The sequence below is a fragment of the Micropterus salmoides genome, unplaced genomic scaffold (genome assembly GCF_014851395.1).
Source record: "Micropterus salmoides isolate LMB-PRFRI ecotype aquatic unplaced genomic scaffold, ASM1485139v1 Ms_hic_scaffold_10, whole genome shotgun sequence".
NCBI lineage: Eukaryota > Metazoa > Chordata > Actinopteri > Centrarchiformes > Centrarchidae > Micropterus > Micropterus salmoides.
In genome coordinates, this window is record NW_024040041.1 from 4,496,873 (window position 1) to 4,568,142 (window position 71,270).

Here is a 71,270-nt window from a genome sequence, read left to right on the forward strand (position 1 = left end):
AAATGACACTTTAGACACCTTTCATTTATTACATTAAGCCTTAATCACATTTCTGCATAGATAGTATCAGGGGTAAAGTTTTAGTAATTGTGCCCTTACATTAATAACTTGTATGCATATTTTAAGGTTTATATGCACAATAAGAAAACATGCAATGCATTTTAAATATAGAAGAAACAAATGTGCACTGTCCAAAAAAGTAACTCAAGCTAAAAAAAAAAACATACTGCTGATTACAGCATTATATTCTGTTATATTTTTATAGTTATGAATTATCACCTGCCAGCAGAATTTCAGTTTCCCTTTAAAAAGGAGGACCCTCAGACCCCCGCTTATATATTTCTGCATTTCCTGTTTCTTCAAAATAGAGTTAAAAATCTTCTCATCTCTTTCTCTTGCATTGTCACATCTCGTGACTCAATCACTCCCCTGATCTGAGCCCTCATGTTCCCACCGCGTTTCAACACAAACGCCCTTTTTATTACTTGTTTAAATGTGGTAAGAACGGTTCACTAGTGACTACCCTAATCATCACCACAGTTTAATGTGTACAGTTGTTTGCTCAATTATTTGTCAACATTTTTCAAAAAATGCATGAGAAACAGGGACCAAGAGATGAAGGAGGCCCTCAGAGACTGCTTGTTTCTCTGTTCCCCTCATTGTGTGCCAGTTCATCTTTGTCATTAGACCTTATTAGACCTGCTGTTAACATCTAGACATTCCATTGTATGAGTTACGTGTGTATTTTTTATGGAGACTCCTTAATTAAAAGGAAAACTGCGATTGTTCAGAATTTTTGTTAATTTCATAGCCATGATAACACTGCACACACAAAATAAGCATACTTAAAATTTATAATAATAATGTTCGTGGTGATTAAAACCTACTTTCACATGGTGGTTTAATGTAAAAACTTTAGTTTTTTTGCCAGGAGGGGGTTTACAGTCACAATGCCGGCTCAATGTTGTGATGTCAGATGGCATCCTCTATTGGCCCAACCCTAATATAAATAACTATATTGTTATCATTTTTAATATAGGCCTACATTTAATTATTTGTTGAATTATACGTGTGTGTAGCATGAATGTGACTTGTGTTGTATTATTAAGCAATAGCTCACGACAGGCCATGGTATACGCTTATTATCACTATATCACTATATCACTGCTATGAACCAATCAGATTGCTTGATTTGAGCTACCCGTTTTATAATGATAAATGAACAGTACAGTAGCCGACACTGGAACCTGAACTGCACTCTCCACAAGAACCATCCAACTGGACTTTGTGAGCATCGTCAGGTAGCGTAAACAGTAGAACATGTACCTCAGAAAGAAAGGACATGATGGAGGGAAGAAAATGATCAGGGCTAAAAGCAGGTTGAAGGGCATAGCATAACGTGTGGTGCAAGTGGACAGGGTAGGAAGGGAAAACCTGACAACCTGGACTCTGTAGGCATTAAATAACTCCAGAAGATCGCAATAAGGCAACAGGATACAAGCTGCCGTTAAACCCAAGAAATTGTCTTGATCTGTCTATATTGTTTTTGTTTTTGTTTATGGTGTGTAACCTAGGCTATATATGTGTTCATTAAACTGTAGTGTGTGTCAGATTCATCATCCTGAGCAATGTACGACCCAGAGTCAGATTCCTCATATGTGTCCACATATCTGGCAAATAAAGCTGATTCTGAAACAATAAATAGTTCCCACTCCAGTCCATTTGCTGGCGGTAATGCACCTCTGAGCTGGTTTGCCAACCGCCACTAAACAATACAGAAGAAGACGTTCCCACTCCAGATCAGTGGGTGGCGGTAATGCGCCGAAAGCTGTTTGGCAACCGACGATCAAACCAAAAGAAGAAAGAAGAAGCGTGAGTGAAAGGCGGAACAAGCGGCCCTACAGGGGGAACAAAGGACCATTGAGTGAGTGGGTTAACGTTGTTTTCTACTTATTTATTGGCTTTAAAAACAGTTTTTGAACCATTTTGTAAGGGCCATGTAAAAAAAACTTAAAATAATTTGTTTTATCATTGGCACACTTAGCTATATGAAGTGTAGCTTGTAACGCAGTGGTAGCGGGAGCTCGTATTGTCCGTTAGCCGGATGCTAGCTGCAAGGTTTATTCAAACATCCCGCAACGGTTGAACACTTCAGAAGTGTTTGACTGCGTGTTTTCTGTGTTTGCTGTTTTTTTAAGAGCTAATCTGCATCAGAATCCTTTGAATTAGATAGCAGCTTCGTCGTTATTATGGAGCAAATGGTGACTTTGTGTGTGCAGGTTTGGCTAGAAGGCCAGGCCGAGTAACGTTAAGCTAGTTTTTCAAGCCCCGTCAGCCATTGTCGTCTTTAATTGTTATCGGCCTTAGAAAGTCATCTGCCGGTGTCTTTTTGTTGTCCGCCAAACGACAAATTTTTTTAAAAAGTGGAGTGATTGTAGTTGGGTTAACTTGTGTAACTGATCTTGTTTGTTTTTCCGTTCCAGGTTAACTAGTATGGGAAAAGCCTGCTCTCCGTAGCCCAGTCTGCAGCCGCGATGTCAAGTAAGTAAACAAGTTCACTTCACTGGTGACTTAATGGTGATCATAGTATTAGAACAGGGAGAACTTGAGACCTATATATAATTTACAAACGTTACCAGAGAATAGTAAACACTTTCCCTTTGCTTTCTGTCACAGCCCGTGCCCTAGATGTGGGTGTGTGGTATAAACTCAACACTATAAAAATCAATTCAAGAAGAAAGCTGCAATCAGTGATATCATCAAAATGGCAATAACCCCCCGGTCCATAATTGTTTATATCATATAAACAATCACAGATGAAAATGTAGCTTGGAAGTTAGAAGCCCCTCATTCAGGATCCGGTCCAGTGTTCAAAGACTCACATCTGCCAGTTCACCAAAGCAGAGTGGTCCTAAAAAGAAGTAGGCAAAGTTACCTTCCGTTAGTGCTTGCTAAAAAATGGATGCATGTGATTTTTTTGTATGCATATTTAAAGACTAGTTTAAAAGTATTTTTCATTAAGGGAGATGGCTTAATTTCAGTCTAGTTTACTCTACCGTGCAGCCGTTTCACAGCAACATTTTTGTGAGCGGCAAGACGACTGATGCCGGGATGAACAACAAGATATTGACATTCTGGGGTGATCCGAGCCAGTCAGCAGTACTGGGCTTTGAGCTGATAAGATTAAGAAAAAATTATAAATGGGTTTGTATCAGTGTGAAGATGATTTGTTTTTATTTGGTTATGTGTCTATAGAATGATTTAAATGAATAAAAATCTCAACATTATTACTGATGTTTATCATCAATATGTATTAATGTAAAATTATGATAAATACTCATAATAATTACTCATCCCCAGTACAGTACTCCCCCTGAGCAGCTACTCCAGACTAAATTTTCTTAAAACAGCCTGAGTCTCGTTTTAGTGCTTAAAAAAAAAAAAAAATCAACTGTGATGTGAAGCCATCAGGTTTTTGTGGGTCTTGGTCATAGCGAGCTGCAGAGCCTCCCTGCTGCCTGGCCCCTCACAGCTCTGTCAGCTGAAGTGACGATCACACTGGATTGCAGTAAAGGAAGTGCACCAGCGTCCACGTGTAGCGTAGCTGACCCCAGGAGGGTTATTTCGTGAAGCTGCGCGCAGCAGAGGAGCACTCACAGTAGGTTGTTTTAATAGCTGACTGTTATGTTTTTCTTTCATGCACAGAACGACCATCCTACGCCCCTCCCCCTCCCCCCGCCCCGACAACAGTAAGTGTCCGCCACTCAGGGCCATGTTGGCTCTGTCCACTCTTTTCGGTTGCTTTTTATCTTTCTCTCTTGCTGTCCTACTCCCTCTTTCTCCACGTTCTGTTGCTTTGATTTTATTTCTCTCTCTGTCTGAACACATGGAAGTTGCCACAAATGTGTGCAGCTCTTGTTCCTGCTTTTTCCTGTCACGCCCCCACTTATTTAAAGTCTTGCACAGAAGGGGTTGATGTGCCCCGTGCTTTAACGACACGTTAATGCTATTGGGGAACAAGTTTCTTTGAAATCTGATCCTTTTTTTATGTTAAATTTCAAACTTACAGAATCAACATGCTTTTCCGGTGCTTTTCATTCATTAGCAGGGGCACGTCACTGTGTAAAGTAGAAATGCAATGGTTCGGTCCGGTGGCTAATCACATGCAACTTGTGCTTAATAGTGTGTGACCTGAGCTTGTTGGCAACGTTCACATGCTGTGTCCTGCTGGCCGATTGCCTTTATTTATTTTTTGCCTTGCATGATGACGTCACGAAAAACAAACAAGCAAAACTATACATATATTTTCATGTTTTCCCCCTTTTCACTTATTTATGTTTATCCCTCTTCCTCCTCTTGTTTGTGAGCCATTTCTCATTCGTGTTTTGTCTCATTTGTCTTCCATCAGCAAATGCCTTCCACCCCGGGGTTTGTGGGCTACAACCCTTACAGCCATCTGGCCTACAACAACCTCCGGCTGGGAGGGAGCTCCGGAGGCTCCAGCAGGGTAATGAATTAAAAAAAAATTAAAAGCGGAATAGGGGATGGGTGCAGGATAAGAGGGAGGGTAGTAACAAACAGTTTTGGGCTAAATATAGGGGTACACATATGGGGGAAAGTGGAAAGAAAGGAGCATAAAAAGACACACAGTCTGATTAAAGTCTTGGTCTTCTAGATAGTAGAATGACCACTTAATTAGGCTTTAATAATGTGGGAGTAACTAAAAAACAACAAAAAAAAGGAGTCGTTTCTTACAAACGCCTCATTTTTAGCTCCCACTGTTTCCTTTTGGGGCTCAGTGTGATGCAAACCGCTCTGATTGGCTAACAGGTTTTTACTCATTTAGAGTATTGGTTTATTTTGCTGCTTAAACCTCCCAAGTGAATGTGGTTTGTAGTAGCTAACAAAATATTATTAGGTTCCTGTGTATGGTATCACAATAATTGTGACTTTCAGAGTTTTTAATGACTGAACTACAGTACTTTTAAGTCGATTACATCAAACTCACCTACTGCCAGTCATTAAGGAAACATTTAAAGACAAATGTATATGTTTGGTTTTATATGCTTTTTAGGGTGTTTTATTAGTTTGTATTTTTACTGGCCAGTCAGAGCTGTCTTAGCACTGTGCGCGGCCTTTAAAAGCACAGCGCTCTGCCATTTGTGGATGAGAAGACAGACAAGTGTCATCAGTTTTTCCCTTCCCCTCTTTAAATGCAAAAGTAGTGAAATTGCTCCTTTTTTCTGGCAAGTAGACGTGTGTGACCTTTTGAGATTTGTGCACAGCTGTCCCATCTTAGGAGATGTGAATAAAGTTTGAGGTTTTTATGGAAAAAGTGAATGAGTTCTGGGTATTACAGGCCAGAACTTATAATATTTTCACTTGTTTGTGAATTCTTTGTGAAGGTTGCATTTAAAGACAGAGATTTTCATCTTCGCCCAGCCCTCACGGTTCTTCAGATGTAGAGGAAACACAAACAGGAATGCACAGATGGAATTATGCCTGATTTTAGTTCCTGGTGTTTCACCCACAAAACTCATAACCCCCACCCCCCCACCCCCATTTATATGCCAACTGTTTTCCCCTTTTGTAATTTTAACTCCTGTTTGGACAGCATCTGAAATACTTGAAGCCATTAGATGCTGAAACTTCACTGACATCCATACATGCATGTAAATGAATTGCCGTGCATCAGAAATGCATTTATCCAGCTGTTAGAAAGCATTCAGGACCACTTAAGAGTTTGTATTGTCATGTTTACATGTACACTTCTTATTTTGCCTTTACACGGGCCTCACCATGCTCAGACCATAATCAGCTGATGTTTTTTCACCGTGTTTTTCTCTCTAAACTTCTGTCCCCTTTATGTTTTGTTCCCCCTCTGTCTACATCTCCTTATTCACACCTTTCTCCCCCTCTTTGTCCCCCTTCTCTCCCTCTCTGCCTTCCTTCCACAGAACTCCTCAGGCATCACCGTGCCAAAGCCTCCCAAGCCTCCAGACAAGCCACTGATGCCTTACATGCGGTACAGCCGGAAGGTAAGCAGGAAGGTAAGACACCCATCCACGGTGTCTGCTTTTACTGCTTGTCCTCCCATCCCCTGAAAAGTTGCAGGGGTTTTAGGGTGGGAAACAGCTGAGCCATGACGCCTTCACCACCACCTCAGCCACCTAGTGGAGAGTCTGTCCTCCCACTGGTTTACAGTAGCCTCTTGTGTAGAGAAATGACATCTCCCTGCGTTTCCTTTTGCAAGCATGATCTGCTCCTGCCTTCATTTCCCCCTCCTTTCGTGCTTGTCGGTTTGCCTCTTCTCTAGGTGTAGAGCATTTAAACATTGACATAAAGACAAAATCTACTCTAAAATTTCATGTTGACAAAACTGGTGATTCTGTCTTTTGGACATTTCATTCCATCCATCCAGCATTTTTGCAACACTTAATGCGCTTTACCGTCATGGTAATTATTGGAGCTAATGTTCTGTTTCCTTATCACTTTTCTTGCTTTATTTCCTTTACTGTCCATTAGTAACTTACCATTCACTGCAGTATCCCTGTAATGACCATATGTTTTTTGTGTGTGCGTGTGTGGGGCATTGCTCCTGTTTGTACATGTGTGTTTGCGTCCTGCGTTTGTGCGCACCTGCAAGGTATGGGACCAAGTGAAGGCATCCAACCCGGACCTGAAGCTGTGGGAGATTGGAAAGATTATCGGAGGGATGTGGAGGGACCTGACTGACGAGGAGAAACAGGACTACCTGAACGAGTACGAAGCTGAGAAGGTGAGCCGGCCGAAGTGTCCTAAATACTGCTGAGGTTCCGATTTGCACAGTGCTGTCTGTAGTTTGTAGTACCCCTCAGTGTTGCTGGTCGTCATAGCAACGCCACACACAACTTCCGCGACGTAATGTTCAATGCGACACACACACCAGCGATCCACACAGCTTTCTCTTTAAGTTAAAACGTTTCAGCCTTCCTCAGAATGTAAAGACAGATAAGCGGTATGAAAACCTTCCAGCTGTGTTTTCCTCTGCTGTTGTTGCTGCAGCGGTCTGTGTGACAGCGGGAGCAGAAGGCTCTGTGAGCGGGCGGCTGGCCGGCCTCACACGCTCCTCCCGCGGGTCGGCGCAGGCTTCCCCTCGCAACCACTTGCAGAGCTCCTCAAGTGGATTTAGTTATGAAATTCTATAGGAAAACTGTAAAATATAAAACTTTCTGTTGGGCGGCTGTGGCTCAGGAGGTAGAGCGGGTTGGCCGTTAATCGGAAGGTCGGCGGTTCAATCCCTGGCTCCCCCTGGTTGCGTGTCGAAGTGTCCTTGGAACCCCGATTTGCCCCTGGCGGCTATTCCGCCAGTGTATGAATGAGTGTGAATGTTAGTTTCCGTTTGAGCACTTAGGCTCAGTGTATGAATGTGTGTGACTGGTGAATGCAGATGTAGTGTAAAAGCGCTTTGAGTGGTCGAAAAGACTAGAAAGGCGCTATACAAGTACGGAGCATTTACATTTACAGCATTTACATACATTTTAGCACTCAGGTCTACTCTGATCCATTTAACTGTCAAAAGCCAGCACTTCTGCACTCTCCTCCCCTATTTTAAATTTTTTTTACTATGGCTTGGGGATCAAGAACTGGTTCCAAGTTTGTACAGTTACCACATTTCCAAGAACTTATCTGTCAGAACCTGCTACACCGACGAAACATCACTTCATAACGCAGTACATCAACAAAGCATGAAGAGGATAGAACTTCTGTTTACATTCCTGGACCATGACAAATGTTTTTGTTTTTTTTTTTTTCTTCATTAACAAATCTGCAAACTTAAGAACATATGAGGGATAACAATGGTTGTATTATTTGCGTGCTCTCTCCCCGTCTCAGATTGAGTATAACGACTCTTTGAAGGCGTACCACAACTCGCCAGCCTACCTGGCTTACGTCAACGCCAAGAACCGGGCCGAGGCTGCTATGGAGGAGGAGAGCAGACAGAGGCAGAGTCGTATGGACAAAGGAGAGCCGTACATGAGCATTCAGCCCGCTGAAGACCCTGATGGTAGGTTTGAGATCGTGACTGTTTAAATTCATGTAAGTGTTTAATGATGGCTCAACATGAATAGAAGCCCGTGCTTTTATAATGAGAAAGCACTGAAAGTTTTTAGTTTTTTGCCCTTCAAAGCATATAAAATGGTTTGAAGGTAATTTTAGGATGTCTTCACAACATGTAAATGGAAGCAGTGCTTCCCTCCTCCTCACGGTGGTCAGTTAATTGTCCTCGTTCTGCACTATCCAGACTACGACGATGGTTTTTCAGTGAAGCACACAGCAGCCGCTCGCTTCCAGAGGAACCACCGGCTCATCAGTGACATCCTCAGTGAGATTGTGGTGCCTGATGTCCGCTCGGTGGTCACTACAGCCCGCATGCAGGTCCTTAAGAGGCAGGTCCAGTCCCTTATGGTGCACCAGGTAAGCTGAACGGACTTTCTCTGGCATCAGGGCCCAGAGAGTGTGTGAGCTGAGAGGAGCTCAGTAGCTTTTCTTTCCTCCTTCTGTAAAAGCTTTGTTATTGGAGAATGTTGTCCTGTGCACGGTGAACAGATGTCAGCTACTAATGTACACTCAGTGTGTCTCACCTGTGTCTCATGTGTGTGTGTTTCAGAGGAAGCTGGAGGCAGAGCTTCTGCAGATAGAGGATCGCCACCAAGACAAGAAAAGACGCTTCCTGGAGACCACCGACTCATTCAACACTGAACTCAAGCGGGTACAGCAGCACTTACCTAGATATCCAGAATTTGGAATAACTACAGATCTGTGTTATTCAATTACCTCAGAACTAAATATGTACCTGAAAACAAGAGGATTATTACTAATGCGTTGAATTCTCAAATGCTCTTCACCTCACTTTATTTCATGTGTGCGTCTGTTCCTGCTACTTTGCCTTCACTTTCATGCCTGTTTAAGGCTCATTTGTAAATGGATAGTTGATTTTTTTTTTTTGCTTCCCTTGTCTCCAGCTGTGCAGTCAGAAGGTTGAGGTGGACATGGAGAAGCTAGCAGCAGAGATGGCTGCTGCTGAAGAGGCGGCCAGGCGGCGGGCGGAGGAAAGAGAGCGCGAGGTGGCCGAGCAGGCAGAGAAAGCTGCTCAGCAGCAGCAGCAGCAGCAGCAGCAGGAGGCTGCTGGAAACAAAGCTGCTGAGCAGAGCAGTGCTAATGCTAGCAACACAGCTGACCCCAGCTCAGGGACCAAGGAGGAGGACAAGCCCACACCAATGGAGACAGGTACCTACATGGTTTAACAGATGGTTTTTGTTTATAAATCTAAGATTTGTGTTGCTCTTTAATTACAAGCAAATTAAACATTCACACAGAATCTGAAGTGAACTCAAGTTAAGCTTTTTGTTACATTACCATGAAAATGGCTCTATAAAAGTGTCATTAATTATTTGCTCTCCTATGAAGTCAGAAATCCACTTTGTAGTTTTAATATAATGAAGAATGAATTCCTGGGGTGAACACTTATAAGTCGCTTTCATCATGAAAGAGCTTCTTATCTGGTTTAGATTTAAGTTGTAAGGGTTAAACTTTTTAATTTGCTTTACTGTGTAGCGGTTCCACTGTTGCACCAGTCGTTTGTGTTTCAAAAGCTATTATGGTGCTTTCAGACCAGAAGTGAGCGTTTGGGGCGGTGAGTTTACATTACATTTATTCATTTAGCTGACACTTTTATCCAAAGTGACTTACAATTGCTATACATGTCAGAGGTCGCACGCCTCTGGAGCAACTAGGGGTTAAGTGTCTTGCTCAGGGACACAATGGTGGATGGGTCACAGTGGGGGACTGAACCCGGGTCTCTCACCCCAAAGGCATAGTCTTATCCATTGCGCCATCGCCACCCCAAATACAAAGTCGATGCAAAGACGCGTAGAGCCACGATTTCCTGTCGGGCGGCGCAAAGGCAGTTGAATATTTTCAACTCAAGCGAAGAAGTGTCATGACGCTGAGTCGCGATAGCCTATCAGTGTTGAGATTGTCCGTACGTTACCGAGGCTTCCGAGCGTTGTGTGGAGAGGGCCGGGCAGAGCGGGGGATTGAAAATCTGCAGGCCGGCTGAGAGCTGCTAAACGTGGGGGAGAGGAGCAGGGAGCGGCGCTGCAACTATTGGACAAATAAACCCCTGTAGTCGGTCGGATTCTGCTCTGACAGCTACGCCGTTTACTCGCGGGAGGAGCTCTGCTTTTATTAAATTAGCTTTTTACATTAGTTTTTGGGATTTCAACGTTGATTTATCTTCACTGGAGCTTCTCAGCAGCTAGCTTCCGTTCATATCCGGTTCCACTGTTGTTAGCGCCGTTAGCTCTGTCGGACTATGACTTCATATTTATATAAAAACTGGACATTACTTCGAGAAAAGAGAGGAGGTTGAACTACCTGGTGAGTTCAGAAAACATGTCTGTAACTGTATTCCAGCTATCGTTGTACTTTACTGTGACCAAGTTAGCATAGCGTAGCCCTGATCGATCCAAACTCCATTCAGAAAACAAACATTTTAGAAGTTGTTGTCTTGCTGACAGACCTGACAAAGCACGAATTCATATGTTTAACAAATCTGCATCATGTTGTAGTTATCTCGGCATCAGTTTAATCAGTTAATTGATATTTAATCACAGCAAAATGTTTACTTCGCGTTCATACAGTTGTAGTAAAGGCGAGTTGTGTTTATACACGTTATCGCGTTGAAATCGCCTTGTCGCGTTGTGTGTGTCAACACTTGCAGCGAATGCACTCACGCGAGGAAAGTGTCCCGAGGCGAAAATTCGCGGTTGGTATGAATGCGGCAATACTAGTGATGACAGAGGAGCTTTTCATGTCGCAAACCTGGCAACAAAAAATGAATAATTATCTGTATCGAAAGAAAGGAATATTTTTATCCTGATAACATTTTTTGCCACATCACCAGCCTTATTTGTAACAGTATTCATAGTAGCTCTTGGTTTATCAATATGTGACTGCACTGCAGATTGACATCGATATATATAACATTTAGTTCGTCTTAGTTTAAACACCTAACATTACCCACAATGCAACACAGCCACAAACTGGGTGTATTATGCTAGTAGCAGCTAATGTAACATCAAACACACGTAAGGAGCGAGCTACAGACGTCTAAGCTGCCTATATTTTTCTCAACGCGAAAGGTCCTGATTTTTTTCACTTACAGACTTGTAGTTTCCAGACCCAGCTGAAATCACGAGACCATTTATCAGACTTCACACAGCGCCCCCTGGAGCCACGAGAGGCTTCATACTACTTGTGTCAGGCGAGCAGTCTACTCCCCAACACCTGTAAACAAACTGACGGTGTGTAAAATTGGTGGAGTTCCCCCTAAAGCATCTCTGTCTGTGTCCTTCATCCCCTCCCCAGATGAGGCGCCGCATGCAGAGCCCTCCGCAGACCCCCAGCCTGCTCCACCTCCTCCATCTGACCCCTCCTCTTCTGCCTCTGATAAAGCGACCCCTCCCCCTGAGCCCCCCAGGGAGAGCAGCACTCCTATCAGCAGCGCCCCCAGTGAAGACAGCAGCAGCAGCAGCAACAACAGCATGCCCCCTCCTTCCTCAGAAAGCACCCCCGGAGCGGCAGCCCCAGCAGCCTCCGAACCCCCAGCAGCGCAGGAAGCCAATCCCAGCGCCGCTAACCCTAATGCATCCGCAGCACCTCCACCGCCTCCTGCCTCAGAAGAAGGAGCCCCTCCACCACCACCTCTGCTACCCCCCAGCCAGAGCAACCAACAGTATGAAATGTAATAGTCTGTTAGATACAGCGGTAGCTATAGACGTCCTCCCCGTGCTGCCGCTCTCCTGCCTTCCTCCTCTGGATGGCGTAGCCGCGCTGTAGTTGTGCAGCAGTTGTGGAAGAAGTGGGACTCGTACGGTGGATCTAAAAACAGATCTTGTGAATGAGAAGTGCTGAATGGGTGAGGGTCTGATGGTATGCTCAATAAATAATTAACATGTATTTCACACGAGTGATGTAAGGGGTTCATCATCCAGCCTCATATAGCTGGACCAAACAAGGCCCTGTAGGTGAAAGTAGGATTTCCCCTTAAATCTGCATAAGTTTCCTTTTAAATTTACCCAGCATGCCTGGTTTGATGTGAGTGAATGAATTGAAACGTCACCAAAGAGTACAACATTTGATCTGACTGTTTGTGCTCCAGGTACAGTACCAGCCATTCCTCTTTTCTCATCATGTCACTAGTTTTTTTTTTTTTTTTTTAGGAGACAAGTGGTCTGTGTTAACCTCACTGGCTGCTCAGACGTCATGTACAGGTGTCTTAACTCAACACCTAACCTCACTGTTACCTCTGTCTGCTTCTGTTTATTTACCAAAATCTATCAGTTAATCCTCAGATACGTTTCCAGTTGGCGGGGTCCATTCACAACATTAGCATCTAAACTGACCTTTGACCCCGACTATCTCTGCGTCAAAACAGATTCTCCATGGCACTGCAACAAACGATCATTTTCATTAACAATTAGTCAATAAAATGTAAATGTCTTGATTTGTTTGACCAACAGAGATTCAGTTTAAGTTGACATTTAACAGAGAAAAGCAACAAAGTCTCACATTTGAGACGGCTGAGTTGCAGAAGATTTGGAATTTCACAACTTTTGCTTGAAAAAATGATTGAAACCACCAATCAGCTGTCAAAACAGTTGGTGATTCACTTCCGAGCTGTAATTCTACACCACCGCTGCCTCGCTCCCACTGTTTCAAGCTGCGACGATGTGTTATTCCAAATGACGGGTCTTTGACAGGAGGTGCTTGTAGGGAGAAGCCGTGCTGATGGCTCTTTCATCCACATGGTTCAAATGCAAACCTCTAACAACCCACTGCGTAGACTCTGGATTGTTGGATGTGGCGGAAATGTTTGAATTCCATACCTGTGTAGTGCTCAGCGTGGATGTATAAACCTTTAAAATCAGCCCTTCTATATATTTTTTTTTTAAATGAGACCACAGCTGCAAACTCAAGGGGTTTTAGTACGTCACATAACTTAATGTTCAGACTGAATTGTCTGAAAGCTCAGTGTATGTTCTAGTGATAAAGGGCGACCTCGCATGAAATAATAATAATCAAAACCATGAAAGCCCCTTCCCCCCATTTAAAACCTCAGATTTTTGTAGTTCATAAGTTTGTGTGATTTGCAAAAACTACTACTGTTACTACTACTTTGTTTTTAGAGTGGAACCTTTTTAGATGAATACAGTTGAATTCAGCCTTCGTATTGACCCTGAACTTCTGACTTACATGCCGTTTCTAACATGTTTCAGTTTGACTGGGGGGGGGACTCATCTTGTGGCAGTGCAGATGATTGTTTCCAGGTGTGACGTGAGCATGGATGAAGGCACATTTTAATTATTTGCGCACCCACATTCTGCATGCTAAATACTAACCATAAACCTGCAAGCATTTGAACACTTACTGAAGTCTTGTTCAAAGAGTTGAGGCTGAGGTAAACTGTTTGAAATGTAAAAAGTGCGGGGCAAAACACACAAGGTGTGCAAGGAGGGGGGGAAAAAATGAAATGATGGGCATGTCTCCAAGGTGCTTTTTAAAATCTGTGGATGATAAACTTGACGTGCTGTACTTGAGTGTTTCTTCCCTTGGATTCGTCACGTTTATGAAAAAATAACAGACATACTCAATTAGCAGTTATTCTGTAAGAGCTTCTCTACAAGTTGAGGTTACTTTTTTAAAGACTTTCCTCCTTTAGACTGCATATTCCTGTTGACGCCACGAGCATAAAGTTCAGCAGAGACATGCACACGCTACCCTCATCCAAATGTAACCTCAGTTACTTGTGCATTTAAAGGACTGTTTTTTTTACTTGAATTGGACTGTTTGTAGTAATATGCCTCTGTTTTTTTGCATCTTTCTTTTGTACTGTCTGAACTTCTCTATCCAAATAAAGATGATTTCTCAGTCTTTCAACCTCTTTGTGTGTTACCGGTTTTCTTCAAAAATCTGATTTTATTTCTTTTTAGATGGGTATTATTTTATCATGGTTGTCCACTGTAGGTCTACATCATAAATTTTCAAAGTAAGTGATTGTACAACTACACCCGAAATCATAATTTGGACATTTTCACTTATGGGTGTACTTTTGTTGCCAGCTGTTCAGACATTAATGGCTATGTGAGGTGTTATTTTGAGGGGACAGCAAATTTACACATATATATATATACACACAAGCTGTGCACTCACTACTTCACACTGTAGCAAAGGGTAATTTCTTCAGTTTTGTCATGTGAGAAGTAAGACCGTAAAAGTAAGCAGCAGTAAATGACCTCTACTTGAATCGACCCACAAAAAGAAAAACATGCAACAACTCTATCAGCTGTCTCATTTTCAGTTGCTACCTTGGTATGCTAATTTTCAAACTGAACCTTATACCTGCTTTACCTACACATCATTGAACTACATTGTAATTATTAAATATCATAAGCCATATAAATATGTTTAGTTATTACTTATAATAATTAACGCTGATAATAGTAATGGAGGTGGGGAGCCTTCCCCTGAGAAATTTGGGCTTTAAACACTTCATTTCCTGCATTCTGCACCAATTTATTGAGAAAATGTCTTTATTTATATAAAAAAGGAAACAAAATTCAGGTGACAGTTTAAACAAAAATATAGTAGAATACACTGCTCAAATAAATAAAGGGAACACTAAAATAACACATCCTAGATCTGAATAAATGAAATAATTCATTAAATATTCCTTTCTTTACATAGTTGAATGTGCTGACAACAAAATCACACAAAAATTATCAATGGAAATCAAATGTATCAACCCATGGAGGTCTGGATTTGGAGTCACACTCAAAGTCAAAGTGGAAAACCACACTACAGGCCGATCCAACTTTGATGTAATGTCCTTAAAACAAGTCAAAATGAGGCTCAGTAGTGTGTGTGGCCTCCACGTGCCTGTATGACCTCCCTACAACGCCTGGGCATGCTCCTGATGAGGTGGCGGATGAACTCCTGATGAACTCCTCCCAGACCTGGACTAAAGCATCCGCCAACTCCTGGACAGTCTGTGGTGCAACGTGGCGTTGGTGGATGGAGCGAGACATGATGTCCCAGATGTGCTCAATTGGATTCAGGTCTGGGGAACGGGCGGGCCGGTCCATAGCATCAATGCCTTCCTCTTGCAGGAACTGCTGACACACTCCAGCCACATGAGGTCTAGCATTGTCTTGCATTAGGAGGAACCCAGGGCCAACCGCACCAGCATATGGTCTCACAAGGGGTCTGAGGATCTCATCTCGGTACCTAATGGCAGTCAGGCTACCTCTGGCGAGCACATGGAGGGCTGTGCGGCCCCCCAAAGAAATGCCACCCCACACCATTACTGACCCACCGCCAAACCGGTCATGCTGGAGGATGTTGCAGGCAGCAGAACGTTCTCCACGGCGTCTCCAGACTCTGTCACGTCTGTCACATGTGCTCAGTGTGAACCTGCTTTCATCTGTGAAGAGCACAGGGCGCCAGTGGCGAATTTGCCAATCTTGGTGTTCTCTGGCAAATGCCAAACGCCCTGCACGGTGTTGGGCTGTAAGCACAACCCCCATCTGTGGACGTCGGGCCCTCATACCACCCTCATGGAGTCTGTTTCTGACGGTTTGAGCAGACACATGCACATTTGTGGGCTGCTGGAGGTTATTTTGCAGGGCTCTGGCAGTGCTCCTCCTGCTCCTCCTTGCACAAAGGTGGAGGTAGCGGTCCTGCTGCTGGGTTGTTGCCCTCCTACGGCCTCCTCCACGTCTCCTGATGTACTGGCCTGTCTCCTGGTAGCGCCTCCATGCTCTGGACACTACGCTGACAGACACAGCAAACCTGTCATCCTGGATGAGCTGCACTACCTGAGCCACATGTGTGGGTTGTAGACTCCGTCTCATGCTACCACTAGAGTGAAAGCACCACCAGCATTCAAAAGTGACCAAAACATCAGCCAGGAAGCATAGGAGCTGAGAAGTGGTCTGTGGTCACCACCTGCAGAACCACTCCTTTATTGGGGGTGTCTTGCTAATTGCCTATAATTTCCACCTGTTGTCTATTCCATTTGCACACCAGCATGTGAAATTGATTGTCAATCAGTGTTACTTCCTAAGTGGACAGTTTGATTTCACAGGAGTGTGATTGACTTGGAGTTACATTGTGTTGTTTAAGTGTTCCCTTTATTTTTTTGAGCAGCGTATAATGCAGTAAGGCTCTCAGGCATTCTGTGTTGCTGTCAGATATGTTTCTCCTGTATATCAACTGTTTTCATTTAATTTCATCCCTGCTGAGTCAGCAGTGTGGCACCTTTTCTTCTCAATTATAAAGTAATTAAATAAACTCATGGCTCCTGTGTTTCAGCAGGCTTTTTGCTCCTGTTTAAAACTTTCTGCACATTCAGAATCTCTCCCACATATGTGTTCTCTGACATTTGCAGAACAATATTTAGAGACAAAAGTCGTAATATTACGAGAATAAAATCACAATCTGATGGGAAAGAAGTCATAACATTTTAACAAAACCTACCTGCCCCTCCGCTGTGCATTACCCTGCGTTATTGCTCTGCTGATATAGGCTATCGAGGAGCCTTGATCCTCACCTGACAATGCCTTTGTAAACTTCATGTATGATGTGGTTTATAATGGACTGTGGTGCAGAAACAGTGAGGCTTATTTTTTCCTGTTACCTGTCAGTGGTCATACTTGCACTAGATGAAATAGATTTTGAGATGTTGGTGTGGTATGTTAGTCCAGATGAGCCAAGATGTAACAGAATGCATGATGACAGCAGAGTAAAATAATGCAGTACAGGAGTATGCCACATCATGTAGCACTTCATTTATTGATGTTACTGTTGTTTGATGAACAATAAACAATAATATTCACAAAATCATATGGTTTTACCGAATAATGATGTAAAATATAATTTCTTAATATATCTATCTAAAAAAAATTTCTTGTCTGACAACTTTTTTAGTCCTTTGTCGGCCACTGTAGCTATCTTACAGTTATCTTGGGTAAGGGAGGGGGGTCATTGAGTGAGGAGTTTTTTTGCAAAACCTTTGCCACTAGATGTCACTGAAATGTACACACTTAAGTCGTTTGTGTGGCAGCAATTTGGACACCTGGTGGAGACAATAAACGGCGACAGAGTGACAGAACAGACACAAACAATATGTAAGCAACATTTGAAAATGCACTTGAAAATAGTGTCCAAATATTGTCTCGTTCTCGTAAACTCAATATCGTGTATCGTATCGTCTCCTGAGCTAAGTGTATGGTCACACCCTTACCTGAAACCAACCACAACTCCAGTGCTGGCATAATCCTCTCTGGCCCCCCATGGTTTTCTGTGTGTTAAAATTAGATTGAGGTAATTTTTGGGCCCCTGGGTGTCTTGGACAGTCTATGTTCTTTGCCCATTTGGCTTTGATAGCAATACAATTGTGAGTGCTTGAGGGAGAAGCCTACACAAAACATAAAAAAGGAGTTAACATTTTAAAAAGGAATTTTGAAATATTAACCCTTTGTGTGTTTTACTGACACTAGTTTTACCTCCTTTTTTGTCTGGGGTTGCACAGACCACACCCATGTGTGTGTAAAAAGATAATAATTGCAAAATCTCACTTTATAATAAGAGCACACAACACACGTTTAAGTAAAGCTAATACATGACGGATGATGATTTAATGAATTAGTGCAGGATGTCTCCTGGTGCTCACCATTAATAAATAATCAAGCCACTATGAGTGATAGTTGATGGATCATCTATTAATGAATGTTTGACTCATTGTTAATTCATACGTTCATTTACAAACCACCCAAACACCTGGAATCCAGTTACATAAGAAAGGCCTTTCTGTTCTCACAGACACATGAAGCTGTTTTTATCATGGTAGTCAGAGCAAAGAACAGAAACAATCTGATCAGATATCAAGGAGACTCAGCTGTGGAATAAGGACCATTATAGTGCAGCAGTCTTCATAGTTAGGCTTAGAGCTTATTCCACTCTCTCCGTGTACAGTTTCTAATTTCTTTTGTATATTGTGCTACTTGTTTTATGTTGTTTTTTGTTTGCCTTCATTGATAAAAACTCTTCTTTTTTGTGATGTCTTCACGAGCCTCTTTTGGGGTTCTCAACATCAGAACCCGTTTTACAGCTTTACTGCGTTATAGTATTTCTGTCTTGTTATTTGTGCAAATAAATAAACTAAAGCTCTAATTGTTTTTTAGATAGATATCTTATTTTCTGTTCGGAAGGTTATTGAAGTCATACCGCTACCTACAGGCGTGCCTGTGGGTGACACCTGGCTGACGCTGTGCGGAGATGGAGAAACACTCTCGGGCTGACTGACGCGCATGTATCGGCGTCACCGGCGCCTCTGACGGTGGGAGGAGAAGCTCACCGGAGCGCAGCGGCGCAGACAGACGGATGGTTAGTGAGTGTCGGTCACCATGAGCCACCGGCACCGCGCGCTCAGCTGCCTCTCCGTCGCGCTCGTCCTGCTGCTGCCTCCGGGTCCGGGACGCGTCGCGGAGCCCGCGGTGGCGGCGGAGTACTCCTCCAAAAGCGACTTGGACTACGAGTTCGGGGACTACCGGGGGAAGTGGTGCATCGACGACCACGGTTTTGTTTACGGCATCGGAGAGGTTTATTACCCGAGCTCCACGGCGTGTCCTTGCACGTGCACCGTGGACGGTCCCGTGTGCGTCCGACCCAAGTGTCCCCGCATCCACCCCCGGTGCACGCGGATCAGATATAAGGCATGCTGTCCGGTGTGCGAGGCTATGGCCAGGGTCTGTGTCTACGGGGGAAAAGCGTACCGGCTCCTTGAGGAGTTTAGGGTGAGAACGATCCAAACTTCTACAACCCCCCCCCCCCCCCCCCCCCGTCCCATTCACAAGTTCACACAGCTCCAAAAGTATTTAATGAGGCAACTGCTGAGTGATCCTGCGTTATTTGACATTCATGCAAGGTACAAGGTAGATGCATTTATCATTTTACAACACAGGGTTGTATAACGAGATTAAGTTGGCGCTCCCTTTATGCCACTCACTAAAACAAACGTTATAATACAAAAATGATAGGCCTACAGCAGATGGCTGGATAAATAATAAGTCATAGAAATAAAATGATTTTACTTGATGGAGTGCTGAGGAATTGATACACATCATCTATAATGAAGAAGGCTGTCAGAGGATTAGTGCTTTTGGACTTTGCATGCTGTACAGGCGCTCTGCAGTGAGCTCATGTACTTGATGGTATTTCTTTTTTTTTTACTTCCTCTGTCTGCATGACATACTATTAGGCTATTGACATGTAAACTTAAAGGTAGTGACCACATTCTATTTGATATTAACATAAGACTGTCATATAGGCTATGGAAAACATGTGCGATTGCAGGATTAACCCAATGGCTTCCCCCTGTCCCACTTAAAGTTCATATCAGGTGCAGCTGCACACAGCTGACTACACATGCACGTCATTATTTTGCCTTTAAACCAACCATGCTGGAAAGTACCTATATGTTGTGAAATGATTTCACTTGTGATAATTTCACACATGCTTGTTGGGTGAGGGAGGGGTCTCAGGGTAGTTGTCCACTTAGTCTCCAGCCTTGATGTTGTATTGCTAAAAGCTACTACAGTTATTTCTCACCAGAGAGCTTGAAGCTGCACCGGTGAAAATGTTTAAATGAACAACAAATCAAGTTAGCTTACCATGCGTAATGTGAAACAGTGCATTTAAAGGACTATTTTCTTAGCAGCACAAAGACTAAGTTAGCAACTAGCTGGTGAACACAGGGGAGCATTTAGCAGCTAAAGAGCCAGATGGTTTTGTTCTCAGGTGTTGGTAGAGACCAAAAACAGAGCTAAAAGAGAATGAATACTGGACTTTTCATTTATCAGGTGACACAAACACAACTCCAAATGAATGATAATGCTGCTCCGTGTCTGCTCGATATGTACAGTAAATAGGCGACTGTTAATCCTAACAGCCTTTCAAGGTGATAATATGTGAGTCAGTGAAAAGTCAAATTGTGTGTTCCAGTTGTCAAGGTGTGAGCGATGTCGCTGCGAGGCCAACAGAGAGGTGTACTGCAGCATTTCAGACTGCCCCGCCCCTCACTGCGTCAACCCCACCTACGAACCCAACCACTGCTGCCCCATCTGTAAGACCGGTAAGACTGAGCACCCAAGAGCTTTCTCTTTGTCAGTTCAACACTTTGCTCCATGAGTTTCTCTAAAAGCTAATTTCAGCATGTCCAGCATGTCATGGTCCACAGAGGATAACTAATGTGTTTGGTCACCCTTTGATCTTTACTCTTGCAACACTCTCAGGCCAAGGTTTCCACCTGCACCTGTAAGAACATAAGTAGTACAAAGTGCTTCACAATAAAAGACAAAAAAAAGCAAATAAGAGACAGAGCACCAGAGATGAGATGCAGACATCAAGCTTAAACACAAGGCAAAACTAAACTACACAAAAACCAGCTTAACGATTGGGTCTTGCACTGCTTTTCAAAGCTATTCACGGATCTTAAAGAGGTCATATTATGCTTTTTGGCTTTTTCCCTCTCCTTTATTGAGTTATTTACCTTTTTTGTGCATTTAATAGGTTTGCAAAGTGAAAAAGCCCAAAGTCCACCCCAAAGGGAGTTCCTATCTCTCACAGAAAACTCTGCTCTGAACTGCCTGAAAACAGCTTGTTTGTAGTCCAGCCACTTCCCTTTCATCCCTGTGACATCACAGGGATGAAAGCGGCCAAGCGGCTAGTCCGACACGCCCTCAACAACACCGGTGGAAAAACAGTGAGCTGCAGCACACCTCTCCTCTCCCTTCCAAACACTAGCTACCCTCCAGGCAGTCAGTGGACATAAAGTTGTTACTGTGATGTAGAGACAGAGCTCAGTTAAAACTTTATGGATGAAAGATACTTTTGTTACAGATAAATAACTCACCACTCTGAAACTCTTGCTCCAGTCCATGTTGCCAAGCTGGTCGGCAACATGTACAGCTGAACCGAAGCCGTGTTTACCGGCTTCTCAGTGACCCGCCCTTCTCTGCTTCTGATTGGCTAGTAATCCTTAACTAGGATCTGTGCATGTGCAACTCCCAACAAAGATCATTTAGAGACAAGATGTATCACTCCATAGCTAAAACGAAGCCTTCAACACAGGGTGAAAAGAGGAGCTGCAGCAATGTGCAGTTTGAAAAAAAATTATGGTGTTTTTTTGAAAATGAAACCATGTAAAGCTGTTCTGGTACAACCCCTAAATAGGATTTTGAACCTGAAAATGAGCATAATACCACCTCTTTAAGTTCAGTAGGAGAGAGTTCCAAAGTTTAGGAGCTACAACCTCAAAAGCACAGTCTCCTATTGTCTTGAGCCTGGAGCATGGAACACTACCAAACCCTGATCAGAGGAGCTTAGACTCCTAGAGGGGATATGGGGCTGCACTGCAGTCGCTCTTCACTGTAGGCCGGTGCCTGGCCAAGGTTCTTAAACATGGTCACAAAAATCTTGTGCTGAATTCTGAATTTGATGGGAAGCCAGAGTAAAGAAATCATTATTGGTGGTACAAGAGACCTTTTGGAGAATGTGGAGGCAGTTATTCTGTTCTCTAGAGTAACAGCATATCTATAAAAAAGGGAGAATAGGACATCAGCAGCCTTATCTTTTTTTTGAGAATTTTGAGAGAAACCCTTGGCACGTAAGCAATTTTTCATGGTAAAAACCATTATATATAAAAATGCACAATTAAATTTGCAAACATGGCATTTTCTCACGGATTATCACAGGTATGATCAATGTAACAACAGCTAGCAATACAGTATATATAACTTAGCTAGCTAGCTACCTCTAAATATGGATCTGGATACCACCTGAGGCGTTAAACAGTGTGGTTACGTTTTTAAACCTTTTATTCTGTTGATGGGGTTTATTTGAACAAAATGACTTGCAAAGCATCTGTCACAGGACTACACTATGGCCCCAGCTGTCACCTGCCTCTGGAGTCACTCACTGAAGACACAAGTCGCGTGCCACAGAGACGGAATCTGGTAGTCCAATAGCAAGCAAAGGTTTTAGGATGAAGTAAACCACCACTTAGTTTAGTATGCAAAGGTTCAGGGGGGACAAACCTTCAGAAAGTATTGTTTAACAGAAGAGTTGGGTTCTATTAAATATATATTTCAATATCATAATTTATATAGAAATAATTTATTATGTTTTCTCATCCCCTTATCCCCCCCCCCTCAATCCAGGGTTTCACACTCTCACCTTCTTAACTGGCAACAGTTTAATCCATGTGGACAAGGCATCATCTGTGCTGCCACAGGAAGCTCGTGGCAGGAGCCTAACCACATGTCATATCCCATCTTATTGAGTGGGTGATAGACATCATTAGAAGGCTGTCACTGTAACATCATGTGTTCACCCTGCAGTTCTTAGAAGCAGCAACGGTTATGTCACCTCACCCTGCAGCTTAACAGAGCCATCTCTGTTATATCATACATGCTTTCACTGCCCCTGACATTAAAGTCCCTTTCTAACGTTGGAGGGATTTGTGTGTGTGTGTGTGTGTGTGTGTGTGTGTGTGTGTGAGTGTGTCACACACAAATAGCAGCAGGGATAATAATAATAACTCTTGTATTATGTGTTGCTTTTTTTGTAAAATAAAACAGAAAGCCAAAGCAGCTAAATAATGAAAAGCATTGTTTAATTGATTCATTATGACCACCTAAAAGAAAACCACATGAACAAACTCTCTGCTTCCCAGTTGCCTTGCTGCTTTATGGCAGTTGTAGTTTCTATTTTTACTGCTCCTCTGCTGGACAGACAGTGGGACAGATGGTTTGGTTTGTTGTGTCATGGTTTTGTTTTGTTTTTTCCCCAAATGCTGCCAAATTCCCTCACGTCAGCTGTGGGGGGGGGGGGGTTTATCGAACGCGGTTGGATCTGGCATCAGATGAAGTGTACTTCCTGTCCTGCTGACTGGCGTTGGTAATTGTTTTGCAGGTAGCTGCCAAATAAAGGAACCCCATCTGTGACCGAGGGATGCAAATGATATCAAAGGCAGGCTGTTTACATTTTTGCTTGCATGGCATTCAGTATGTCCAGCCCAGACAACATGTAAATGCTTCACTAAAAATATAAGATTATATATTGCAAGCACATGTTGGAGGAGAAAAAGAAATAGAATTTGCAGGATTTATTCAGGAAGGAGACAAGTTTAGATTAATCTTGTGACCCACCTCTGTTATTATCATACACACAACATGAGCCTTTTTCATAATGAACTTTAACCGCAGTTGAAGAAAGACTTGTGCTGCATCACGTCAGCAGTTGTTGAGGAAGGGGAGAGACTCTTTTTTTTTCTCCATAACTTGCTGCCTGGAGCTGTTTCTAAAGCTGAATTCCGTGATTTTTGTCCATTTGGGGGCAGCATAAACAAGCTCTAAACACAGCACTGACATATTGCCTAATATCTTAAAATGGCAAACTTCTTTGATGGCAAATGATGAGATCGGCGAGGCGGAACCAAATCATTAATGTCGCGGCTCGTCAAACTAAAACAATGAAAGACGCTAAAACCTTACATAAAATTTAGGGGGATTGCAGCTCCTCTGTGAGGCTGTACTGAGCTAAATGCTAACATTAGCATGCTAACATGCTCACAATGACAAATGTTAACATGATGATGATAGCAGGCTATTTTGTTTATAATATTCACCATCTTATTTTTGCAGTTCTTTCCTGGAGTTTTGGCTGGTTGCCTGGCAAGTTCTGATCCTGGTGAAGTCTGGCAAACAACCAAGACCATAATTTGTTATTTTTTACTGGTGCCGGGCAACGATTACAATTTTTAATCGCATTGTTATGCGCAAAATTGAATAATGAATTCTAAAGTAGTGTTTTGCGCACTTTTAATAAAATATACTGCTATATACACAAAAGTGCAATAACATGTGGTTTGCAAACACTTTAAACAAATAAGGTGCTTTTTACCAGCAGTATTCCCTTTACACAGTAGCAATAAAATGTTTGTCGTAAATCTCAACGTAAACATTAAATTAATCAAATCAAATATAAAACCAAAGCTATTTGCTTTGGGTGTTACCTTGTTAAAACGAGTTACCATCAGAGTCCAGAGCCATGATTATAACATCGTAACAGGCCCCTTCTGAGCAACAGGTAGCATACGCTGAACAAAATTATAAACGCAACACTTTTGTTTTTGCCCCATTCATCATGAGCTGAACTCAAAGACCTAAGACTTTCTGTATGTACACAAAAGGCCTATTTCTCTCAAATATTGTTCACAAATCTGTCAAAATCTGTGTTAGTGAGCACTTCTCCTTTGCCAAGATAATCCATCCACCTCACAGGTGTGGCATATCAACATGCTGATCAGACAGCATGGGGATTGCACAGGTGTGCCTTACGATGGCCACAATAAAATTAATATGTTTGCCCAACAAGACAAAACAAAAAACTGCTTTTACTCCTAAGGTTTAGATTTTCTGTGAGCAACTTGCCCCTGTACTGTCTGTCCTGTTGCTCTAGGTCCCAACTGCTTTGCTGGGAACAGGGTGATCCCGGCCGGGGAGCGTGTGAACACTGATGAGCAGACAGTATGCTACTGCACCTACCGGGACGGGACGTGGCACACCCATCCCCAGGCCACCTGCGAGCAGCGCCCCCAGCCCAGCCTGACACCCAGCACCGAGCCCCCCAGGGACGAGGAGACCAGGGCGAGAGGGGGAAGGCCGTTCATTCCCAGACTGGATGTGATACCGTGAAGTTAAATAAATGTCTCATAGAGGCAGAGCCACTCTGCAGGCACAATATAAACTCTAACTTTCTCTATTAGTAGTAAACTGGGCTTCAATATGGCATTACTCAAATGCACATTTATATTTAACACAACCAGGAAGATTATTTCAGAACAGCTCTGCCTCGAATAAACGTAGGGTAATCTGCAGGGAGGTTGGTGTTGAGGGTAAATAAGGAACTGTAGGGTGAAACTGGCACCACAAATGATTTGCAAACATGATCTCTGGACACCTGGTAGTATTTTTTTTACATTGTAATATTTTCCATTGTATCACATTTAGTTTTAGTTTCAAGTTTTAATACTCATTTTTGACTTCTGTCAAAAGGCCTAGGGGAGAGCGGGGTGATCTGAGCCTGTGGGGAAGTTGAGACACCCCTTGTTTCTCGGCAACTATAGACAAAAATAATAGACAATATTTGATAAACACATTTAAAATATATAAAATATATGTTAATATTTTAGTTGGAGACCTTACTGTCATGTCCTCACTTTAAAGTCACATCAAGTAAAAAGTGGCTCAGCTCACCCCACTCTCCCCTACACCCAATATTTGTTTCAGTATATCCAGCCCAAATTAAATGAATAAGATGAACTAGTGTTGAAATAAATCGTCCGTTGTTCACTAAGCCCCACCCTGTCAAGATTTCCATTCTCGCACAGCACATACGCAGTTTACAGTGACAACAGCATCAGATTTACCATGAATATTCATAGACATTTCATTTAGCGAATGTCAATTGATCGACGGAATTTTGATAATTGCTTTTATTACTATTTATTATGTAGTTATTTGTTAGGCAAAAATGTTAACATTCACTGGTTCCAGCTTGTTAAATGTGAGTTTGAAGTTTGAAGATAAAAAAGGGGCTGAAGATGCACACTGACGGGGAGATTAATGCCTAGTGTGGATGAGGCCACCTATGTCTGTACACTCACTGCTGTTAAAGAAAAGTATTTATTCAGTTTATCCCTTCCCGTACAGGGAAAAACCTACAATCTACCTATATGTCTGTGAGGATTTTCAGTTATCCAGGTCATAGTTTAAAAACATCATGGGCAACTGGACCTGGAAAGAGATAAAAGGACAGCATTGTAAGTAGGGGATAAGTGGTGTATCAGCCCTCCTCCCCTGTTGAGAGGTGGTTTCTCTATCATGGTGGAGATGGCCTCTGTCAAACTATACAAATGTACATTGTTGTCATCGATCAATGACAATTGATTTTGGAGTTATCTGCCACCTACAATGCAGTCCTTTCATCTCTTCTCAGTAGAGTGAACAAACGGCTTCATGTGACTCCAACGACCACGGTGACGGTGGTTACAAAAGTCAGGAGCACTAACGAACCAAGCGTATCCATCGCCATGATAATGACCCCACAGAGGTTAAATGGCAGGGACTCTCTGCCAATCAGTCAGAACTGAAGACTCGTGGAAACGTCTTAAAGTATCTTCAACCAAGTCCAGATGCCCTTGATTTTGACCTTCCTTGGATTAAAATCTAAATACTGACCGGACACCTCTGCCTCATAAAACCTCCCATCATTCCACTGGGGAATATGGATGGAGACAGGGATTGCCAGGGTGTGTGAAATGAGTGTATCGGTGACATACAGTAAGCGACAGAGGAGAACCAAGTGTTGGGTGTATGTGGTAGTCTGGTTTCTCTCCATGGACCTGCTGGTTTCCATCTGTAAGCAGAGCGAGGCCAGACATATCCAAGTAGACCAGACTCTCTCTCTCTCTCTCTCACACACACACACACACACAAAATGACTGTGTAAGCAGAGAAACAGTCACATGCTACCTGGAGTAACAGATGGTACACACAAATGTAATGTGAGGAGTACATGCCAGTAAGCATTCATCTGCCTCCTTCAGAATGTATACTTTCTGTCAGTCTGTTGACAGATTGAATAATGTGGCTTTTCTTTTTCTTGACCCATTCTCCTGCAGTGAGGTCAGACATCTTGCTCTCCTGACAACACGCAATAAAGTGCTGACTGTCAGAGCTTGTATACCTGGCAAATGCTTTGGGCAGGAAATTACCTTAAGTTAAACATCATCTCTTTGCCTTTTCTGTCCTATCCTTGTGTCTAGTGTTCAACACTTCCTGTCCTCATCATCTTCATGCTGGAGACATGTCCTGTTAGCTTGTTAGGGAAGAGTGCCAGTCAGCTTAAATCAGATCTTAAGGTATTTATTTACCGGTACACTGGTTTAGAATACTTTTCCCCAGTGGTTTGTCTTACCAAGTCTGAGTGCCTCCCTCTTAAATGTGTGCTGTTGTGTATCGTTACCTGTAACTTCCAATTGCTGTTGGAGGCTGTGAAATAAAGCTTGTATAAATGGACACTGTCACCCATGGGTTTCACTACACCCTCTAATGGTACTTCTGAGAAAGTGCATTAGATGCAACAAAAAGTTCATAGCTCATTTGGAGTGTGGTATATTCATGTCAAATAGGAAAGTTGGCTCAACTGTAAGGAACTAGTGTTCATTTTTAATTGTGTGCAATACAACTGTAATTACTGGCAGCACAAGGGTCCCATGCTTAATTTACACCAGATTTCAGCCCCTCAAACAAGCCAATTCCGAACAGCTGCAGAATTGAGGTGTGTGATTTAACCATTATGACTACTACATCAAAACTTGCATTAAGTGCAGCTGTTAAAGTAGCACTTTTAGATTGCAAAACCCAACAAGATCTGCTTTCAGAAGGTAATTTGATTAAACATCCATTACTTATTATTTAATCATTAATAAGCTCCATAAATGTTCCCAAAACAGCATCACACCCCTACACATTAGCTCAAACTTCAACATTCACAATATTGTTTACATAAAGTATAAATGAAAACACCAAGATATGAAGCTCGATACCAACAGTTTTTATTGAAAACAAACAAAAGGTGCAGGTCCAGCTCAGGCTATGCTGCCAGCGTTGGAGGCAATCCTGGGCCAGAGGTCAGCACACTCTTTGGCCACTGGACCTGTGATGGCTGAACCTGCAGATACAGAGCAGAAAGGTATTTTAATAGACGTTGCATGAGGGACAACTGACTGCTGCATAATACGGACAATGTCAATCATAAAACAATACAGAAAGAAAATGCAAAGAGTGCCATGGTGACTTGGTACCAAACTTAAGAGTTAGCTTAATAACGGAATGAATTAGATGTTTTGGGGCATAAAAACTGTAGTAGACCTCACTGGGGACAGCTGTTGGTCTGTCCTTGGTGGACTGCACTAATAAAAGCAGAACATGACTTCATATTGAGCAGGTTAAAGCTGTCTCATCACTGATTGAGATTGGTCGGCCACTTTGAGTCGCTGCCATCTCACCCACAGTGATGAGGTCAATATTCCCTTCTACGACAACTCACCCAGCCACTGAGCAGACAAAGCAAGTGCTTTTTGAAGGGGCAACTTCTTCCTATCAATCTACCACCTGTATCTGATGTTTGTTGCTATAGTGATGCAAATGTCCTGCTGGTGAAATAAACGCTGATGCCACTTTGTAAAAAGTAAACTCTTAATTTTACTCGGCACACACCTACAAACATGAAAATCCCTAAAAAGAACTACATTACTGAAAACATCTAAAATGCCCCAAGATAAAGACCTACGTAGCTGCAGGTTATTAAACACCAATACATGAGAAGCTACTACAGCAAAGCTGTAATTTCCTCTGTAGATGGCCCTGCTGTCAAGACACGTGAGCATTGCAAATAAGTCAACAAACCCACCTTTCATTTCTCCTTTGTTGTTTACTATGACACCCGCGTTGTCTTCAAAGTACAGAAACACGCCGTCTTTTCGCCGATACGACTTCCGCTGCCGTATCACCACCGCAGGATGCACTGTGGACAGAGGGAATGTGGTTAAATAAATTGATAAAGCCACAGAACACACACCTGTGTCAACCAGTGTTTTGACTTGGGTGGAAAATACAGAGAAATGTTCTCTGCACAGAAAGACTGGTGGCAGGAACAGATTATACTGTGGCAACATCCAGAATCACTGGATTAACTACTGTTAGTGGGTTGCAGTTTGAGTTATTCAGTGTTCTGCACATAAACCTGGAAATGAGACAGCCCGTGCCTTCAGTCTTCCTCACTCTCTGCTCATGAAGTAAAAATCCAATGCAGACACCCTCTAAAGCTCCTTTTCCACCACATGGAACTAGCTAAACTCGCCTCGCCTTCGGGGAAAATGGTACCTGGTACTTTTTTGGGTATCACCTCTGTCGAGGTTCCAAGCGAGCTGAGGCGATACCAAACGCTGAAGTGAAAACGCTGCAGACTAATGACTGGTTAGAGAATCGACAGCAAATCCGAGTTGGAAGTGACCTAGCTGGCAGCTGGTGTGCAGCTAGTCCTGCGGTGTGTTTACAGCTGACCTGCCACTCCTAACGTTTCCTCAGTTTAGGTGCTCAGTATGGTTTTAGTCGTCGCTAGGACAACCAGCTATATTCAGTGGGTACGATCTGCAATGGAGGACGGGGTACCAAAACGAGTTGAGAAGAGTTGAGCTGGCACCATGCGGGGGAAAGGGGGCTTAAATGTCACTTTGCAGCAGCAATGGTAACTGATCTTACAGACACCCGAAAAACACGACGCCAGAACTTCATTAGAACTTGAAGCTATTGCTCGACACCACCCTGTCCAAGTGTCTGCAGTCATTCAAGATGATTAGCAAAAGTTACCTCCACTTCACGTGTCGTTCTCAATGCAAATGCACCTGATAAACACTGTCCACCACAAGCACCTAAACACAAACTCCCACCTCAGCAGCTCACATGACAGTTCATAAACTGCCTCACCCCAACACTACAGCAACTTGCACAGAGACCCGTCGTCTCCACTCACCCTTCTTCCGGAGCTCTGGCTTGCCTTTCTTGACTGTGGCCATCACCATGTCACCCACTCCTGCAGCAGGCAGACGGTTCAGACGCCCCTTGATGCCCTTCACAGAGATGATGTACAGGTTCTTGGCACCTGAACAACGGAGGGAGAACACCAACTTGAGAAAGACGACAGCATGGGATAAACAAAAAACTGGGACTTTGAAGAACACTGTTATACAGGTTTCCATTTCAGAAGTGACAGCCTACAGCTCTTTGTCTCATCACTGATTGAGATTGGTCGGCCACTTTGAGTCGCTGCCATCTCACCCACAGTGATGAGGTCAATATTCCCTTTTACGACAACTCACCCAGCCACTGAGCAGACAAAGCAAGTGCTTTTTGAAGGGGGGGGGGGGGGGGGGGGGCACTGAAAACAGCTTGGACAAAAATCCAAACTTTACAGTGGGCCAGAATTCAGAGCTCTCAGTATAACATTCATTAAACACTTACTAATTTACTAGCTGACATTCAGGTTGTCAAACCATCACAATATGAACACAATATAAACTACAGCTTTAACTGTACTTGCTACAGGGGTCCAAAAAGCAGTAATTTTTAGCAGTTTTAATACACAAAGACATGTAATAATTTCTCTTCTTGAGAACAGGGAATTAAGATTGTCCATGTGTAGTTTTTTTTCCAACTTGGTAGTTTAACACCTGCACAAAACCTAATTTGCATATTTGAGCCAAGACATTACAAAAGGTTAATTGAAGCGCACCTGTGTTGTCAGCACAGTTGATGACTGCTCCCACTGGGAGACCCAGTGAGATGCGGAACTTGGCTCCGGATGAACCACCACGTCCTGCAAGAAGACAAAATAGTCAAGTTTCACCTGGACCAACGTTACTACCAAGATAAGGTGAGGATAAAGGTACTTAAGATCGGGGTTAGATTTACAAACATTGTGATATACATGTTTCCATTTCAGAAGTGACAGCCTACAGCTCTTTGTCTCATCACTGATTGAGATTGGTCGGCCACTTTGAGTCGCTGCCATCTCACCCACAGTGATGAGGTCAATATTCCCTTCTACGACAACTCACCCAGCCACTGAGCAGACAAAGCAAGTGCTTTTTGAAGGGGGGAGCACTGAAAACAACCTGACCAAATATCTCACAATTTCACAGTGTGGCAGAATTCATCAAGGCCATCAATAAAAAATTTATTAAACACTACTGCATCAACACCCACAGACTGTTTTGCATCCAATATTGGAAAAGTCTGTTACTAATATGCTGCCTTCCTTAAAAAAAAAACCTAAAAAATAGACGCTGTACTGCCGTCATAACTTACATGTCAGCAGTGGGGCTCAACACCATCAGTAGGCCCCAAGAAACTCATGAGCTGAGAGAGGAACGTTCCGTAATATTATTTTAGCAATTGACCCTAGCATGAGCTGTTTGACAATATACAACATGTTGTATGTTGCACATTTCACAAGCCGGTTAAATTCTCTTAGTAACTGATCCCGTGGGGTGTTAGCATGAGCCGTCTGACAATACACATGTTGCCACTTTCTCAGTTTCTTTAGCCAGCAAAATTAAAACACTTCCTCGTCTATAGCTTAGCGTTTCTAATAATGTTCTTACTGTCAGAAAGCTAACGTTACCTTGCACCCAACACTTTGTTCAAAACCCTTTCGCTGTCGCAGTGTTCAAATTTATTTGCTACAATTGTGGCGGAGATTTCAAGCTCTCCTCGATTCACACCAACCTGACCGGCTGTGCCTAGCTTAGCCTTAGCTAGCTTTGGCTAATTTCACCTTATGGAGAAATATTATCATTACGGGACATATCGTTTGAGTTCATTACATGGTGCGGATTTAAGCATATCACATTAACCCTGTCTAAGTTTACTACAAGCAGCAAATTCAGATATTCGGCCTCTAGCTTTACTACTTCATGCCTACATGGCGGTGACAGCGGAACATGGCTTCCGTCAACTTAGCCAGCCAATATGTTACCGTTTATAAAGTACAAACTGTTTCCAATAATTTAAAACTAATCGTGTATATCTATTGTCTTTCTTGCTATATCACACACAAAACACATAAAACCATTTGTTGGGACGTAAAAACCAGCAGATGAACGCGGATTTCACAAGGTGGGTTTCATACCTCTCTTGGACATTGCTGCAGTAGGGAAAGAGGACGGCGCAGAAAGGAATTGTGGGATATAAAGTTGAACAGAACTTCATCCGGGTCGTGGCGCGGAGGCATGCTGCATTCAGGGGCAGTCGGAAACGTCCTATACACGGACTTAATATTTATTATATTTTCTACATTGTCTTAATAAGTTGAATATTTATAGAAAGATATTATGATATTCATCACTTACCGTCTTGTTTTCCCTCCTTCCTTATTTTAATTACTTGTTAATGAACCCAAACAGTGGATTACAACAATGTCTATCAAACAATAAGAAAGCTGTTAAAAATATGAAAAGTCCCCTTTTGTTAATGCTACGTTTTCTAAATACAGTTGAGCAAGAAGAAAAGGGAAATTACTGCATTATGGGCATGTGTTAGAAAAATATATACATATATGTATGTATATAAGTATTTTAAAGTGTCGCAAGCCTGTCCTATGTGCATGTATTGCCTCCTTGCAAGTAAACTTTCACTGAACAAGATTCCAGTGACTCTGTCATTCTTTGATGAAGATTATTCTAACAGCATGCTTACACACTCTGAACAATTGTACAGGAAACGTAATTTCACAGCCCTGATCACAACACAAGCTATTAGCTCTGTGGTGTCTTGAAAGTGACACATCACAGTCAGAAATGTTGACTGGACTATCTAAAACCATTATAATCTGGATTCTGACATGTACATCAATAAAAACATGAGCCTTGTATTTATTATCTTCTTTCTGCCACTTGGGGGCAGCAGAAACAAGCACCACTAACATCACCTTATAAAGATATTGTGGCAAAACTGTCAGCAAGTAGGCCTTGTTGCTTAAATTAGAAATCGCTCATATAAAGGACTATATCATGTTTGGTCTGTTGTGGTCTCCATCATCTCCTGAGAAAGATATACCTGAGATATTACCTGATGGACGCTTATGTTCACCAGCTAGTCGCCAACTGTCCAAGGTGGGTGAGAATGATGAGTGTAAACCAAACAGTGAAGTTGTGGGCTGAGAAACCAAAACAATGAGCTGACAGACACTTTAAAGCTCTGCAGACCTTAAGCAAACTACGGAGTTGGGTGATAATTTTATGTGGGTTCATCACGATACTGAATCCCTTACACGACATTACAGGAAGTAATTTGCCTCATTAATATAAAGTATTGGATAGTTCAGCTTTAAGTTCTGTACACCTACAACCTTTCAGAAGTTAGCTACTCTTTACAAACTTGGTGTCACCAAGTTTTATCTGCTTACTGATGGTGTAAGGATACTTGTAAAATTGCCCACATCAGATCATCAGAACCATTTCCTGTATGCATTAATTTATTTAAACCATGTGGTTCCTTTTATGCTTTCATAACATTATGGCATTGTAGGTAGCTCTCCAGAATCTTTTGTAGCGCAGGCAAATTATTAAAAATTTGCCTTTTCCAAAAGGCAGACAGAAGAGAAGAGGGTTGTGTTTATAGTAAAGCAGACTTATCTTGGATAAGCACTGACTAAGAGAAACTTAGATTAATTTTCTTCCATTTACACAACCAGGGCAAGACATCAAGTCATATAATATGAGTCCATATAATATGTTTGCTGTTGAAACAGTAACTTGTACTTATCAATGTAACAGTACTTTTACTTAAGTACAATATTTTAGTACTCTTTCCACCTCTGTGCATATATATACACACACATATATATATATATATATATATATATACACACACACACACACACACACACACACACACACATATATATTTATATATATACACACATATATATAAAAAATTTGTTTGCCAATTCCGGCTTTTTGGAATCTTGAAAATCACGTGACTGCTGAACAATTTATATATTTATATAACTCTAACATCAAAGTTAAAGTTATATAACTTTGACCAGTGTATGTATGTGTATACACACACATACACTGTGTGTGTAGATATATATAAAAATAATTATAGACATACACACACACATACATATATATATATATATATATATATATATATAAATTGTAAAAGGTAGAATGGACAAAATGGAGGAAAGCTGGAATTGGCAAAATCATTTTTTCTAAAAACCTATTTTGAGGTCTTGATGACTTTGAGCCAAAAGTGTCCAACCAACTGTGAAATATGGTCACTAGCCTATCCCCCCTTCTGTTCCTGAGTTTGATGTTAAAGTGTTTCTCAAGGACATTGTGATGTCAGTAAAGTTGACCTTTTAGGTAAAAAATGTCATCATTTCATCATATCCCATTTTTCACACAGATGTTTTCTGTGTAAAAAGCCTGCACATTGTGTCCTTAGGCAAGACACTGAACCCCTAACTGCTCCTGACGGCTGTGCCTTTGGGTGTGTGTTTGTGTATGACAACACAGTACTAGTTTCTTTCTGGTGAGCAGTTGGCACCTTGCATGGCAGGCACTGCCATCAGTGCGTGACTGTGTGTGAATGGGTGAATGTTGACTTGTTTCTGTAAAGTGCTTTGATTGGTCAGAAGACAGTCAGTGCAGTCCATTGATCATTTATAAGACCTCACGGTGTTCAGCCGTACTCAAAAGTACTTGATATGTCTACATTACTATTCCACAAGGTACTGTATCTGCTGCTCCACCACAGCTCATCCAGTCTGCAATGGGAGGTGCAGATCCCAGCGGCCTTAAGACTGTAGTAATACAACTGATACTGACAACAAACATGGGAGACTGCCTCCCAGATTTGTAACATCGAGTGGCTGTTCACGGACACTGGGCATGCATGTGACGGTGTAAACCTTTCTTTACACTTGTTAAAGCACTTTGTAACTTGTTTTTGAAAAGTGCTCTACAAATAAGGATTATTATTATTATTATTATTATTATTAAACATGAAGCAGATGGTCTATTCAGTAGTTACAGAAGATTTGGCGAAAGAAGAAAGTACTATTAGAGACAAGAAAGGCAATGGCGAAAAGCCACACCGGAGATTTTTTGCATGGACCGACAACATTGCGGAACTGAAAGTAAAACAGGAGTACAAAGCAACTGGTAGAAAACAGACTAGAAGTTGTCACAAGGCAAATCCATGACATGCACAGTGCAAGTATTTTAAATAAGCGATATTTGCACAGTCCAAAATATTTTAATAAAAATACCAAAAACAGTCTGTAGCATTGTGTTTTGCTTTGCATAACAAATAAGACCCAGTCAGGAAGCCAAACATGAGTGTCTGCGTCATCGTTTTTAAAGTCCTACGGTCTCACCTTTCCACACTAATACACTAATATGCCCTGGAGTTTTAAAACAAAAATGGGGTCAGCACTGTTTTTAAACATCTCTGTGTTAGGTGTTTGGATTCGCTGTTTTAGTCTGGACGGCGCAAGCATAGCATAAAGTCTGCATTTTAAAACGAAAACTTACGAGTGTGTGTTATGATATGATAGCAACTCTTATTGTGGCCAGCCTAAGGCACACCTGTGCACAGTTTTCAGTCACGTGACATGCGTGGTGACCTTGAGGGCAAAACAACAGACCAACATAGCGGCTCACAGCGCGACACCCCTGTAGAGAAGCCACAAAAGCAGTCAACTTTTATTTGGATCACCTTTCAAAGAAAGATATGAGAACAGACTGCAAGTGCTGGGCATATCTGATCCATATAACGTTACAGCATCCGCTGCCACATTTCTACCTCGACTGTGTTAATGTTTACCTTTACCTTCTGGGCAATCCCTCACCTAACACAGCCCAGGCTTGTCGCCTCGATTTAATAAATCCGAAAGCACAACAACCTACCAGCATTTTGGCAACGCAAAAAGTAACAAACTCAAAGTAACAGTGTTTCAGTTGCCTATTCTTTTGGAAGGCAGCGGAAATTAACATCTTTTTGCCCTGCAAGGGAGCGTTTTCATTGGAGTGTGACGTCACGTGAAAACTATGAATACCGATGCTGATCAGCATCTTGAAATGCCACACCTGTGAGGTGGATGGATTATCTCAGCAAAGGAGAAATGCTCACTGACACAGATATTGAAATTTGTGAACAATAGTTGACATAAATAGTGTGTAATTTGTGTACATAGAGAAAGTCTCATAGAGTTCAGCTCATGATGAATGGGGGCAAATACAAAAGTGCTGCGTTTTATAATTATTTTCAGTATGCATTTTCAGTGGACTTTCCGAGTTAGAGCTTTTCACTGAGAACAGCTGTGGTACAGCCACATGAGAGCAGTGAGAATTGAACCAAAACTGTAAGTTGTGGGCGTCTTATCCACTGCCCCATCCTGTGTGTGAGTGAGTGAGAGAGAGAGATCTTACACTGTCACTTAAAAAACAATTTATTTATGTGAAAGATGCACAGCAGCTAAATAATTTCACATGCACCAAAATAAACATCACAGATTTTACTATATAGAAATGCCAACACCTTTTTAGCTTTTTTATTTCTGTAATACAGTAGTTCATTTCATAAGGTTAGTGGTTTAGTGGATATCTTTTAAACTCCACATTCTCTTGATTTTAACATTCACTGTAGCTGAGAAAATTTATTATACAACTGTCGTCACAGGCGGAGTAGAACTCCCTGTGACCAGTTAGCTAATCATCATATGTAAAATCAGGTACCGGGATATGAAGATGTTGGATGCTGAGACTAAAGCCAAAAGCATCATTACAGTTTAATGCAGTAGAGTGTTATAGCATTATGAAAAAGAAGTGCATAGATCATCTACGGCATCATTTGGGAGTGCAATTCTTCTTGTCTGTGTTTTTCTTGTGGAAGCTTTTTCCATCAGACTGTTCCACCCATCTCAGCTTGACTCCTTCAGTCAGGCCGCGATCCAGTCTCTCACTTAACTGAGAAATACAAAGAAGTTCAGGTGAATGAGCATCTATCTAAACTCACATCAACGAGTAGTCCTATAACCTCAGCATGCCTTACATTAGGCTGTGATTCAGATCACAAGGAGGAATAAGATTCGGCGTAATATATGGCTTCACAGAGTAATGGAAAGAGCGCTCAAATCACAGACGGGACTGAGCAGTAACTAGCAAAATTGGACTCCAGACTGGAATTGAAGGGATATTCAAAATTATTTTTAGTGCTTTTCAACACAAATGTTGCACCACTCAAATTACTAACACCAACATATGTTGGTATCATAAATTAGTATACTTGGAGAAGGGGTTGCTGTACAATACACAAGTCCATGCAAACATCAAGGCTGTACACAGTGACAGGGATAAATACAAATGTGACAGCCAGCCGCTCCTTCAAAATTTGCTATATTCTTGTTTTAATTTCTAGTTTTTGTGCCTTCAGTGCTATGACGGCCCCAGGGCCTCTGCCAGGTTGTTTGTGTGTGTGTGTCTCGGGCCATAACAGTACTGAAACAAATATTACCCATGGATGCACATATTACCTATGACAAGAATACACCTTGAGAAACTGGAGAGAAAGACCTCAGCGCCAGAAACATCAAAGACATCTGGCAAGCAATCCAGACCATCGCAGGCTACAAAAGCAGATGCACCATGTGTGAGAACATGTGGCTAGATGAGCTTAAAACATTTTATACTCACTTTGATCTCCTCAACAAAAGTTCAGCTGTAAAGTCTACTCTGCCTTAAAAGGACTGGCCACTGTTAATCTCCACAGTGGATGTAAGAAGCATCCTGCTGAGTGTGAATCTGAGTAAAGCTGCTGGGCCAGATAACATTACAACATTACGTGTACTGCCTATGACAGGAGGGCTCTGCAGCAGGTGATTAAAATGGCAAAACGTCATTGGTACCCATCAGTGATATCGGTGAGGTGAGGTGCCTGCGCAGAGGGCAAAAGATACTGAAAGACAGTACCCACCCAGCCACAGCCTGTTCACCCTGCTGCTGTCCAGCAAGAGATAAGTACTGTACCACATGACTTCAGAGCAGCTTCCTTCCTGAGGCTGTAGGGTCTGTGTGTATAGCGAGAAGGGGGCTGCAACTTTAATTTCATTGTGCAGCCCCTGTGTTGTAGAATGACAAATAGATGTACCTTGCAGCTTCTTAACGTATTTCTTAGCAATCAACTTTAATTAAATATTTTCATTTTACAAGCCTCCTAAAAGGTCTTTTCACATCATGCTCAAACATCAATACCTTCTGCAAGATATCTTCCTTCAGCTCCTCCATGTCTACAGAGGAGTGAGTGTTCTTCAGCACCACCTTCAGCACCTGCTTTCTCATTGTGGGAACTGTTTCATACAGGGGAATAGAAAGAATTTTCATGTTGCAAATTAATTTAAAAGTAAAATTTGACAATGAATATATATATAAACAATTACAGAGTATCTGTGGATATTGAATTGTTACAAATTGGTAATAATTTATACAAATCAGAACTCACCCCTGTAACATATGAATTTCCGCCTGCTGTTGCAGTCTTGGTTACTCCATTTGCCAGAGTTTGAAACAGCACAAGAGTCTTTGTGTGAGGTGGATGGAGCACTGGGAGCCCAGTTACTGAATGTATGTGCACTCCCATCTGACCATTTCCATGAGTCTCTGTAGAGGCCGATCCATGTGTATTGACTCGTGGTGGCCATCATCTTCATCTGGTCATTCTCAGTCTGGTTCCTCACACTGGCCAGGTCAGAGTAGTGCTTCCTGCAGTAGCTCTGAGCCTCCATCCAGGACATGGTTTCATTCACACAGATGAAGCTCTGTGTAGTGTACTCTGTATCAAACACATACAGACATCATTACCTCAATTTAAGGTCATAGGATTACCCAAATTACCCAGACTGACAATGATGATAATTACTTTTTAGCCATGCTAGTAGCATTTATGGCTTTATGGATGGTAATGTTGGTCAGACCACCACTTGTATTGGGACTAAAAGTTGGATGGATTTCATGAAATTGGAGACACTAATGTTCCCCTGATGAACTGCAGTATTTTTGTGATCCCTTACCTTTCCATATAGTGCCACCATCAGCTCACCATATAAATTTCTCCAGTGCTTAGGTTTATGGTCAAAGGTCAAATGACCTGCAAAACTAATATAATTCCTGTCAGTGTTCACAGGATCGAGGATAGTTAAGTTGGTCCCTGACCCAGGAGAACGTCTCGGGTTACGTATGTAACCCTGGTTCCCCGAGAAGGGGAACGAGACACTGCGTCGGTTACGACACTATGGGAACGCCTCTAGGCGAAGCAGGTCTGAACGTGAATGAAATCACTCCAATCCTATTGGCTTGTTGCTAGAACGGTAAGGTGTGACGGAATAACCGGAGGAGTATAAAGCACACCTGTACACACTCATCATTAGCTTAACTATGAAGCAGGTGCTTCAGGCGGGAGAGAGGTGCGGCGGGCCGACGCAGTCTCTCGTTCCCCTTCTCGGGGAACCAGGGTTACATACGTAACCCGAGACGTTCCCCTTCGAGGGAACTCGAACTGCGTCGGTTACGACACTATGGGAACGAGATACCCACTAAACCGTGCCGAAAACCCCGCCTGCCCCTGTGTGCAATAAAGTGGCACGACTAAGAGGAGAGCGCACGAGTGCCAGGTGCCGAAGGAAGGTCAAGACTGTAAAACCGAATGAATGTGTGCGGAGTGGCCCAGCCAGCCGCTAAACAAACATCCTGCAAGAGGCCCCGGAAAGGAGGGCTCGAGAGGTCGCCATGCCTCTGGTAGAATGAGCCCTCACAGCCACAGGTGAAGGCAAACCGCGCACCTGATAGGCCAGGGAAATAGTCTGAACAATCTAGTTGCTAATAGTATGTTTGGATGCAGGGAGCCCAGCCCTGGGAGACCCAAAACACACTAGCAGCTGGTCAGCCTTCCTCCAACGGGAGGACCTCAGAGTGTAAATACTCAGTGCTCTGACAGGGCAGAGCAGATGAAGTCTCCCGTCCTCCGCCGTCACATGAGGCGGAGGATGAAATGCCTGCAGCACTGTGGACCCTGCCGCACAAGAAGGCACTTTAGGGATGTATCCTGAACGAGGGTGCAGGATAGCCCTAATATTCCCCGGGGCAAACTCCAGGCTTTGCGGGGAAACCGAAAGCGCTTGGAGATCCCCCACCCTCCTCAGAGAGGTGATAGCAAGGAGAAAGGCCATCTTGAGGGTCAAGTGCTTAGCCTCAGCTGACTCCAGGGGTTTGAAGGGGGCCTCAGCCAACGCCCCAGGAACCACTGCTAGATCCCAAGTGGGAACCTTGGACCGAGTCGCAGGTCTCATCCTCCGGGCACCACGGAGGAAACGTACAACCAAGGGAAGTTTCCCCAAGGACCCCTCCCTCAGAGGGGTGTGGAAAATAGCTGCCACGTACACCTTGAGGGTGGAAGGGGAAAGACCAGCAGAGAACTGGTCCTGGAGGAACTCAAGTACCTGAACCACCGGGCAGGTAACAGGGTCCACCGACCGCTCCCTACACCAAGTGGAGAAAACACTCCACTTCAGGCCGTACATCCTCCGTGTGGACGGGGCCCTGGAGCTCAGGAGGGTCTCGACTGCTCCGGCTGTTAGACCCGCCTCTAGGTACTGTGCCCCCTCAGGGGCCAGACCCACAGTTGCCATATGGCGGCGCAAGGGTGAAGAACCCGGCCCTGCGCCTGGGACAGCAGGTCTCTCCTCAGAGGGACCCGCCATGGCGGGCCGTCCAGGAGCGACATGATGTCCGAGAACCACACCCGGGTTGGCCAGAACAGGGCTACGAGCAGTAGGCCGACATTGTCCTGGCGGACCCGCTCCAGAACCCCGGGAGCAGAGCGACTGGGGGAAAAGCGTACAGACGTAGCCTCGGCCACGAATGTACCATGGCGTCCAGACCCAACGGGGCTGGAGGAACGAGAGAAACCATAGCGGGCAGTGCGTAGTCTCTTGAGACGCAAACAGATCCACGTCTATGGGGCCGAACTCTTCGCACAAGAGCTCCACCACTTCGGGGTGAAGTCTCCATTCCCCGGGCCTCAGCCCCTGCCTCGACAGCAGGTCTGCTCCCTGATTCTGCGTCCCCGGGAGATACATCGCCCTGAGCGATAGTAACCTCTGCTGGGACCACAGGAGGATCTGACGCGCCAGTCTGTCCAGAGGGCGCGAGCGCAGACCGCCCTGGTGATTCAGATAGGCCACCACCGCTGTGTTGTTCTCTTCGGAACGAACCAGGACGTGGTGGCCTTGGAGATCGGGCAGGAAACTCCTTAGAGCCTGGAACACTGCCAACATCTTGAGACCACTCGGATTGATGCACCTGCCAGGATCCCCTTGCGGGAGGGGAGAAAGACTCCCCTACCCCGGTCTTCCCTGAGCTCCGTCGAGACTGGATGACGGTCCTCAGATCGCGTCTCTCAGACGGCTGAGGGTGAGAGCGCCGTCTCGCTGCCCCAGCTCCTCGGGGGGGCCCCCGAGAAGCGACACTCTGCTTCCTCTCCTCTCCGTAGGAGCTCGTAGAGGGAAGGGACCTACGCCTGGCGGCCTCAGCTGCCTTGGGTCCAGACCGGCGAGGGAGGTACTGGCGGAACGCTTCGCCCTGCGTCTAACGCTCCGTGGTTCTGCGAAGCTCCGCCAGATCTTCCTCAGAGGGACTCCCCCTCTGAACCATCTCCTGTAACAGGTCGGCTTGGTAGGCTTGAAGCACCACCATGGTGTGCAAGCTCGCACCTGCCTGGCCCGCTGCCATGTATGCCTTCCCCACGAGCGTGGATGTGGTGCGACATGGTTTGGATGGTAACGCCGGCTTCTCCAGGGAGGATGCAAGTCGAGGAGAGAGATAGCTCGCAAGCGCATCCTCCACCCGAGGCATCCTCCCATAACCACGGTCCCTAACCCCCATCACATTACTGTAGTTCAGTGATCGGGGTGTGGAAAGCCATGTAGAGAAGGGTCTGCCCCATGATTACTCAGTTCATCATGTAAATCAGGAAAGAATGGCAGAGACCGGCGTGGAGGTGGCGTGTGGTGCTTAAGAAACCTTTCATCCAGCTTACCACTAGCCTGTGGTGTCTGCTCCTCCTGTGGCCAGTTGATGTTGAGCTTAGCCACGGCTCTAGTCACCACCTCCAGCAGCACATCATAGTCGGGCGCCGACACCCGGAAGTCATCGTCCACTACGCTGAGCACGTCCGCCTCCTCGGAGTCGGATTGCTGCAGCGTCTCCGGATCCAAACCGCGAGCGGGAGAAGCCGAGAACGGGCTCCCAAACGAGGAAAGGAAGCGTCGGAGCCAGCGGATGAAGGTCGGGAAAAAGCCACAGCCGTCCCGATATCCTCCGACAGATCACGCTGTGAACCCCATGAGTGAAGCCGCCGGGCTGCCTCAGCGGCCGCAGGGCCCGCACCACGGGGAAAACACATCCGGCCATCCTCGGAAAAGAGAGCCATGCTGTACCTCAGTACCCGCACGGAAAGGGCTTCGCAACGGGCGCAGGCAGCCCCCTCGAGAGCTGCCCGGGCGTGCTCCATCCCCAAACATGAGACACACATCTCATGAGAATCTCCATCCGTGATGTACCGAGGGCAAGAAAAACACACCTTCTGTACATCTGGTTGCCGGACATGCTGGTAGACTTCTTCTTCAGGTAAGACATACTGCTTGTAGGACTGGAGCTTTCTTCAAACAACATACAGAGCGCCTGCTGAATAGAAAAAAGCTAATGATGAGTGTGTACAGGTGTGCTTTATACTCCTCCGGTTATTCCGTCACACCTTACCGTTCTAGCAACAAGCCAATAGGATTGGAGTGATTTCATTCACGTTCAGACCTGCTTCGCCTAGAGGCGTTCCCATAGTGTCGTAACCGACGCAGTTCGAGTTCCCTCGAAGGGGAAACAGAATTTACAAAACATTCATTTTTGTTTTTGATTAGAGACATGCTACATCGTTGCTAATGTTAGCTATGCTAGCTACAAAGCAGGGCTCTCAAGTCTCACGCATTCACCGTGAGACACACATTTCAGCGTATTTCTCACGCTGAGAAGTTAAGAGATAACGTCCCGCTATATACAATTAATAGACGATCATTTTTGTGCCGAGTTCATAGCTTTCTCTGTAGCCTACTAAATGCCAGAGCGGCCAGGATAAGCGGTTGACGATGGATGGATGGATGGATGGATGGATGGACATTTGTATTTTGAAATATAAGTATATATTTTTATCAGATTTACCCATTGTTATACTTTCTATTTGTTCGGGTTAATTATGAACTATAGGTAAAATTTAACAACTAGTAAAAACTTGGCTGCGACCGAGGGGCCGCTGCTGCAAATCAGAATCAGAATCAGAAGGAGCTTTATTGCCAAGTAGTGTTTTACACATATGGGGAATTTGCTGTGGTGATAAGGTGCTACACATAGACAAACATACAGTTAACATAAATAAATGTGGAAATATATAAATATGGAATGGAAGAACAACGTTACAGATATATACATGAGCATTATTCTGGGTCTGTGCCGTGCAGAAGTAACGCAACGGAAGAGAATATTGTGTACATATAAATATATAAACTGACAACATAAAAATATACAACAACAAAGATCAACAATCAAAAGAACAACAAATATGTGCGACGTGCCAGGTCTGTGCCTGACACGAGATGAAACAGTATTTACATGTGCAGAGACATTTGTATCATTTGCAAGGGGGGAGTGTCAGTACGGGATCCGGGCCTTGTTAATGAGGCTAGTCGCAGACGGGAAGAAACTGTTTTTGTGGCTAGAGGTTTTGGTCCTGATGGATGCCCTTGTCCCTGGCAGTGGCAGCAGCGTATCAGATGGTGATGGAGGAGGTGAGGATGGACTCAATGATGGCGGTGTAGAAGTGCACCATCATTGTCTTTGGCAGGCTGAACGTCTTCAGCTGCCGCAGGAAGTTCATCCTCTGCTGGGCCTTCTTGGTGAAGGAGGTGATGTTCAGCTCCCACTTGAGGTCCTGGGAGATGATGGTGCCCAGGAAGTGGAAGGAGTCCACAGTGGTGACTGGGGAGTCACACAGGATGATGGGGGAGGGTGGGGCTGTGCTTTTTCTCCACGACCATCTCCACGGTCTTCAGAGCGTTGAGCTCCAGACTGTTCTGGCTGCACCAGGTCACCAGATAGTCGATCTCCCACCTGTAGGCGGGCTCATCCCCACCTGAGATGAGCCCAATGAGGGTGGTGCCATCTGCAAACTTCAGGAGCTTGATGGTCTGGTGACTGGAGGTGCAGCTATTGGTGTACAGGGAGAAGAGAAGGAGGGAAAGAACGCAGCCTCGAGGGGATCCGGTGCTGATGGTCCTGGAATCAGAGACATGTTTTCCCAGCTTCACGTGCTGCTTCCTGTCTGTCAGAAAGTCAGTGATCCACCTGCAGTTGGAGTCAGGCACGTTCAGCTGAGAGAGCTTGTCCTGCAGCAGGGCCGGGATGATGGTGTTAAAAGCAGAGCTGAAATCCACAAACAGAAGTAGGTTCCTGGGGGAGTCCAGGTGCTGGAGGATGTAGTGAAGGGCCATGTTTACTGCATCATCTACAGACCTGTTGGCTCTGTAGGCGAACTGCAGGGGGTCCAGGAGTGGGTCTGTAATGGATTTTAGGTGGGACAACACAAGGCGTTCAAAGGACTTTATAACCACAGAGGTCAGGGAAACGGGTCTGTAGTTGTTTAGTCCAGTGGTCCTTGGTTTCTTGGGGACAGAGATGATAGTGGAGGCTTTGAAGCAGGCTGGCACATGGCGTGTCTCCAGTGAGGTGTTAAAAATGTCTGTGAACACCGGAGACAGCTGATCAACATAGTGCTTCAGGGTGGATGGGGAGACCAGCCCAGCTGCTTTGCGGGGTTTCTGCCTCCTCTAACACGCGTTATCTCACTCAAAACTTTTGATAAAACTTGAGAGCCCTGCTACAAAGCGTAAGCTATGTTACGTAGCCAGCTGGCTAGCTAGCTACTTAAACTTAGCTAGATGCTAGCATCCCCCCCATCATTGAATATATATGTATGCATGTCGACCAGTTAACCCTACAGTTGTGCTGATCGGCCGATCAGCTAGCAGATAGGGTAAACCTCCTTTGTGTTGCTTAGGTCTATAAGGACTGAACAGCGTGAAAAGACACGCAAAAAGCTTAAAATGCGTTGACATGGAACCTGAATTGTCCTTAAAAGTGGCATGTTATTTATTTGCTATTCCATGATATCACGTTAAATAGGCGGTTCACCGGTCCTGAATGAATATAGGGGCAACAATGCTGCTACTACTACTACTGCTCTACAACTATATTATAAATGTGGCTGCTGATGAACAGAAACTGAATGAGACACTCCCATGTTTCTGAAACATTTCCAGGGGTATTTAAAACTGCAGTGGAACCATGACTGAGCTGCAGTACAACAGGAATGCCACGTTTTTAATAAGGTGAACATTCTGATTGTATTGTCATAATGTGCATTAGTATTCAGCTCAAAACACTGCTGTGCTTGTGAGGTCATTCTTACCATTGTAGCAAATAAATTGTATTATCGATGTGCATCTCAAATCCACCCATTTACCAGTACGTAACATTGCTGCACAAACTTTGTAGTATCTATCACCATTGGGCTCATCATTATTCCACATCCTGAACCCAGCCTCTCCTTCATCACCATAGTAGTCCTGATTTTCCAGAGACCACTTCCATGCTTCAGTGTCACTGTGCAGTCCAATCCAGATGTTGTCATATCTGCCTATAAGGTCATTGAGCTTAGCCATGTCTTGCTCATTATGTACAGAGGCCAGGTCGGTGTACTTCCACCTGCAGTATCTCTGAGCTTCAGCCCAGGTCTTCACCTCTTCAACAAGGATGTAGATACGAGGATAAGATGCAGGTAGGAAACACAGTCCTGTGGTAATAATTAAGATTATTATTTTGATGCATTCAGTGATAAATACATTTTGTATTATGGCTGCCCCCTAATAGTTATGGTTTGATTTCATTGGATCAATACAATGAAAAGGTTTGCCTAATACCGAACACTGAACAAGTACATTCATATTTTTGCCTCTATTTTTTTTTTCTACCATTGCTTAGTTAAATAGTCAAAATGTGCTTTTTCCTCAGTGATTTGGAGAGACTATGGTGGGTGGGTCCGAGGCCCAAGAGGTAAAGGAAATGACATGCGTCCATTTAATTTTAATGGACACATATGTTTTATATTTTCTGTGAATATAATCCAATTAATCTTATTTCCATACTGTATAGACACCTTATTTTAAAAACCGGACGTTTGTCACATGTGTATCCTTGTGCTAAATTCATCAAGTCCGACCCAGTTTGATAAATAATGTTGTATGTGGTTCTTGTATCATGCAACGTGAAGACTTCACAGCTGACAGCATAAAGTCGCTAACCTGCCGGTCAGCTCGCTCTGGGCTGTTTCAGTGGATTTACCATAAGTGAATATGTGTGCACTCCAAATGTAGGTGCGGCTAGCTTAAGCAACTTCTCAGAAACGAGTGACAGAAACACTCAAAGCGGGTCAGACCGTTTGTTGCCTTTTCTAAGAAGTCAGCCACTGATGGAGTGGATGTACTAGGAGACAATTCAGCACAACAGTGTGTGCAAACGGCCATTTTTGTGTGTTTCTTGGACACTTTAAAACGCTTCAACACTGCCAACATGTCAATGTAATTGCTTGGTAAAATTTAAAGGTTCAGTGTGTAATATTTCTGAGGATCTATCAACAGAAATGCAATATAATATCCATAACTATGTCTTCAGTGGTGTATAAAGCCCTTACATAAAAAACCATTATGTTTTTATTATCTTAGAATGAGCCATTTATATCTGCATAACCGCGGGCACCCCCTTCCATAGACGTTGCCACGTTGCATCGTCATGTTTCTACAGTAGCTGAAAACGGACAAACAGCGCTACAGTGTGCGTTTCGTCACTACGTTCATCTTGTTCTACTTCTGGTAAAATTCAGGCAGTGCAGACACTCATCATTATGTTGAATACATACGTTAGAAGAAGTAGTAATAATATACTCCATGGGTCTGCAAATTAGTTTTGCATCATAGCAATATTTTCAACCATTAGATCGTGGATGAGAATATAAGCCATAATATTTAGCTGTATTAATATGCTGTTCAGTTGCCTCAGTTGGTTAGGTACTGAACTCTCAACTCAAGGGTATGCCGGCTCAATCCCACCTTTTTTTCTCTCTCTCAACAAATGGATTCTGCAGCGATTGTTTCTCACATTACAGGATGTGCTGCACTGTTTCTACGCATTTCATCTATGCATTTCCACAGTATCAGTATTTGCTAACTATGTGTTACCTGTGGCAAGTTAGCTGTTTAAGTTAATAAAGGAATCAGCAGGCTAGGACAGTTTGAATGATAAGTACAAAATGATCATGATCCTAGTGACAGTAAATCATGATGTCACAGCATGTGTTCCTGTTGTATGATTACAGGATTTATGTGATGAGGATTTTGTACAATATATCACTGAGCCTTTCCCTTTCTGTCTCTGTCTCCCCATTTTCTCCGCAGCACCTTTGCCTCAACCTGTCCGAGCTGCTACTAAACTCTGGCTTATATTTATTTAAATGTAAAACAAATACAGTGATAAAGTATTCGTTAGTAAACTATATACATTTGTACTTGAAAGTTTTGATGGAGTAAAGTCCAGTGGGCCAGTAGAAGTAGTGCAGTAAACAGTGCTGTAGGCTGGGAGTCCAGTAGCAGCCCGGATAGCAGCTGGAAATAAAAGATTTTTTGTAAGCTTGTTACGTAACGTGCACTAACGTTAACATACACAGCTAACTTGCCACAGGTAACACAAAGTTAGCAAACTGCACAGCAGACCTACCTGGAGATGACAAGGATAAACCTGATCCTGGATCACGAGCATTGAGTTAAATGAAGATTCCCCACTTTATTATTCAGCTGCTGGTTGAAACAAGGCTACAGTCCTTTTTTTTTGGTTTGTTGTGTCCTACGGATGAGCTGGATACTACAGTGGATATCCTGTCTACTCATGGGAGGCAATGTCGCTACCGCCCCTTGCTCGTGTAGCTACTAAACTGCTCTCACATTTACAGATCTCTTTTCACAGATCTCAGCGGGACAGATTGAACAAAATTCCACAAATGCATAAAAAGGAAGTCACAAATGTAACTTGACCCACAAATGAACAGGAAGTGATCCGCAAATGTGCAAAAACTGTTTTGTGTGTAAAAATAGATCCACAAATGCGTAAATAACACTTTGTATGTGACATATTTGCAAATCGCACTGTATTTTTGTGGATATGATTTTACACATCACAAATTTAAAAATACATATTTGTGGATAGTGACATATTTGCACATCATAGTACACATTTCTGGATTGTTTTCTGTGGGTTACAAATATTAAAGTCCAATAAAATCTTGCATAATCTGACAACAGGGAATACAGTACTGAGGTGATTTACAGTGGCTCAGACCAGGACTCTGACTCTGGGGATGACAGCAGGTTTAGGTGGGGACAGAATATGCATGAACCGGGAGAGGAGTGCGTTTTGAAGTTCATTTGTAAGTCATCCATCGTGTTGATTATTTTAAAGGCTCATTATTTCAGTTTTGTATTTCTCTGTAATGTAGCAATGTTAAAAATGTTAGAATATATTCTTTCTCAGCCCTGGAACTCAAATCATTTTCTGATGGCCCAAAAATATATATTGAAATAATTTATTTAATATCATAAACACGCGATGACTAATCAACGAATGGCTTAAAGTAATTACTAGTTGCCAGGAAAATCTTTAGTCGGGGGCAGCCCTACTTTGTACAGTGACTTAGAACATTAAATGTCATGTGCTTAGTATTAAAATATGGCAGCGATGAGAGAGGCATGAACAAATAAATAGTAAGGCCACACACAAAACAAATTTTGAATTGAACCACATTTCTAATCTGCTTGCTCACTCTGGGTTAAATATTTTTCTTGTCAATTTTACTACATCATCTTCTCCACGACACATATATTATTATTTATCCACTTATATTGTAATGTTTTTGTAAAGCACTTTGTGATTGATGTCTGTGAAAAGCACAATACAAACAATGTTTCATTTTCTTTACTTATTTTTTACAAATACATTTCAAAATAGACATTTGGATTTGATAGTGACTGATACTAACCTGATAAGACCATCATTATAACTCCAGCCCCTTTCATGATGCACCAGTGGACAGCTTGGTTGCACCTTGAACTGATGAGTGTAGCTGTGATAAACCCACAGAGAGGACTAAAGTTAGCAATAAGGTGAAATGCATCATGCAAACACAATGTATACTGAATCAATACAGGCCTTTACTACAGTATGACCAGCAGTGACCCACAATTGCACAAAATTTGATTACTTTACACGAGAGATTTCTGTGTTTGTGTTTTTCTAAATTGTAAAAAGGAGATAATGTTGAGCCTGATTGCATGTTTCAGAATTCAATTCAAATCAAATGGGCTTGGTGGTGTTAAAAAATAAAGCCAAGTGTGAAATAAAAATAACATGATTCACTATTTCTAAAATCTATTCAAAATACCCCAAACCCACATCCCATTTAATGCATGCAAAACTATCTCAAGGTAACTTGTGTGCCAATTGTCCTTACCTGAAATAAATGCCCCCTGTTTTGTATCTAGCAGCTGAAACAAATATTCTGATGCCTACTCTGGTTGTGTTAAGAGCCACAAACAAGCTTTCTTTGGAGCTGCACATGCTACTATATAAGAAGATCAGTTAGCACAACCCCCACTTTTAGCAGCTTGACCACGAAGGCACACCGCGAAGAGGATGAGTCATTATAGCATGTTTATTTAGCTAAAACAGGCCTCTGAACTCTGCTGGGAGAGAATAATATGACGCACTGAAAGGGACCTTGGATAACATTCCTGATTCACACAGGACATTACTACACGGACCTGTAAATGTTTTGCGAAAGCACAAAGTAACACCAGTAAGGTCTTAAGAGCATTGATCATACTTTATTCATCTTAATATTTCCATGGCCTCAGACAGTCATCATTAGTGGCTGTGTGGCTCAGTCAAATCTGAAAAGCCATGAACTGGCACGCAGGGTTGTGTGATGTGTCGTACTTGTTTCAAAGATGAAGTGGGTTTCATCTCAAAACATAAAACAGAACATATGTACAGTACTGTGCAAGGGTTCTAGGCAGGTGTGGGAAAAATGCTGTGAAGTAAGAATGCTTTTGACTTGAAGAATTGATGCTGTTTTGAAAGCAAAGTCACACCAAATATTGATTTCATTTAGATTTTTCTTCTGTTTACTCACTTAGCATTTTGTTAAATGATAATTATAATCTATTCACATGAATATTTTTACTTTATAGCATTTTTTTATATTTTTATTTGTACATTACCTATCACCTTTAAAAAAAAAAAAAAAGATCATGAAGGGTTTACTTGTTTCCTTTCATCATGAGCACGTTGCCCAACCTGTCACACACAGACTAGATATTATGATAAATGAAAATGAGTGAAACAGATTTTATGACTTCTTTATTATTCAGAATACTCCTCCATCGTAGGATATTGTCTTTCCAATGAATGACATGACAAATTAATAAAATAAAACTGGACATAAAAAGGGATGTGGCTGTGTTTCATACTGTTGCAGACACACACTCTAATGCTATTGTTGATGGTGACGATAGTACCATGACAGTGGTATAGCCCAATTTGTAAGCTTCTGGTACTTAAGAGAACTGAGATATGTTTGTTCATCTCTTTCGGTGTCTGGGACAAGTGTGATGAAACCAAGAAGAGTTCTTTAAGCTGTTGATGTTAGTGTAGCAGCAACGGGAGATGCAGTAGCCCAGGATGTGAGATGCATTTGATTCTTTAAAAACTGTGATATTGCAGCATACAGGCCTCTGAGTTCTTCACAGTTTCCTCACACCCTCTAATATGGGCAGGCTTTCTGAGCAAAAGCCCCTCTGTCGTCAGTATACCGGACAAGCATCAGTCAGTCTCTTATTCAGAACAACAGAGATAGCCCTCAGGATGACCATGCCATCCAGGACACCAGACAGCCAGGCTCCAAGCCAAAAAGTCATACAAAATATGTATAGCAAAGATAGCGCAAGATGGATTCTGGATGGAAAGGAAAAGTCCACTTGCTCAGTTAACCCATTCAAAATAGAAAAGACCTGAATGGGGGATTTAGAGACTTGGGTCAATTTGGATCTCTTCCAGAAGCAGGCAACTCTCCCGTTTGCAACCCCATCTCTCAAGTGGAGATCTTGGGAATGCTACATAAAATGAAGCGTCAGCCAGCCCAGACAGAATTGGAAAGCTGCAACTTTTGAGATGGGATAACAGCTGGGGAGAGAAGCTGTCTGAAATGTTTAACGTTATCCTATACAGTTGTGCAGTACATATATAGGTTGCCATGAACACTGTTATGCTCATCTGAGAGAGGCATCTCAGGTGGGAGGAACAAGAACAGGAGGCGAGAAAAGCAATCTAGAATATACAAAATGAAAGAGGTGGCAGTGCACCATTGAACTAGTCTGTATAACTTTAAGGAAGCCTTGCAGGCTTTTCTTCCGTTTTCTTTCTGTTTTCTTGTTATTTAGAGAGCTTAATATTGCTTTTAGTTTGATTTTGTAGACCAAGTGAGCTATTTTATTTCTAGTTAGTGTGGGTTTTATTTCTTATCTTAGCTTTGGAATAAAGCTCTCTGTTAATAATTTGTCTGTGAATTTTCATTGTCACACTTGAAGTGTGTCAGCTGCCTTTTCTTTATGTTCTGGTCCCATTTTTTGGGGGGGTGGGGTAAACTTGCTATGTTACTTCCTGTGTTTCCTGGACATTAAACTAAGTTTGGAACACCAAGATTATAAAGAACACGGAAACACTAAATTAGAGATGGGCAGATGAAGTTTTGGGGCTTTCTTTATCTGTGCGCTGAGAAAAATGTTTGAAGCTTGGGGGCCCTAAACTCAGCAGCACAGTGACACCTTGTGGTTTGCAGAATGTGTAGCAGCCCTTCAAAGTGGAGCCAAAGCACCGAACCACCTGGGTGATTTTATGTTGATTACTGAGTCTATATACGATCTATAGAGCATGGCACAAGTGCATTTAGGGCGTGTCCAACTTCACTTTTGCTAATTAACTGGTGCTTTATCTGGGTGCAAAGTAAGGGGCAAAGGGGTTGGATTTAGTCTCTTAATTAATCATAGGGGTGGTTTGGGCATAACATGGATTAAACCAATCAGAGTGTTATCTCCCACTCCCTTTAAAAGCCGGCACCTGGCGTATAAATAGCGGATTAATGGCGTATTTTAAAAAGTATTACAAAATATATATTAATTGATATATAAAATGAACTGGATGATTGATTTGTGGATAATGTAACCAATATAATGATGTGTAGCATGACCATACTGACAACAGTTTAAACATTTATATTTGTGTGCACAATCTAAGCAGCTTAGAACTGGCTCCAGCAGGTTGGCTTCAAGAGCTTTTTATACATCCAGAAAACCTCTATATAAACCAGACCAGGCAGCACGGTGGCCCAGTGGATAGCACTGTGGCCTCATAGCAAGAGGAGTTTGCATGTTCTCCCCGGGTCTGTGTGGGTTTCCTCCGGGTGCTCCAGTTTCCACCACCGTCAAAAACATGTTAGGTTCTCCACTCAGTGCCGTTTGACCAGTGACACTGGCTCAGATCTGTAGCTGGTCCCCGAGTGCTGCACAGCTGCTTTGCACAGCTCCTTTGAGGGATGGGTTAAATGCAGAGAATGAGTTTCATCACATATCACATGTATGTGTGACCTTACCTAACTGAGACCTGCGTTTATTTGTCATAATTGTAGCCACACCAGGAACCTTAAAAGTGTATATATGCGCACTATGCTGTCATTATATAGACTGAACTTTCTGCGGTGTCTCCCTGTGTGAGGGAGACCAGGGTTGGTTGACACACTTTTCGCTCTGCTGTATTTCACTGTCATAATTTATCTTAGAATATTCTAAGCAGCAAATACAAGATTAAGGCTATAAGTAAATATGTTGTAATGTAAGCAAATGTTTTCTGAAATTAATTATTCATGATTAAAGTTATGTTGGCCGTTTGTGCCAACCAGTCTCATCATTGGGTTGGGTAAAGCCCCACATTTGCTCTTGAAACGGGCCCCCAGATGCCTCAGGCTGCTCCTGCTGCCGCTGCGGAGGAAGCAGAAAAGACTGGATGACTTTGTAGTTCTTGTGGCACAAGCTCAGACTCGTCGAATGCTGCAAGAGAGAGCAGGTTCTCAGGAGTTGCTTATGACAGGCACACAGGCGCGTCATCCAGCCTCAGAACAGTTCCCCTCTGAAGAATTGCTGAGACACCTTGCCACACATTACAACATCCACCTACTGCTAGAGGAGATCACGGTCGCAAAGAGTTTCTTGGCCAGGAAAGACAAAGACACAATCCCTATTATCCAAAGCATCTTTTCCCTCCTGGATGGTGATATGTTCCCTGCCAGCAGCTCTACCTGTGACAGATCTCTCGGTGCCTTGTACTAACTGCATACTTGACTAAGAAGCACAGTGGGTCAGAAACAGCTCAGTCACTTGCTGTATTGTCCATTGAGAAGGAGTGACTGGCTGGTTTTGGACCGCAGAGGTCGCTGATAAATCTGATACTTCCCTCTTCAAAGCTCTGAGACAGACGAGGTGAACAGAAAGAGGAGAGACCTGACAGTGAAAAGGAAGAATAACATATACCTCAAGTAAAACCTGAAGAAAAAAGGAAACAGAATGAGAAATAGTGACAATACACACACGCTTTGAGATCATTAATCACCCATGAGGGAGGAGAGGAGGTGAGGACAGAAGCAGGGAGACAGATGTACTGACACACTGTATAACAAGATTATGCTACAAGAGTAACTTAGTCCTCATGTTTGGCACTGCAGGATTAATGTTTTTTTCTGTTCTTTTCTAAACTCAGCCTTAGAGGAGAGAGAAAAGAGACTAAGAGAGTCAATTAATCAGTGAGGAGAGGAGTGAAACACAAGCAATGTTCTGACACGCTGTACAACAATGGATGATTCTGCAAGAGTAACTTAGTCCTCATGTTTTGGCCCTCAATGGTATTTTCTGTTCTTTTCTAAGTTTTAACATGTGACATTAACATTCATTCATTTAGCTGATACTTTTATCCAAAGCAACTTACAATTGCTATTTATCAGAGCTCGCACGCAATCAATAGAGACAATGAAGACTACTTTTTTGTCAAGTTCATTTTGGTTATTGTATCATTAGGAATAGACAACCTGTGTGTCCCTTCCTTTGAAATGGCTCAATGCTAAAGTCTCTGGTCAGAATGAACAAAGGTTTTATTTTTCTAACATCTGGCAACTCAGTTTTTTCCAATTAGATTGTCAGTCAAGTATTTAGGATTTGCAAAAGTTTTACTGTTAGTGTGTAGCTCCTCACATTTTTTTTTTTATTTATACATTTTTTTATATTTTTCTCCACAATCCCCCTGCAGTAATCTGAACTCATCTCCTGATGGTTCCAAGTCCTTCAAACGCCCCTGATTTCATCTGTATTTGTAAAACTAATGAAAGCTCTCTTCTAAAGTCACTTTTCCAACTTTCTAGCTGTTGTGACCGCTGTGTAACAACCTTTCAGCGTTCAGTCCTCCCTGTGCCGCTTTTATTGGACATGTCCGAGCTAAACAGTTGACTCTTGATTCACTCGTGGACTCGCCTCTTCTGTTGAGCCTGGATGTTTAACTCGTTCTTCAAAAAACATTGAAATGGGCTTCAAGACATACTGCTGAGAAAGGCTCTATCCAGGGGTTATATTTTTAGTGATTGGGCGATGAGTCTGCATGAGGGACAGAATGACCTCATTAACCAAGGGTGTCTTACTGAGTTCTGATAAACCTCAACATGCTTACGGGCACATGGGCGCTGTGTATGTTACACAAGTAGGCACTTCTCACAAATACAGCAGGTGTGGGTGGGTGGCAGACACGTGTTTGCTTGAGCACCTGCCCTTATGACCTTTTTTCAAACGCAACATTTCCTTCATTTTATTTATTTTTAAATTTGTAAAGGCCCTTTTGTGAAGGCCTGCCCGATCAAACTATCAGTAAAATGAATGAATAATAATTTAAGCCAGTTAGAGGGGTTTGCCGCAATGTGCTTGTTGTGGGTTGTTGCAAAGAGAGCAGCACAGTTGTTGTGTATATTGCTGTGTGTCGCCTGCCTGTAGAAGTAACATCAGTTGCCGGCTAACACGACGACAGGCCGACAGCTAACGTTACTTCTACACTATAAACAAAGGTGCTCTGTTCACTTCGTTCTGTTTGGGGGAGAAAAGTTTCACGGGCGTCGAAGTCTGATTTTTTTCTATAATTTGACAAAAATCTTTGCACTTGAACTAGGATTATTACAGTTAATAAAAGCCTTGTGCCTTAAAATAAGTATAACAACAGTGGTAAAATTCTAAGTCTATTCCTCCGACTTATAGCCTACTTCAGCCCTTTTATAAAAAAAATCATTAAATTCAGATGAGTATTGAATATATTACATTTTGACAGCAACAGAAGTGTTTACAACAGCTCAACTACAATAAAAACTCAATAAATGGAAATACATATGATATATAACAAACATAAGATATATATTAGCTGATTTAACAATTATGTGACCATGAAAATATGTAAAGATTGTTGAGTGTTTGGGACTGGCTCAGAGTGACTGACCTGCTGTAATACTGCAGCCACTACCAAGGCTGACTGCAAGGGAGACGCTCACAGAGCTGCACACAAAGAGCTGCAGGTAGAGGAAATAACATACCAGATTCAAAAACATTTCATACATTTTTCTGAAATCTAATAGGGCCGTTTCTTCTTCATTCTTTACTTTGATGTCAGGAATATTATAAAAGATTAATGCTAGTTTATTTATTTAGTTATATGATTAGACATATAGTCAATAAAAATCCAAATATAGCTCAGATTCACAATGCAATATATAAAATCATTATCACAATTTTGCATACTGTAGACACACAAGCAAGCAACACAGACACACTGTCTATAGATTTGTTTGTCTCACTCTTACCCCTGCCATGGCCACCCTCATCCTTTCTCCATTAATGTTCAACACTTTTTTTGAATCCTGTATCTTATTTCCTCTACCTGCAGCTCTTTGTGTGCAGCTGTGTGAGCGTCTCCCTTGCAGTCAGCCTTGGTAGTGGCTGCAGTATTACAGCAGGTCAGTCACTGTGAGCCAGTCCCAAACACTCAACAATCTTTTTATGGTCACATAATTGTTTAATCAGCTAATATATAACCTATAGTTGTTTTAATATCTGTAGTCACAGATCACCTCCAGTAGTATCAGCAGCAACAAAAGCAGCAGCAGCAGCAACCCCTCAACAGCAACTGTTCCCTGTAAGTTATGTCAGCCCACCGTGTTTTAAAGCTAGAGTTGGGTATTCCCTGTTTCTTTTTGTGTCAAAGCATTTGCTGATGTATCGATACAGAAGCATCTGTATATGTGTGTCAACAAGGAATACATAATGATATATTTCTATGTCAATAGTATGAGAAGAGTCCTATTTAAATCCTTGTTCCATGTGCCCTTTTTATACTTTGAGCACCAAAGGTCTCTGGTGCGTGGACACTAGGAATTTGAAAAGTTTTTGTTGTAATGTTAACAGTATATCTCAACACCCGACAGCATAGTATGTATCCCAGGGAATGATAAAAAGAAAATAAAGGGACTGATTTTTTCCCCCCACTCTGCATTGAATGATCCTATTTTGGCAGATGCTTCCCTCCACCAGTGGCGGCTGGTGAAAAATATTTTAGTTGGGGCTGTGCCATATCCAGTCAGTTTCAGTAACCGTCCCAATACAATTTAACACAAACTGCGGGATACCTGTGCTCGGTGAAATAGTCAGAAATTATTTAATGTCAATATTGAAAAGTTTCTTACACAAAAACATAAACAGTGAACATAAACACAGAAAGTGGCATGAAAAGAAAGTACAAGTAAAAGTACAAATACCTCTAATTTGTACTTCAGAACAGTAGGCCTACTGGAGTTACTGTCCACCACTGGAAATAACCACATCTTAACACTTCAGAGCTGCCGATAAACTATACAGCTTACCTCTGTAGCCAACCGCTGTTGTTCTCCTTGTCGATGTACCGTAGCAGAAGCACCAACTGGCAGTGGGTGGAAATGTCAGTTGCCTGAATAAAAAGATATTTGTCGTTTTTTACTTCCTCCAGAATGTAATCTTCAAGAACTGAGAGCATGCAGTCCAAAAGTTTGTTTTACACATGATGTGCCTTTGAAAACGGTAGCTGTCTTAAGGTGCTCCTCCAACACACTGTCCAGCGAGGCAACAAAATCTACTGAAAATAACAGGGTTGTCAGAGGATTAGGTCTCATTGTGGCCGCGCAAGGCTAGCTCAAAGTCCAGCTCAAAGTCCAGCTCAAAGTCTGCGCAGAATTCAACACAGTCAATTATCTTTGATAAAACGTCTGTTCTTATCCACCTTTTCGTTGTTTTTCCTCACCCCAATCCTGTGGCCTTCCAGCTGTGTAGCGATGTTAACTCTGCCTAGCATGGCTAGCTTCACCGTATCATCCATATGTGCCCTCGTACACTCATGTTTCTTAATCTTCTCAGATAAATGTTTCTTGTTATTTACTCCTGTAACAGTCCGTGTTGGATCCGTCCCCGCCGTTTTGATAAGCAAGCATGGGAAGCAAAATACGGCATTTGCATGATTACGTCCAGCTAGCCAAGCTTTTCTGTTGTACCACTTATGGAAGAAGCCTCGCACGTACACTTTACCTTTCTCGCTCGCCTGTTTGTTTGATATCAGGTTGATTTTGGCCAAGCTTTTTGACATGTAGTTTTTCCATCAAAGTTCTCCTCTTAAATGGATTTTTTTGGGTGGCCTGTGTCTTGAGTTCCGCATTCGTCATTGTCTACAACGTCAGGTGTTCCTACTCTACCACCACTGACTCTGTTTGGATAAATTTATCGCCCTTCAGGCATCAGATTCGAGGACACTGATTGGCTTAATTATTGTTGTAATGGACATATCTTGTCAGTTATTGGCTGCGCTGCTGTACTGCCTGAGCGACGTTTCTAGCGCCCCAGAAGAAATCAGTGGATGAGCAGGAAGCTAATTTCTCCCCCAAACATGATTATTTAGCCTATATTTTATATATTACACATTATTGTGCATTTTAAACACACATATGCTTAAAAAGTAATTATTGTTTATTTCAAAATTGTTTGTTTTAAAAAGAAAAATCAAAATACTTTCCACCACCAGGGAGGGTGGCGCCCTGGCCCCCTCTATTGGCCAGCTGTCACTGCCTCCACAGAGAAACAGATGGTCACCACCAGGTGTGCAGTGACTTTAAATCCACCACCAGATGGCAGCAAATCACCATCGCTGTTTCTGTAGGCTCTACTTTTGCAGCTTCCAATGAAACCTTGTTGGCAAATAGCATGCAGACACAGATGTTCACTTGACCAGCTGACTGTACTGACTTCCCAAAATACACTGATATACTGTGCAGTATATCTGATATCAGTACATGGTGGTTAGGGGACACTGCATGACAATAATAGAAGGCTCCATGTGGAGTGACTGGATTTAAATAAGTCTTGTTTTGATGAGAAAGTTTAAGACCCACGTGCTAACTGACTAAAACTATGGTGGTATTGTCCTTTGCCATCAGTACATAGATAACCTTCTGGATATATCGGGATATTTTCCTCACAGTTTTTTCAAATTGAACATTCCCAACAGGCATCAATTTCATAATATTGTGGTGAGCACATACAGAATCTGTAGTAGGAGAAATAAGTGCAGTTCTTCTATGATCTGAAGAATATGTAATTTCTTAAATTGATTAAATCCATTCTAAACTTCATCTGCTGCAGAATTATTCCATCAAAATGTTCTGTTAAAATGTTTTAAAACCAAATGTTTGTTAATTTCATAGACATATATCCGTACATTTGAGGTTTAGGTGCCCACTTTTAGAATGTGCAGCATAACTCTGAGCACACGCAAAAAGGATATAGAAACCCACAAAGGATGTACAAACCTCTTTGGTCCTTTCATTCAAATCAGTTCGATGGTGTAGTAATAATGAACTTTCAAACTTTTTGAAAAACCCTAATTTAGGCTGAAACTTGTTGGAGTTTCTGTATGTGTGCTGCATATCTAATATCAGTAAGATTTCATGGTTTAGGATTCAGGCTTTATCAAAAATAGAACAATCTGATCTTTCATCATTACACAGTATATGATCTTTCCAAGTCTCAAAATCAGACCAGCTGGTTCTTCAATATTTCTTTGGAAATCTAACTTTCAGCCTGGTGTTCCCAGTGTGTGACTGGGTAATATTTGGATGCTAGAGCGATAGTTGGAGATATTGGATGGGAGCTACATGATGTTTGTTTGAGGATATGTGTTGCTCAGTCAGTCACTTGAATGAGAAGAAAGTCCTACAACTATGGGTACTTTGTTACGGAAGCCCTAACTGGCCATCCATCCAAATATTTTTTACTCCATTTTCCCGTGACAACGGGATAATTTTATGGCGATCTGGAGATAAAAAACGTAAACTTGTATTATGGAGTTCAGGTAGGTCTACCTGAACTCCATAAGCCTCCATAAGCCTCAAGATCACAAGAAAATTATTCCGTTAGCCCGGGAAAATGGAGTAAAAAATATTTGATTCCGCTGCACAGATGTCTCTTCTCTGGACTGTGTGGGTTTGTCTGTTTGATTGACATATTCATAGTACTCTGTAAGCTTTGTGGCACCTAGGGCAGGATAACTTTCACTGTCACACCTGGCCACCTGATTAATGTAAGTGATATTCACTCGCCTGTATTACTCTTGAGGGAAATATCTGGCTCTTCAGTTGCTAAATGATCCACTATGTTCCCCAGAAAGTCCTTCTAAATGTGTCGGTCTGCTATTTGGTGCTGAGCAGTACCACTGAAAACATATGTGGCAGAAATGTCTGCCATGAGAGGCAGAAAATGACACTGTGAGAGCAGTGAGCGTGAACCACAACAGTAAAGCTGTGGACAGGACAGCTGTACTCACTATAAAGGTCTGTAAAACCAAGGGGAGCTCCAGATTCAGCCGATAATTCTCTGCAGGTCGATCACTATAAGCAAACACATTTATATTATCACATTGTCATTTCATACATTGTTATAAAAATATTGATTATAGCAGGTTTACAATGAATCAAGATCAACATTTGTCTGTTCCGAGAATCTGTGTTTGCTAGCAGCAAACGAGTAGTAGAGTGATGATCTATAGACTGAACCTCAAATATGTACACTAATGCTGCGTTTCAGACAACTCGGAACTTGATAATTTCCGACCTCCAACTGGAAAAAGTACAATGGAATGCCACTCAAAGTTGAAGTTCCTAGTTCATAGGAAATCCATCTACCCCAACTTCATGAAAAGGTAGTCACCTGACATCACACAACAATGGCCGCACCAATGGAAGCACATACTGTAAATGGTACACCATCAACTAAAGTGGAACATAAAGTTAATGTTCCTGTGTTTTTATTAATTTATTAAGATAATACCATATATTAAAACCTGTTGTGCATGTAAACTGATAAACTGTAATAATATTTAGCATTTTTCATTAAAATGGCCATCCTTTTAATTAACACCAAGGGCACTGTTGAGGGTTTGAGTGTACACTTGACGAAGAAACATCACTTTGTCGCGATCAGCCATGTTATTCATTCAATATTGGGCGTTGTGAAACTTGAACGCTTTGAGGTCGAAAGTCAGAATGCAGTATTAAAATGATAAAACATTAATATGGTGCATACAATTATGTTAGGCCTATATAAAATGTATTCAAGAAACAATTAGATTCCAAGCTGAATTCTGGTATTTTTAATGTTGAAACTGGACAGTTTGACAATATGGTCAATGTATCTAAATAAAACGGTAGCTTTCTTAAGGTGCTCCTCCAATATAATATAGAAAATTAGTTTAATTTTGTTCTCTATTGCCCTTTTTAATGATGATAATCTTAGCAATACTGTATGTCAACATTGATGACAAAGACTGAGTAGGTTGTTCACATATGAAACATAAAAAGTAGCCTGGCTGTCTCTTCTGGTTGACAGTTTATTTTATTTAAAGTTAATAGAAAAACACATGTTGTTTCTCTTGGTTTTACACGTGTTACAGGACATAATATAACAAACATATTCCAACCCTATCTATCTGGTCAAAGACTCCCCACAGAAATACATTCAAAACTAGGAGAGCACTCAAAGGGCTACCTTGACATTTCACATTTAAGTGTGTTCTTTGTCTTTACCAGACACCTGTCATATAGCATACAGATCGAAAAGGACCTTTTGGCTAACTGTAATGTCAATAGAGGAAGTCAAATTCACATTTTGACAAATGACTGGCAAGGACGAATAACACACAAAGCCCAAAATGTCAAGACACAAACAGAGCAAAAAGTAGAATGAATGTTGGTTTTACATTTATCTGATAGCCAGAAACAAACTCTTGGATAATTTTGCTCCATATCTGTTGGAGGAGGGAACTGTTTGCTAAAACCTTAGTAAGCAAATTCCTACTTATACAGGGCCAGAGCAGTTTTTTAAAGCTATAATTTGTCAGGGCTGTCACCTTGTGTTGGGGTGTTTTGGCCCCCTGTGAGCAGGATGGATTAATGTAGCTAAACAAACGTTTGGTTAACATGAAATGAATGCAAAAAGACTATTCAACATTTTAATACAAACAAACCTCAAACTGAACTGACATCTATATATGGAAAGCTGGAAACAGCAGTTTGTTGGTTCAACCCCTGGACTGGCAGGATAAACCGGGGTGGGGTAAGTCAATAAGCAACACCCCTCTAAGACCCCCCCCCCCACCTCCAAAAAAAAAAAAATTGTTTCAGGGGCACCTTGTTTAGTGAAATCCACTCATCAAGCAATAATGAAAGAATTTTTTTTTATTATTACCACAACATATTTTAGTTATGACTCATGTTAAAGGACATAAAACCACCACTACCTCAGTAACTGCCCGATGCTTCAAGGCCCTTGTGCACTGTGTCGAAACCATACAAAGACTGAGAACCTTTTTCCCACTGGGTCCAAGTAGGTTTTATAGCAAATGAGAGTGGGTCCCAAGGCGAAAGAAACAAAATTCTTCATTTCTTAGGTCCCAGACTGAAACAGTATAAAATGCCCTAAGGTGATGATGGTTAACATTTTGTGGAAATGTAGATGGGAATTTTTTATATGTATAAATGTGAGCTGTCTTGTGTAACACAATGCACAATTAATGTAACCATAAAAAATGGCCTCAATCCCCATCTGGCAACATAGATACTAAAAAACTGAAAAAACAGATTTATGTCATTTGATGTAGAACTGGAAATCACTGAAGTAACAGCAAAGTGCAAAAGGCAGAAAGGGACATTTGGCGTGAAAGGCATGGGTTATAAAATGCGGAGAATCAAGGGAAGTTCAGAACTGTGCTTCAAGAAACAGGCTTTCAGTCTAAATGAGAAATTATCAGAGGAGTCTCACCTTTCTACCCTAATGATCTTGCAAACTTGTATGAAATGCAACTTTGGCTGCATCTCAAAATGTCCAAAACACATCCTCTCCTGCAACACTAACAACTAGGTCTCCACAATTGCAGACTATTTGGATTTTTTAAATGTATTTATTTATCTGTTTGATTATGTTTCTTGACAACGTAATTTAAATGGAACAGTTCTTCAAATTGAATTAGTCTAGAAATTAGTGGTGGACAATGATTAAAATTTTTAATCGTGATTAATCACATGATTTTCTTATTTTCATTGTTATGCCCAAAATTTAATAATGAATTATAAATTAGTGTATTGCGCACTGTTAATTTAAATGTACTGCTATGTACACAAAGTAGCAATAAAATGTTTCTTGTAAATCTCATCTTCAACATTAATGTAATCAAATCAAATATTAAACTAAAGCTGTTTGCCACTTCCAGGGTGTTACCTTTTATCTAGCTTGTTAAAACAAGTTGCCATCAGAGTCCAGTTTTCTTGTGTTTTTTTTCTGAACAGGTATCAGCAGAGACATTTTTCTTTTTGTCAGGGAGTAGCAGAAACAGTCTGTGTTCAGTAGCAAAGTGTCCCTGTTAAGTGCAATATTTCTGCGTCAAATCGGAGACGGCGTAGCCTCTGCGCAGGCCCGTAGCCTATGCCGTCACCTACGGCGTCACCTACGCCTCAAAAATGCGTACCTCCTCAAAAATGTAACTACACGTCGAGACAACGCGGACCGTAAGCTCTGTGATTGGTCGACTGGGTAGCCTTGCGATGCCTCCAAGCCGACTGGAAGTACCCTGCGCTTTGAAGTAGCTAGTAACTTACTAGCGGCCAAAACGTAGACCCTATGCAGGAGGATAAATGGGCCTTTAGAGTGAGGTGAAGTGGTTGAGCACAAGGTGTAGCGACAAGCGGGTGCGTTCCTGTGAAACTGTCGCGGTTGTGCTCGCCTCATGCACATTATCTTAAGGAGCTCTTGGTACCTTACTACCCCACCAGAGCACTGCGCTCCCAGAATGCAGGGTTACTTGTGGTTCCTAGAGTCTCCAAAAGTAGACTAGGAGCCAGAGCGTTCAGCTATCAAGCTCCTCTCCTGTGGAACCAGGTTCCAGTTTGGGTTCAGGAGGCAGACACCATCTCCACATTTAAGAGTAGGCTTAAGACTTTCCTCTTTGATAAAGCTTATAGTTAGGGCTGGCTCAGGTAGTCCTGAACCATCCCTTAGTTATGCTGCTATAGGCCTAGACTGCCGGGGGATTTCCCATGATGCACTGAGCTCCTCTCTCCTCTACTTTCTCTCCCTCTGTATGCAACCTCATCCCATTATTGCATGTTACTAACACAACTTCTCCCCTTTCTGGTAGTCTTGTGCTTTCTCGTCTCTCTCCTCTCTCCTCCTATCACTTCCTGCAGGTTTTCTGGCTCTGGAGCTGTGGAGTCTGGATCTGTGGTTGCGGGTCACCTGCTGCCCCCGTGTTCCTGCTCGACACCCTCTGCTGCAACGACTATTGTTGCTAGTCTTATTGTTATTATTGTTATTATAATCATTAACATTACGATGGTTACCATTAACACTACTATAAATATCTGTACCATTTTTCATTTAGTCTATAGCAACATCACCTTTAATGTCTGTACCTCTGTGTGTATATTGTGTAGGCTGCCTCCCTCCCCTCTCTCTCCTTTCATCCCTCTCTTTTTCTCTCTGTTCCTCTCTCTCTCTCTCTCTCTCTCTCTCTCACCCCAACCGGTCGAGGCAGATGGCCGCCCACCCTGAGCCATGGTTCTGCTCGAGGTTTCTGCCTCTTAAAAGGAAGTTTTTCCTTGCCTCTGTCGCCTAGTGCTTGCTCTTGGTGGGAACTGTTGGGCTTCTGTAAATAGCATCATAGAGTACGGTCTAGACCTGCTCTTTTATGAAAAGCTCTGTGAGATAACTGTTGTTGTGATTTGGCGCTATATAAATAAAATTGAATTGAATTGAATTGAATTGAATGCCCTCCCGCTGCCAAAGTTGAATTGTCTTGAACTGCTTGTACGCAAGGAGCAGCACAAATCATTGGAAGAGAGACTGATCCTCGCTGTTTGTGAGTTTCCAGAATCTATTACTGTTTAATAAATAGGACATTAACAGGAGGGAATTCGCATGGCAGAGCATCCCCTATCAGGTAAAGTTATGTAGCCTATAATTGTAATTTAAGTTAAACAGGCTACAGCTGTGTAGCGCACAGAATTCGTTGCCATGGTTACCCTCAATAGAGCGCCTGCCGTTTACTCGCAGAGGGCTGTCTTATGTGTGTGTTCTCCCACAAGCTGCATCCAGCGTAGTCTGCTGAAGCCTCCCTCCACTGCTTGTTTGGGTGGCTGATTTGCAGGCTGATCATCCCACCCCTCCTACGCATGGTTTGACTGTATGTGTCAGTTTCAGTGAGCAAAGGACTTTCAAATTAATAATAATTTTATTTTTTAAAACTGCGTTAACATGCATTTAAATAATTGTTGGCGTTAATTAATTAATGCGTTAACGCGATAATAATGCATTAACATGGCTCTACTGTGCTAAATGTATGCCTGCTTATTTATCAGGAAAAATATTTTTTCAGGTATAAGGTAACTATTATGATAAATAATAGCTAATAAAATAGCTAATCAGCCAATCACATGGCAGCAACTCAGTGCATTTAGGCATGTAGACGTGGTCAAGACAACATGCTGAAGTTCAAACCGAGCATCCGAATGGAGATGAAAGGGGATTTAAGTGACTTTGCAAGCGGCATGGTTGTTGGTGTCAAAAACAAACAAGCGCACCCTTTATTTCATTGCCCTGTCACATATAGGTCTATTATTCCTCTCCGATCATTAATATAAAGCAAAAAGGTGATCCAATAACTATTGAACAATTCATGCAATATCAAGGGAAATGTTTCACCATCAGCTCGATGGTGCAGGGTCCTGATAACTCCTAGCACAACTGAGCTGATAACATACCAACAAGTGCCCAAACCCAAGAGAAGAAGCATAAACACCTGAAGGATGCACTTACAGCTTGTAGATATCCAAACTGGACCTTTGTGAAAACAGCTACAAGATCCAGGAAGAACCCCATGGGTGAAAGAAGAGTAAACGCAACATTGTGATACCATACATGTCTGAGTATCAGGACATGTATGGCCATTCATGGTTTTGAGTGAAATGTCTTGACAACTATTGGATGGATTTCCACTGAATAGTTAAAGATAGCCAAGGTGCCCAGAAGATGAAATGATTAACTTTTGATCTAGCACCTTTATGGTGATGTTGGGAACTATTTAATTTCTCAACTCCATGCCACCAGGCTGACCTTACAATGCTGGTCAGGAAATAGTTCACAATAGTATCAAGGTTGCGTTCACAAAAGTGATAGAATTTACATATACTGAGACTAAAACTACTGGAATCAGCCTATAAAAGAAACCCAACTCGTTTTGAACTGTAGAATTTAATTGCCCCTAAGTTGCCAAATTCAAGACGAGGACATGTCCACAGTGTTTTCTGTGGTAGCTATGGTGCTGATAACATGTCACATGCAGTGTTCTAAAGAATAAGTTTGATATGACATGAGGGATGTGTAAATGCTGCTAATGTGTGTAAGACTCTGCACACAGACTGCATGTCTAGGCATGCAGGTATTTGTTTTTATGTGTGTGGCCTTGTAGTCCTTTTTACAAAGTCTCCTTGTGAAGTGAATACACAAACATACCGCTGACGGACGTTGTTTAATAATTCACATCCAGTGTCCTTCCTCTGCACACAGAAAAATGCGTTTTTGTCCGTCTGATAGAAGCCTAGTGTGGTTCAGAGCGCACAAGATGTAGCTAGCCTGCATGTGACCTTTGCTGCATCACTCATCTTTCATCCCCTTTTCTAAATTCTGGAAAGAGCTGATCCTTTAGATATCTTTATCTAGCCACTGTACACTAGACAATAAAAGGCTGAAGTCCGCTTTTATTTCATATTGCAACTTTCCCAATGACAATTTTTTTTTCAGAATGTCATTTTTCATCACTTTTAGGTCAATCATATACTCCCTGCCTCTCTTAAGCTAGAAAGCCCAATAATGGCTTCCACAATTTAGCCAGTTAGCTACTAGCTAGATCAATATCAATGCCAAAGTTATTCTAAATTAATCACATAGCTGCCCTAAATAAACAGAGTACAAACACATGAACCTCTTCAGTTTTATAGGGGTTTTCCTGTATAGAAAATAATGCAGCGGCTGCCTCGGTCAGCTTTTGTCAAAACTCTGATGGTGTCTTCATGGTAAACACTATTTTCTAGCAAGTGTTGCACTGCATTACTGTCTGGAACTGCAGTTGTGGCATCACAATGTGCTTGTGGTTCATGCCCTGGGCCATAGAGATGTAGGAGACAAAGCAGTGGAAACACTGCTGAGACACGCAGTTCTGCCATGTCCGGGCATAGTTTTTTTCAAGTCCTCTGGGTTATCTTTTGGAAAGCTGTAAAATGTCTGTAGTCAGGAGTATGGTGAGAGGGATGGCAGCAGCGTTAGAGAGGCAGGTTATGGAATACAACAAAAGGTGTGGCCAGACACCTCTCTGGTGGCCATCTGTTGCCTCGTCGTAAAGCAAGTCGACATTCTGAAGCACAGTAGCAAAGTATTCTTTTATTGACTCTTTGGGAAAACATGGACTGTGACTCACTCACAGCTGTGCACGGGTTCTCTCGTCATCCCGATGCAGAGGGAAGACAAAGCCACAGTTCTCAAGGGTCTGCAGTTACTGAGAGAAATCATGCCAGAAGATGCCTTTTGTGTGAGAGGTCAGCTAGGCCCCAGTCTTTTTCTCTCAGATGACTGCAAGGCCGAGAGGGGAGCACTGAGAAAAGCATTTCCTGATGCACCCTTGCTCCTGTGTGCCTTCCACCTCCTCCATGCAGTGTGGAGGTGGCTATGGAGCAAGATTCATGACATTGATTTCACTGATCAAAGTGATCCCGTACGCCAGGGAGATCTCAACGGTGGAGCAGCTGTACAAATAGGCACTCACCAACGCAGTTGTAGAGAAGTTGGTGTTATTTAATGGAGTGAGAGTAGCTCAACTTTTTTTTTGTCTAACTGGTTGGTGAGAGAAGCAAATCTACTATGCTGGTAAATGCTCGTTAATTATGTATTTACATTTACATCATTGTCAGACGCTTATACCCAAAGCAACTTACATTTAAGGAACAACATACAACATCAATAAAGTAAGAGATCTACAAGTGATAATAGATACTAGTAAGAGTTAACAGCATGTATGACATCACTGGGGTAAGTACCTAGGGGGAGAAATAGTGCAATCAGTACAAGGGAATTGTAAGGAGATAAAAAAGAAGAGCACAGGAAGTGCATGTTAGAGGTTGGGGGTTAGAGGTGTTGTAAGAGGAAGTGTTCTTGGAAGAGATGAGTTTTCAAGAGCTTTTGAAGTTAGAGAGGGACGCCCCTTCTCTGATGGTAGTAGAGACCTGCGTGGGACTGTTTTCTTGATTCTTTACCCATGAAATCTACTCTAATCTGTGTAGCCAGTAGGTTTTTGTAAATGTAGCGCTTTCCCAGTATCACCTAGCATGAGATACAGCGCCCTTTTCAGAAATCTGCACCCTATAGTAGCCTATCCGTTGTGGCCTTTAACCACTTACTACTTTAGGAACACTGTAACAGAACTATATCAATTTTAATTATAATAATAATGATAATAATCTTTATTTGTAGAGCACTTTTCAAAGCAAGTTACAAAGTGCTTTAACAAGTGTAAAGACAATAATACCCAAAAGACAATAATATATAAACAATACAATATAATAGCATGAAAACATTGAAAAGACTAAAATACACGTTTAAGATAAATATAAAATTAGTAAAATCTCAGTTTCAGGGAGAGCCTAAAACTATAAATAAAAAAATAAGTTTGAGCACTCCAGGTCAAACCTACTCTGTGGACATGGAATTTTGCACCTCTCCAAAGGGTCATGCAGGAGCACTGTGCAAGCGCCAGGCTGCAGTGGTGAAAACCTTCTGCTGCTCATTAAACAACCAGCTTCCCATAACAGGGATGCGGCTTGGTTTTCTTAAATTGACATCTGGAGGTGAGAAACTGGATACATTTCAAACTTAAACTGTGAACCTGAAATAGCACTTCACTTCTGTCAATTTGAACTCCACTTCACAAGTTAATGTTGTTTGAAAGTGCTTTCTTTGACAAGTGACAACTGCGGTGTTCTCTCATCTGTTACAGCTGCAGTTTCCTCAGATTTCTTACAACCCCTGAGATCATGTCATGAGCTCCCAGCATGTGAGTCTGGTGAGAGTATTTTACAACTGCAGTCAGATGAAATACCAGTACCATTCAAATCATGTAATTTGAGTTCCAAAAAAGTTTTGTGAAATGAAAAAGAAAAGGTAGATGAAGACACTCAACATGTACAACTTTTCGACACTCAGTCAACATAAGTAGGCCCAATAATCTTAAACATAGTGAGCCTTAAAATTAATCGGCCCAAAATAATTCAGATGTATTGTGTAGTGACACCATTCATCACTAATATCTTAACTATACGCACCATCAAACAAACACAAAAATTTTCTTTTTTCCCCTTACAACCTCAGTTTCTCGAGATTTCTTGCAGCCTTTACTGAAGAACACAGTGCACAAATGAGGAACATCAGCAGCAGGCTAGAAATAGTACGGTTAGTAGGCCTTCACAAGAATGTTCACAGTGCAAAAACAACAAGATGATCAGTAAAAAAATTAATGATGATAAATAGCATGAGGCTAATTTTATTTGTAAGTATAGACAATTGTTCTTCATATGTTTAGTTTAGTGTAGTTAAGAAAGCCAAATAATAACATTTAAATGACTAATTAACACGACAAACCAATATAAACAATGAAGAAACATCCGATTTTTACGTGTATGGAAAGACCAGCATGCAACCAAAGCGAGGAGTGGCTCTGAGAAGGGCTGCCTGACGCTTAGGACCCATGGTTGGCTGTCAGCCAACTGTTGTGGCTCATACAAGAGCCCAAAGAGGCTTAGGGTCTACGTGCATAACTACAATGTAGGCTACGCACGTAACCATGCATTTATACTTGTGCGTAGCTGTGTACGTCATTCTGCAATAACACCCCCAAACGCTAGTCGGCAGTAGCGCCACAGCGTCCACTGTGTTGACTTTTGCCGGGCGAGCAGGCTAACTTCCGGTTTAGCCCTCCGCTAACGGGAATGGGGGTAAAATTGTATACGTGCGGCTGGTGTAGCCGTTTCAAATTCCAAGTGGACACGTTCTTACATGAACTGTTAAATTTGGTTGGCATTAAATACCTTTGATACTAGCATGTATAGTTCTCGTATTGTCTATCAGTAGATTATGATCTAGATTATGTTTACAATGGAGTACTGGACAATACAGTGAAACTGCACATTTTGGAGTTTTATTGTGGCCAGCCTAAGGCACACCTGTGCAATCTCCATGCTGTCTGATCAGCATCTTGATATGCCACACCTGTGAGGTGGACGAATTATCTCGGCAAAGGAGAAGTGCTCACTGACTCAGATTTTGACAGATTTGTGAACAATATTTGAGAGAAATAGGCCTTTTGTGTACATAGAGAAAGTCTTAGATCTTTGAGGTCAGCTCATGATGAATGGGATAAAAAGCAAAGGTTGCGTTTATAATTTTGTTCAGTGTATTTCAAACTCCCCCAAAATTGGAAAACAAAGGCGTAGTCGGAAAATATTATGACTATGAGATTTAAAATGCCGGCCTCCCAAGGTGCATACAGTGATAATTTTAGCGCAAAAAGATGAAAAACACACATCAAAATACTGTATAAGATTCTGGAATATTTTAAACATAATCCAATACACAATCTGGAAGTTCAGGAGATGTGACCTCCTCTATAAGCAAGCCAAGACTGACTTCACCAGGGCCCAAGGCAACCCCTTTTTAAAACCAGTAGCCCTTCCCACTAGGCTTCATAATAACATAAGAACACATTTTCTTACTAGATAAAGTATTTACAGCTTCTTAAACCCAAATATATTTTAGAGACAATGATTATCTAGATTGTCAAATAAATTTTCCTTCAACCAAAAAAAGTTATTTGCAGCAAAAATTAATAATAATAAGCAAACACACATAATTATGCAGTTCACGTAACCAGCAGATGACAGTCTTGGTGCTTCAATGTGCGATTTGTCTTGATCGATAGGGCCTACTGTAAATACAGTTTTCTGCTGTGCCTGGCACTTTCTCACCAGAGAATTTTATTCGTTTTGGTCGGCGTTTACATTGCACCACAGTCCAGCATGGAGAACGCACTGCGCATGCTTGCTGACCGGATTCTATGTGTGGAGCAGACTAACCTGTACTCTGTAATCCTTGGTGACTTCAACAAAGGAAATCCACCATGAACCCAAATAGAATTTTTTGGATTTTTAAAGAGGAGAACATTCTCTGACAAACAGACTAACAATCTGTAGACGATGCAGTAAACACGGCCCTTCACTTTATCCTCCAGCACCGGGACTCCTCAGGAACCTACGCCAGTATCCTGTTTGTGGAGTTCAGCTCTGCTTTTAAAACCATCATGCTGGCTCTGCTGCAGGACAAGCTCTCCCAGCTGAGACCTCCTGTCTGACAGGAAGCAACACGAGAAGCTGGGAAAACATGCCTGAGTCCCAGACCATCAGCTCCAGCTC

The 71,270-nt window shown here is 42.4% G+C and overlaps 4 protein-coding genes across 6 annotated transcripts; 2 read left to right on the forward strand and 2 right to left on the reverse strand.

Moving 5' to 3' along the window:
* Nucleotides 1-1,826: 1,826 nt before the first annotated feature.
* LOC119882204 (SWI/SNF-related matrix-associated actin-dependent regulator of chromatin subfamily E member 1-like) lies at nucleotides 1,827-13,983 on the forward strand. 2 transcript variants are annotated; one of them, XM_038692198.1, is made up of 11 exons: nucleotides 1,827-1,924; nucleotides 2,484-2,541; nucleotides 3,706-3,749; nucleotides 4,409-4,507; nucleotides 5,958-6,050; nucleotides 6,647-6,778; nucleotides 7,876-8,047; nucleotides 8,285-8,457; nucleotides 8,651-8,752; nucleotides 9,006-9,270; nucleotides 11,413-13,983. In XM_038692198.1, the coding sequence occupies exons 2-11, from the start codon at nucleotides 2,535-2,537 to the stop codon at nucleotides 11,790-11,792; spliced, it is 1,467 nt and encodes a 488-aa protein (XP_038548126.1). In that variant the 5' UTR covers nucleotides 1,827-1,924; nucleotides 2,484-2,534; the 3' UTR covers nucleotides 11,793-13,983. The 2 variants fall into 2 exon arrangements, with proteins under 2 accessions (XP_038548126.1, XP_038548130.1); XM_038692202.1 differs by having other exon boundaries at nucleotides 1,828-1,924; nucleotides 5,958-6,038.
* Nucleotides 13,984-18,401: 4,418 nt separating this feature from the next.
* Nucleotides 18,402-27,250, forward strand: si:dkey-283b1.7 (von Willebrand factor C domain-containing protein 2-like). Of its 2 annotated transcripts, none has more exons than XM_038692219.1 (3): nucleotides 18,402-18,899; nucleotides 20,107-20,236; nucleotides 22,323-22,613. In XM_038692219.1, exons 1-3 carry the CDS (start codon nucleotides 18,510-18,512, stop codon nucleotides 22,442-22,444), a joined length of 642 nt encoding a protein of 213 aa, XP_038548147.1. In that variant the 5' UTR covers nucleotides 18,402-18,509; the 3' UTR covers nucleotides 22,445-22,613. The 2 variants fall into 2 exon arrangements, with proteins under 2 accessions (XP_038548147.1, XP_038548141.1); XM_038692213.1 differs by lacking the exon at nucleotides 22,323-22,613 and adding an exon at nucleotides 24,625-27,250 and having other exon boundaries at nucleotides 18,413-18,899.
* Nucleotides 27,251-27,762: 512 nt separating this feature from the next.
* On the reverse strand, nucleotides 27,763-32,021 carry rpl23 (ribosomal protein L23). Its single transcript, XM_038692230.1, has 5 exons — nucleotides 31,921-32,021; nucleotides 30,523-30,606; nucleotides 29,764-29,892; nucleotides 28,642-28,755; nucleotides 27,763-27,900 (listed from the first exon to the last, which is right to left on the reverse strand). The coding sequence occupies exons 1-5, from the start codon at nucleotides 31,931-31,933 to the stop codon at nucleotides 27,818-27,820; spliced, it is 423 nt and encodes a 140-aa protein (XP_038548158.1). The 5' UTR covers nucleotides 31,934-32,021; the 3' UTR covers nucleotides 27,763-27,817.
* Nucleotides 32,022-36,259: 4,238 nt separating this feature from the next.
* LOC119917132 (C-type mannose receptor 2-like) lies at nucleotides 36,260-49,673 on the reverse strand. The gene is made up of 6 exons (XM_038737251.1): nucleotides 49,515-49,673; nucleotides 49,044-49,127; nucleotides 45,369-45,752; nucleotides 38,301-38,630; nucleotides 38,054-38,148; nucleotides 36,260-36,769 (listed from the first exon to the last, which is right to left on the reverse strand). The coding sequence occupies exons 2-6, from the start codon at nucleotides 49,078-49,080 to the stop codon at nucleotides 36,650-36,652; spliced, it is 966 nt and encodes a 321-aa protein (XP_038593179.1). The 5' UTR covers nucleotides 49,081-49,127; nucleotides 49,515-49,673; the 3' UTR covers nucleotides 36,260-36,649.
* Nucleotides 49,674-71,270: the final 21,597 nt, after the last annotated feature.

Coding starts and splice junctions, on each gene's coding strand:
- LOC119882204 (XM_038692198.1), top strand. Junction 4,508..5,957: donor GCTCCGGAGGCTCCAGCAGG/GTAATGAATTAA, acceptor TTCCTTCCACAG/AACTCCTCAGGCATCACCGT. Junction 6,779..7,875: donor ACGAGTACGAAGCTGAGAAG/GTGAGCCGGCCG, acceptor TCCCCGTCTCAG/ATTGAGTATAACGACTCTTT.
- si:dkey-283b1.7 (XM_038692213.1), top strand. CDS start 18,510: ATGAGCCACCGGCACCGCGCGCTCAGCTGCCTCTCCGTCGCGCTCGTC. Junction 18,900..20,106: donor GGCTCCTTGAGGAGTTTAGG/GTGAGAACGATC, acceptor TGTGTGTTCCAG/TTGTCAAGGTGTGAGCGATG. Junction 20,237..24,624: donor CTGCCCCATCTGTAAGACCG/GTAAGACTGAGC, acceptor CTGTTGCTCTAG/GTCCCAACTGCTTTGCTGGG.
- rpl23 (XM_038692230.1), bottom strand. Junction 28,756..29,763: donor GCCAGAGCTCCGGAAGAAGG/GTGAGTGGAGAC, acceptor CTCTGTCCACAG/TGCATCCTGCGGTGGTGATA. Junction 27,901..28,641: donor CAACAAAGGAGAAATGAAAG/GTGGGTTTGTTG, acceptor CTGTATCTGCAG/GTTCAGCCATCACAGGTCCA.
- LOC119917132 (XM_038737251.1), bottom strand. CDS start 49,080: ATGAAAGGGGCTGGAGTTATAATGATGGTCTTATCAG. Junction 38,149..38,300: donor GAAATTCATATGTTACAGGG/GTGAGTTCTGAT, acceptor TGTATGAAACAG/TTCCCACAATGAGAAAGCAG. Junction 36,770..38,053: donor AGGAAGATATCTTGCAGAAG/GTATTGATGTTT, acceptor TGTATTTCTCAG/TTAAGTGAGAGACTGGATCG.